The 60,948-nt window shown below is 41.7% G+C and overlaps 1 protein-coding gene across 1 annotated transcript; it reads left to right on the top strand.

Annotated features, from left to right (window-relative positions):
• Positions 1–2,050: 2,050 nt before the first annotated feature.
• Positions 2,051–42,935, top strand: PARVG (parvin gamma). Its single transcript, XM_075210264.1, has 13 exons — positions 2,051–2,224; positions 4,126–4,191; positions 4,793–4,857; positions 12,148–12,250; positions 14,765–14,905; positions 24,758–24,873; positions 30,306–30,361; positions 31,584–31,603; positions 33,509–33,570; positions 34,748–34,816; positions 36,843–36,944; positions 40,380–40,452; positions 42,232–42,935. Exons 2-13 carry the CDS (start codon positions 4,131–4,133, stop codon positions 42,303–42,305), a joined length of 942 nt encoding a protein of 313 aa, XP_075066365.1. The 5' UTR covers positions 2,051–2,224; positions 4,126–4,130; the 3' UTR covers positions 42,306–42,935.
• Positions 42,936–60,948: the final 18,013 nt, after the last annotated feature.

Raw genomic sequence — 60,948 nt, 5'->3', positions numbered from 1 at the left:
CAGGCACCGGGGAAAAGCTGAACGTTAATTACGCTCCGTGCGACTCCACTGTAATCAGCATTTGTGTAAATTGCTGCTGATGTTTCTTCTCTTTATACATGCAAGATATGTAGAAGATGCTTTGTGCTTTACCGATCGGTACAGCCAGGAACGTGGTCTGTTTGAAGCTTTCTTCAGCTTTTGAAGGAGTTTGCTGTTTTTTCTGGAGTAGTTTGTAATACAAATGTTAATGTTTGTAATTAGGCTTTGGGCCTAGATAACGTTTTCTGGTTGCCTAGAAACTAGTCGCCCTATATTTCGGTGACTCTCATACCCGCCTGTAGTCCTGAATTTTGCCAGTGGGATGGGGCGTGACCTCATCGTGGGCATGATTTGGGCAGACTGATTTGAGACATTGGCGTAAATTGTCCCACTCTTCCAATATGGAAATACTGCTAGGTATGGACTTGGCATATTAATTCTCTAATTCAGTCAGTGGCAACCTGATACACGTTAAGGAATATACATGCAGGCCTTCTAACCTTCAAGTCAAGAGGGCAGCACGGTGGCTCAGTGGTTACCACTTCTGCCTCACAGTGCTGGGGTCATGAGTTCAATTGCCGACCATGGCCTTATCTGTGTGTAGTTTGTATGTTCTCCCCGTGTTTGCGTGGGTTTCCTCCGGGTGCTCCCGTTTCCTCACACACTCCAAAAACATACTGGTAGGTTAATTGCCTGCTATCAAAATTACCCTAGTCTCTCTCGCTCACTCGCTCTCCCGTTCCCGCTCGCTCTCCCGTTCCCGCTCGCTCGCTCTCTCGTTCCCGCTCGCTCTCGTTCCCGCTCGCTCGCTCTCTCTTTCCCGCTCTCTCGCTCGCTCTCGTTCTCTCTCGCTCTCGCTCGCTCTCGCTCGTTCTCGTTCTCTCTCGCTCTCTTTCTCTCTCGCTCTTTCTCTCTCGCTCTCGTTCTCTCTCGTTCTCTCTCGCTCTCGTTCTCTCTCGCTCTCGTTCTCCCGCGCTCTCATTCTCCCTCGCTCTCGTTCTCCCTCGCTCTCGTTCTCCCTCGCTCTCTCTCGCTCTCGTTCTCTCTCGTTCTCTCTCGCTCGCTCTCGTTCTCTCTCGCTCGCTCTCGTTCTCTCTCGCTCGCTCTCGTTCTCTCTCGCTCGCTCTCGTTCTCTCTCGCTCGCTCTCTCGTCCTCTCGCTCGCTCTCTCGTCCGCTCGCTCGCTCGCTCGCTCTCTCGTCCTCTCGCCCGCTCTCTCGTCCGCTTGCTCTCTCGTCCTCTCGCTTGCTCTCGCGCTCTCGTTCGTGCTCTCGTTCTCGTTCTCTCGCTCTCTCTCTCACGTTCTCTGTACAGCGCTACGAAATCAGTGGCGTTATATAAATAAATGTTGATGAAGTCGAGATGTACGTACAGCTCCCCTAACCTTCGAAAAAGAGATGTGCGTTACCCATATGGGCGGATTTACTAACACTTCTAAACCGGAAAAGTGGAGATGTTGCCCTTAGATTCTAGTTATCATTCTTCTAGTACATGCTAGAATCTGGTTGCTATGGGCGACACCTCCACTTTTACTTTTTAGAAAGTTTAGTAAATCTGCCCCTAATATCAGTAATAAGTTAAAACTAGGGTTTATTAAAGTAAGAGCTGCATAGCTGTAATAACCTATCAGCAGACAATATAATGTAAGATAAACCATAAAAATTTAATAATAATGTGTAAAATGCTGGAAAAAAACAGCACTGCCCTAGAAGACCTGCAGGGAATAAGTTTTATAGGGCGACGTATTCATTCCCCAGACACCCTAATTTACCTGCACTTCTATGGACATTATAACGTCACTACTTTTTAGTTAGTTTTGAAGTTATTACTCGTCGATTATAACAATTATTATAATCCCGGTATTATTGTTACCTGTGTTTTGCCTTTAGAGTACTTGTCACGGTCAAACAGATGCTTTTAAAGAACCATTGTCCTACTTGACGTGATCACTGAGGCCTCAGTCAGAATCGAATGGGGAAGTTTTTAATCTCCCTTCAACCACAGCTTGTGTCACAGACACTGAAACCCGCGTGTACAGCACAGGATGAGGAAGTGGCCCCCACAATGGTGTAAGTCAGTTCATCACTCTCATTTCCTAGATCTTGCAGCAATGTCATGTAGCTGAGCGTTCAGTGAGGACAGATTACTGGGTTATAAAGGCCGCTGTCCGTTAAGGCTTCGGATTGACGTGAACTCTCTGGCAGGTGAGTTGGAAGCTTTTGGTTAAGTTTGAAGGATGGATGTTCTGTGTTTAAATGTCATACATTGCTTTGGGAGGTACACGAACCACGGTACGGCAGCAATGCTTCCCATATTGGGGTATATTTATTAAACTGCAGGTTTTTATAAAAGTGGAGATGTTGCCTATAGCAACCAATCGGATTCTAGCTTTCATTTATTTAGTACTTTCTACAAAATGACAGCTAGAATCTGATTGGTTGCTATAGGCAACATCCTCACTGTTTTTCAAACCTGCAGCTTAGTAAATCTAGCCCATTGTCTTAAATGTCTATTGTGGGGCGAAATGTGGGTTTAGCAATGACATGTCCAGGTTAATAATAGCTGTAATCCCTTCTCTCCGTGCTGAATTGATCCAGCGATCTTTGCAATACTTAGGAGGTGGATTTACTAAAGCTTCTAAAATGGAAAAGTGGAGCTGTTGCCTATAGCAACCAATCGGATCCTAGCCATCATTTATCTAGTACATTATAGAAAATGTCCATAGCAGCCAATCAGATTCTAGCGATCCTATGCTAGAATGTAGTAGATATGTGATAGCTGCAATCTGATTGGTTGCTATGGGCAACACCTCCACTGTTCCTTTTTAGAAGCTTTGATAATCACTACAACGTACACCCTGCTTTCCTGGCCTGTCCTAATTTGACCCTCATGTTTCGTATAACTCCTGACAGTAAAGGGTCATTAGGACAGGGTTTACTTGAAGTGAGAATATTTGGAAAAAAAAATTATCAAAACTTTTCTTTATTTTGTTTTTATATACATTTTTAGGCATTTTTGTACCATTTTCATACCTACCTCAACTCTCTGCTGACCATTTACATTTCACTGCCAGGGAAGGTTGTGATGGTAGATTCAACTGATACGGTTAAGAAAGGGTTAGACAAATTTTTAGCGGAAAAGTGTATCCAGGGATATGACCGTTAATTAAAATGAAGGATAGTAGTGGATATAGGGTAAAATAGGATTGTAATATTGGGTCTGGGGGGGATTTTTCCCGATTTGAAACAGATTAACGGTTGGTTCATCTGGATCGATTTCAAACATAAGTGAGGGATCGCAGGAGATCCAAAATAGGTTGAACTTGATGGACTGGTGTCTTTTTTTTTTTTTGAACCTCATCAACTGTGTAGAATATCTTGGTCTGCAAAACCATATTTTGTTTTTTTGCAAGTTAGTTGCATATTTCGGTGCATCAAAGCCCATAATCTGCAGCCATCTACCCCCCCCCCCATCTACTAATCCATCTAATTTGCCAAATCCGCATTTCACTGCACAAATCTATGCTTCGTTCTGCAAAGAATAGTACTATAGTCCATATATTCACTGTATTCACCTGGTAACGGCACTTGTGCTGCATTTTCGCTTCTTAAATTAGTTTCTGTGTTTTGATGCCCCCAAATGAATCCCCGAGTTCGTCGCCAGTTCTTTACTGTTCATCGCAGCATGATAGAAGCTGGACGTTTCCACCACTGTACCCCAATGTCTATCTACACCCACGACAGACTGCGTCTTCTACCTAAATCTTAAGGTCCCCGTACATACTTCTATTTCCCCGCACAGTTAGGTTGTTATGGACCCAATTGGACATTTGTATGAACTGCTTGTATGAGCCTATAAAACACTGTTACCAATCAAAATCTGATTGGGATCATTCAGATACCGTCTGGAATGATTGGACCATGGATACGACTGTCCGTGCGCGCAGTCACTGCAGACTTAGCGCTGTGTGATCCCACCCCCCCGCTCGGCCAGGACGGCTGACGGATCTTTCAGATTTGGTGACATGTATATGTATATGTGGGTGTATAGTGAAATATGACAATCCTGTTGATATATGTGACTCAGTTCTTATATTCTCCAACAGTACAAATGGATCCAGTAACACAATCCGGAGACTCCCTGGAGATGATATTTGATGCAGAAATCCAAGGTAACACACAATCCATCTTAATCGTGGTCAGGGAGATTCAACTGGTCGTCTCCTCTTTAAACTGTAGCATAAAAAAATAAACTTTTATCAGCCATTTAATGAACACTGTGTGTGTATTTGTCATATTTTAGTAAAGATGGCCTTTTGCTGCCTATGTACAATCTCTGACAGTGTCAAATATGAAAAAACTACCCATATATTACCCTGGCTATCTGGTATAAAAATCCCTAGTTGTTGTTAACCTATGCATGCATAACTCTGACGAGGTGTAATCCCTGCAAATATATGTTTGTTTATGTATGTATCTATATTTGTATGTATACGGCAGTGTATGTTTGTATGTCCCAGTTTGTACATGTTAGTATTACACGTGTGATTTTTCTGTGTACATTCATGTCTACCCTCCCACCTGTGTTGGAGACCCTCACACATTTGTCCCAGGCATAGGGGTGGCAGTACATGCAGAATAAAGTGATCTGATATCCCATTGCCGGTAGATTTGTGTAGCTTGCAGGAGGGATTACAAGCCCCAGCGTCTGTACTATGTTCAGTTTTTCTGTGCCGATCACTTGCAGTAACTGAAAACGTTACCTGTTTGTAGGTGACGTCCAAAAGATTTTGCAGCCCAGCACGGAGAATAATGCAAAATTTCAAGAACTGAAACAGGTATGTTAAATAACTTGGTCTATATGGGATAGATATACTGTATATGGGCAATGATATATTGTATTTTCCAGTGTTTGCAGACAGTGGTTGAACCAGGTGTTTTGGTGCTTAAAGTAAAGATGACAAATCGTATCCATACCATCTAACCGACCTGATTTTCCAAGGACAGAGATGGCCATGGGTAGCTCTGTGACGGTGGTGGTGGGTGTACCCAATGATGTGACTCCATACAGACCTATCCACTGAAGAGCGATGGTGCAATTTGAGTCACCATGCTGAAGTTGGTGTGGCTCAATTACGCAAATTGCATCAGCATGCCGCAGTGGGTGGAGCTAGATGAATAGAATTGTGGCATCACACCGAGTCCTGGCCACCACTTCACTGTCTGGCCCGTCTTCAGGGAGATTGTCAGGGTCTATCGGGAGTCTAGGAGATCAACCACTATTTTGGAAATCTCCCGGACGTTCCTCAGAGGGCAGCAAATATGATTAAAATACTCATAATGGACATACCCCTCCTTCCCAAAGATGTGTTGCGCTATATTGAGCTGCCTCTTTTGCTTACCCCTTGTCCCAACCTTTGTATCAGAACCAGGTGTTTTTGACTCAAGGTAAAGATTCCCAGCTGCACTTCTGTCCCCTCAGAACGACTTACCACAATCTTATTGAACCACCATTTTTTTCATTCGGTGCGCTAGATACTCAGAAATTAACCTGAAAGAAAGTGCAGAACCAACGAATATCCAGGTCTTCTGCAGCAAGATAGATATTGGGTGTCATACTTGTACCCAAAGCAGATGCCTCCTCTGCCTATCCCATATCCCAGTCCACTCTGGAGTGTGCTAGTATCAGATTTTCAGGCTCGCTTTTTCCCGAAAATCGAACCTACCCCGAACATCGCCATTTCCTCGGATCTGAATAGAGGTAAAACGTCATTGTTGCTTCGTCGGATCTCGCGGGTTTTGGATTACTTAAGTACCTCCCTCCCCAAGAGATCCAGCGTCATTGCTCACACAGAAACAGGGGTAGCAGTGTTCTTGTCACTCTCCAGTGACATTGCTCAGTGCCATTGCCCATACAGAAATAGCAGTGTTCTTGTCACTTGACAAAAATTGACTGGAAATTAATGTTGTTGAGGTTAATAATAATGTAGGAACAAAAAAAAAAGCCAAATTAAGTGGGTTTTTTTTTGTTTTTTTTTAGCGCTTAAAAAAAGAGAAAAAAAAATACAGACCCAAAACACGTAGTTAATACAGATCCAAAACCAAAACACCGGAGTCAGTGACCATCCCTAACTGCAATAGTATACTGTATGGGGTGTGCTTATTGATCAGTGGTAGTCAGTTTCACGGTACTGACTACCCCGACAGAGAAGACAACGGCATGAGGAGTCCGATTCAATAGTACACCGACCTGGGGAAAAAAACTACTTACCGGAATCAACGTCGCGGTTGGGGGTGACGTCATTTTCTCCAGACGGCAACAGAGCGAGTCGTGATATGAAGTAATCTGCATTCCAGTAAGTAGTTTTTTTCCCCAGGTCGGTGTACTATTAAATCGGACTCTTCATGCCGTTGTCTTCTCTCGGGGTAGTCAGTACCGTTAATAGGTAGTACACCCTTATTGATATCCTCCTGAACGGTTCAATTAAGCCAAAATATATATATATATATTTTAATGTGCTAAATTGTTTGTGAACCTCAAAATGTCCAAAATCTGAGAGTCGGGTCCCATTTTTGGGAGCGTACTTCATGTAGTAGGAAGCCTTTAGACACCCACACAATGGCCCCATGTAATAATCCGAAGTCCCGTCACTCTTGTGATCCATTTTAGCCATGAATTGGGTTAAACCGATCGGAGGTCGGACTTTTGATGTCCCACTTACACCTATGCGCCTCTTTGCCCTTCTGCACAGTAGGTTGCAGAGGTATCACTCGGATGCAGAGCAGAAGCACCTCGACGTGGACGGATCACCCGTTTCCACCCACTATGCCTTGTGATGATCTCCAGAAAGGTTACTTGGATCACAAAGCCTGAATAAGAGATCATCACCATCATCATCATCTATTTATATAGCGCTTCTATTTCCGCAGCGCTGTACAGAGAACTCATTCACATCAGTCCCTGCCCCATTGGAGCTTACAGTCTAAATTCCCTACTATAGACACACAGTCACACACAGACAGAGAGGGAGACAGACAGACAGAGCCAAGGGTCAATTTTTGATTGCAACCAATTAACCTACCAGTATGTCTTTGGAGTGTGGGAGGAAACCGGAGCACCCGGAGGAAACCCACGCAAACACGGAGAGAACATACAAACTCCACACAGATAAGGCCATGGTCAGGAATCGAACTCATTACCCCAGTGCTGTGAGGCAGAAGTGCTAACCACTAGGCCACTGTGCTGAATATAAAAGTCCTTCAGTGTTTTTCTGATTCACCCCGGATTACAATGAAAGACCAGGGAAAGAATCACATTTCCTTGGTTATTTGATGGGTATGAGGCTCGGGAGACAGAACCAATGTGCTAATTTACATGTCATTATCCAGAGTTCTGCTCTGCCATTTAATCAGTATGTAATGTAATGACTGGAATGTAAATATATTCATAGCATTTTATCGAGCTTATTATTAAAAACTTATGAACCTTTTATACTCTCGCAAATGGCTTGGTGTGAAAAGCAATATATTCGCTATGACCTTTTGTCGTACAATTGGACACATGGTTTGTTGGTTTCTGTTCCTGTGGATTTTGTTATGTTTTAAATTAAGATTGAAAATGGAGCTTTTTCACATCCGAAGCTGCTGTAATTGCTGTCATCTCGAATAGAGTTATTGGGCTTAACCCCCTTTGAGACAACGTGCCCTCTCTCTTCAGAGCCAACACATGCTACCTCATCTATATAGAAAATAAGATTATAGAGAATGTTTGTATCCAAACCACGATTTATGGAGGCTTGGAAGAGAGAGATGAATGGGACTAGGGAAAAAGGACTGGCCAAAAATCTTTAAAGCCATGCGTGTTTGTTCAATAAGTACCTCTGTAATAGAATCTCCAAATATATAAAGTCTCAGCATTTAAATAACACCGCCAAGGTACTGATCTCTGTTCATTGGAGATCACCCATCCCTTGTTCTAAGAATGGCTTGGTCGGATACACTTTTACATTTCGATTTGTGCCGTATCACTCGTTCCGATGGATCGATGCTCAAAGGAAGCCAGAAGCAGGTGCATATAGCGGATGAACATGGTCCCCAGCACCAGCAAACCACTTGTGATTGGCTGTTTTGCAAGTGCTCTGCTTACACTGATTGGTGATTTATTGATCGCTTGTGCGTTTAAGCAATAATTTTTTTTCTCTAATTTCTGCTGTATCAGAGATATTTTAGCATTTTTTTTGATGCCCAATAGTGAATGCAAATAAAATAAATTGTTAAAAACAAGTGGGGTGTATGTTTTGGGGCTAGATTTACTGAAGGTGGCGATATACAGTGCCACGTGTGCATCATAAATAATTTCTGCCCCCCATTAGCACTCAAATTGTATTGCCCCCTTAATATAATCCTATTGACCCCATAATATAATACAATTATTATAGGTCCCTTTTAAAATAATGAAATATAAAATTTGCCCAATAAGTTAATTGTAAATTAATTTGACCTCTTATTCAATAAATAATGATAGACCCCATAATTCATAAGTCACTAGTGTCTCTTCTTATGTTCTCAATGGAAAGATGGATGAAAGAGCATGTTTGAGCTAAGTAGCCAATCAGAAGCAGGTATTACAAAAACCTGTCTCTTTGATCCTGGCAGTTTTGACTAAATTGACGGTTTAGCGGTTTCTAATCCGCCACACATCGCCAGGCGTTTAACATCCCAGCCTCAAACCACCCTATAGTAAATGCGGGTCAGCGATGTGTGCCGGGTTAAAACCGCCACCAAACGCCATTCTTAGTAAATCTATCTAACGCCTGCATCCCACAATACCACTGTGAGGTCACCGGGTATTCATTAATCACCAATTAAGTGCAATACAGAAATCTAAATAAAATTACGTATCAAAATCATGTGAAACCAAACACAAGAATGATAAAAGGAGTTACATCTAATAATAAAACATTTACACGCATTAAGTAAAGTATATTCCTCCCATTAGAGGGGAGATCCTAGTTGTTAAATACATGGAACTACCCAATGAATTCTAAATCACTCTTTGTTTCAAAGCAAAACATGTTTAAATGTATAGAAAAATAAGCAATATAGGCGTTAAGTGACAACAACCAACATGGGATCTGTGCAAACAAACTAGATGAATAATTAATATTGTAACATACAGTAATCTGCTTCTTGGCCTTATATACTTATTTGCAAGAGCAATGCCTAGAATACGAAACAAAAAACAGAAGCTCCACACACAGTGTATCAAAACATACTGGGCCTGATTCATTTAAGAAAGTAAAGCAAAAGAAAATGAGTAACTTTGCACCTTGGCAAAACCATGTTGCATTGGAGGGGGAGGTAAATTTAAAATATGGGGACAGATTTCTAGGTGGGGTAGAGCATGTCCCAGATCAACTTTAAATGTCAGTGTAAATATATAGAGCTATCAAGTATTTGTGTCCTACATGACAAAACAGCCAGTATTTATTTTATGCAATATAAGAGAGTGTCCTATCTGCGCTCCTATAAGATGGGGGAAGGGAGTAGGGAATGCAGCCCAATTCGCTTGGAAGTACCTACTAAACTTCCAAAATTGCAGTAAAGATAATACAGAGGGTTGGAATAAGGCGCAAAAAGGGAGGTAATTGAATGAGAAGGTTTCTGAGTATCACAACATCAATAAACATGCGTCAGTATCAACATAAAAAGCATAACAGAATGGTCCATAGTCACAATAAACGCTATTAATCCAAAAGCGCAGTCTCTAGATCCTCTGAATAAAGTTCCAGGTAATCGCTCGGTGTATCCTCATATATTTTCCCAGGATCTACCATATATTTCATACATATGCGGGAGACAAAAAGGACAAAAAGTGCCCCAATAGTGTAGTATTCCAATATAAAATATTTATTTCACAACGATTAAAATTCACTTACATTTAGTAAGGGTTTCAATGCACATCAAGGTATCTTTTATCACGCAGAGAAGTTTCTGTTAGTAAGCTGCAGCGTGGTCAGATCTCCGCAGCAACTTCCGGGTATGGTTGTCCCAGTAACCAATCTCAACACTCACTGGAACCCTACGCATTTCGCCTCTGGGACTTCGTCAGGGTATTTATTTTATGTAAAACATAAACTAATTTGCACCCCGTGCATCGTAACATGGTTTTGTCCAGGAGAAAACTTACTCTTTTTTTAAAAAATTACTTTCCTTAAAGAATCGGGCCCATATCAATAGTGATAGATGTAATGTGTATAGCTGCGTATATATAATATACAGAATTTGATGGGCTTATCTGATACATATATGGGATGAATAGAGAATCTTCCATATTGTAGTGATGAATCGCAATAGGAACTGGAACTCTGAGTACAATATAGTGTAGTATGTTCCATTTTTAGAACCCATTAAACTTATATCTTATAAATATATGCGTACCAGATCAGGCTCTCTTCAAAACATATATAAAATATATATTTTAGCCCATGTATGCATCAGATAAGCCCTTCAAATTGTGTATATTGGATCGCGGTTATATCGCATTATATCTATCACTATTGATATAATGTTTTGATACACTGTGTGGCGCTTCTATTTTTTGTTTTGTATATCTAAGTGTGTGTATATATATATATATGTATGTGTGTGTGTGTGTATGTGTATATATATATATATATATATATATATATATATATATATATATATATATATATATATATATATATACATACATACACAATGTGTTATGCACGTTTTGTCGCTATCCAATAACGACTGTCGAATCTCGATTTGTGTTTCCAACGCACAAATATTTATTCTCAAAACGTAGCAGAATAATTCAAGTGAAATAATAATAAGTACAGCAGTTACTTATCGCAGGCGCTCTGGATCCAGTGAACAGTCATTCAGATCTGAAGTCTGTGGTCAAGATGACAACACTACATGGAAAGCTCCTGCCTATATGCAAACAGAAATACAGTAAAACAATGCAGATGGTGTGGCTTGCTTCTATTGGTCCAGGCTTCAGGAAGGTCCAGGGGGTTGCAGATCATAGGCTAGTTCAAACTAAAGAATCCAAAGGTGGGGGTTATCTCTCCAGGGGATGTGCTCCGTTCTTCCCGCCAAGACTCTAATTACAACTAGTCCATTAGCATTTTATAGTCAGCATCATATTAAAGGTTTATTCCCTAACATCAATAACTAGTGTATGCAATGTGTGATCTCTTCGCCGAATGCACTGAACAGCTGCTGATGTAAAGGGGATTAATATGATACTAGACATGACATATTTCCTTTAACCTGTACCATATGTATTACTAATATGCATATAACTTATAATATTACACATAAACACTACTATATTTCGACATAAATAACTATGTGTTGCGACTAGAATTAATGTCTACTATTTACAAAGATGCGTATTGGTGCGAATGTGTGTAAATGTGTAAAAACCGCTATTGCCACGTGTTACGGCTGCGTACGCCCTTCCACACCGTAGCGTGCAATATGCATCTTTTTAGACAAAGACAACCAAGTTTGCTCGATATTAATTGAAATGACTTTATCCAATTTGCTGACTTCGACTATATATATATATATATATATATATATAAGTTAACCCGTGCATGATACTCATGCATTCTAGTCAAATCAAGCTGCTTAAGGTGTTAAAAAGGTTCTTGTCATGCATTTGGGCCATAGCCCAGACCTCAACTACCAACCACTCCCCACTGTCACCCCCGGCAACCACCAACCACTCCCAACTGTCACTTCTCCTTCAAGAAATATATATATATATATTTTTAAAATCTTTATAAACACTTTTAACAATTAACAAATTAAATTAACAAATTAAAAACATCTTATTATACCAAATTTCAGCCCTTTCTGAATTTTTTTCCCCACACACACTAAGAATTTAGTAGGTCAGTGTATAACTCCGCCCAGCAGGTGGCGCTGCAGCTTGGTTTTATTTTTTGCACACACAGACAGACTAACACACGCCACTAGACATTTATATTATAGATATATATAGCATATTATATCTTTATTCACTCTTAAATGTGTTTATTATATTTATATGGCATTTGTATAAAATATGCTGCTTTTATCTTGTTTCTCAGTTCCTTCTTGAATGGATCAACAAAGAGTTAAAGCAGGAACACATCGTGGTGAAGAGCTTGGAAGAGGATCTATTTGATGGTTTAATTCTTCATCACCTTTTACGTAAAATATCTATTTTTACTCCCTCTTATAATCTGTCAGCAATCAAGGGCTCAAGCTGTTATAGATTTACTGCAGGACTTGGATGACATTGCTATCTCTAGATTGTTTATCATATAGAATTCAAACTCCGCTATGTGTACGATGTGCTCTACTTTTCTTAACGGCGGAGATATCCTTTTATTTATAACTTTCTTCTAGGTGTTTGGGAGTATGGATATTTTCCTTGGGTCCACCAAGATTGGGGGGGGGGGGGGGGGCGTCCAATTAAACGTCTTGGTAATGGTGTCCTAAAAATCACTTTGTTTTAAAGACGGGGTCTTGACCTTATGAGATTCATAACTACAGTTGTCTGAAGATATCCTTGGAGAGAATATTTAATGCAATGGAAAGCTTTAGCCTTAATCCAAACAGTTCTAATGGGAACCTAAATCTAGTTCCAAAACAGCTCTGATCTTTGTTCCCCTAAGCATATTAGAAGCCCTCACGCAGCCGTATTTGGACAGTTGACATTTTTTGTCTTCTGATTCTCTCTTGAGATATGGTTGCCTCCCATGTTTTATAAAGGATTTTGGGACCCACCAAAATGTTCTTTAAACTGGTCTCATTTGTGTCTTAATCCAGACCTGTCTAGAAAATGTAGTTGCTGAGACATTTCCCCTTGTTTTGGGATAGTTAGAAAATAATATTTATACCTGAGAAGTTAATTGTTGGCATTTGCTATAAGCAGAGTAGCATGTCCTTCACTACGTCTACACCTGCATATCTGACTGTAACACTAATATATATATTGATCAGTCACAACATTAACACCACTGACATCATCTCGTTACAATGGCACCTGTCAAGGGTTGGGATATATTAGGCAGCGAGTGAATGCTAAGTTCTTGAAGTTGATGTGTTGGAAGCTGGAAAAATGGGCAAGCGTAAGGATCTGGGTGACTTTGACCAGGGTCAAATTGAGATGACTGGATCAGAGCATCTCAAAATGACAGGTCTTGTGGTGTGTTCCCGGTACGCAGTGGTTAGTACCTACCAAGAGTGGTTCAAGGAAGGACAACCAGTTAACAGGCAACAGGGTCTTCTGTGCACAGAACTCATTGATGCGCATGGGGAGTGAAGGCTAGCCTGTCTGGTCCAATCCCACAGAGAGCTACTGTAGCATAAGTTGTTAAAAAAGGTAATGCTGGCTTTGATAGAAAGGTGTCGGAACACACAGGCATCGGAGTTTGTTGCGTATGCGTCTATGTGGCTGCAGGTCGGTCAGAGTGCCCATGCTGACCCCTGTCCACTGCTGAAAGTGCCTACAATGGGCAGATCAGGACCATGGAGCAATGGAAGAAGGTGGACTGGTCTGATGAATCACATTTTCTTTTACATCATGCGGACGGCCGGGGGCATTGTTTACTTGGGTAAGAGATGGCACCAGGATTCACTGGGGGAAGAAGGCAAGCTGGCGGACGCAGTGTGATGGTCTGGGCAATGTTCTGCTGGGAAACCTTGGGTCCTGGCATTCATGTGGCTGTTACTTTGACAATACCCTCTACCTAAACATTGTTGCAGACCAAGTACACCCCTTCGTGACAACGGTATTCCCTGATGGCAGTGCCCTCTTTCAGCAGGATAATGCGCCCGGCCACACTGCAGAAATTGTTCAGCAATTGTTTGAGGAACATGGCAAGCAGTTCAAGGTGTTTACTTGGCCTCCAAATTCCCCAGATCTCAATCCAATCGAGCACCACCATGCAAATTACAGAACTTAAAAGATCTACTGCTAACGTCTTGGTGCCAGATACCACAGGACACCTTCAGAGATCTTGTGGAGTCCATGCCTCAAGGGTCAGAGCTGTTTTGGTGGCACGGTTGAGGCCTACACAATAGTAGGCAGGTGGTTTTAATGTCATAACTGACATATATATATATATATATATATATATATATATATATATATATATATCCTGGCCCTACTGTAACACTTTTACTTGTACTGCTGCAATACTTATTTTGATATCGCTATTGCAGGATAACTAGTCCCCTTAGCATCTGTTTCTCTGTGCTGTATAAATTAACACCTGCTCTAAGAATATGTTTAAAATACAGTAAAAATGTATCTAGTCACATATTCTGGGATCTAGTACCAAAGATCTCTCTATATTGCTATAGTTCCATCTTCATCAGACTTTGTAATAACAATGAGACACAGACATGATACTGATTTTTCCTCCATAAACGTGCACTAGACATCACAGCTTACGGCCTGACAGCTATATACTGTATCTTCTCTTAGTTTGGGACCCCAGCAGTGTTTTGTAGAGTGCTGAAACATCTTGTGCTATATACATAAAGCCAAATGCCGCGTATCTCCTTAATTATTAAATGGGAGTTTGTGCAAATTGTGTTTCTCCAAATCAAAGAGCAAGGAAGACATCAACAATGTACAAACCAATGAATTCACTACAGTGTACTGAGAACAATGTTCTGTTTAATATTTAATTCCTCATTCGTTGTCATTTGCAGAAAAAATTGGACAGATCAAATTAGACGTGGAAGAAATCACTCTCACAGCCAGCAACCAGAGACGGAAGCTGGGGGTGATACTGGCGGCTGTGTCCGAATGTCTGGAACTGGAGGAGAGTCAGCTGAAGTGGAACATGAGCTGTATGTACCGGATAATCGCAATGCTATAGTCTTTATGTATATATCTGTATATAAGCAGGGGACTAACATTTGGGGGTGCAGGATTGTGGCGGCCACGGGCCTGGAGTTGAGGGATGCTCGTCGGTCACCACTCCTTCATCCGAGGCCCCGGTCTTCTGAGGTACAATCCTCTGCTTTATTGAGAGCAATGCGGGGGTCCGAGAAGCAAGAACATCATAACTGGGCGCCTACCCAAATTTTGCTATGGGGTACAGTGATTCACCCTTCTGCCCCGATCTGTAGGGCTGGTGCCTTCAAGAGCTGACCTTAGTCACCACATCTGGGGGTTGCGTACAGTCATGGACTCCACAGATATAGTCTAGGACCAGCAGTATAAAGAAAGTTCACACCTCTATTCTGATTGGCTAGAAGTAAAACTGTATTAACTAAGGAGATAATCTAGACCGCTCCTGTTCTCAGGGACCTGGGTTTCCAATAGGCTGACTACGTACTGTGCTCGCAGTGAATGTCGGGCGTGATGACGTCATCACGTCCAACATTCACTGCGAGTGCAGCACGGAAGAGGGGACAAGGGAGAGAGCCGGGTCGTCCTGCCTCGGGCCCCCGGGCACCTGCCCATCGTGCCATGGTAGCGCTCCTTCATGTTTCTGCTCCGCTATACAGTTCTGATATTAATGGAAACAAAATGAGTGACAGATTGCTGTGACCCTTTTAAAAAGTAGAGCTGAGCTTTGAAAACATGGGAACATAAACATTGGTGGGGAGGGGGGGGGGCAGATTTGAAATGAAGGACGAGGTTTTACCTGCTGCGTGTTAGCCTGGTGTGAAAAGCCAGGGGGGCGCTACTAGCTTATTAGCCTATGGCGGCACAAAATGTTAATCAGTCCCTGCCTCTTCTGTTTCATATGTCTCCTGTGGGTCCATTTTGGATTTTCTGGGAAAGAGATGATGGAAAAAGCTCCACGATTCCGCAAGTGCTCTGTCTTAGAGAACTTATAGTGGGTCTAAAGCCGAATATAGGTTATCGTTATAGCGCCCCCTCAGGTGAGGCTGAGATTGCAAAACTGATTTAAGTAGTAAAAAGACCCCTTTTATCATGTTCATATAAATCAATCATCATCAGCTATTTATATAGCGCCACTAATTACGCAGTGCTGTACAGAGGACTCACTCACATTAGTCCCTGCCCCATCGGAGCTTACAGTCTAAATTCCCTAATATACACACACACAGACTGAGACAGACTAGGGTCAATTTTGATAGCAGCCAATTAACCTACCAGTATGTTTTTGGAGTGTGGGAGGAAACTGAAGCACCTGGAGGAAATCCACGCAAACACGGGGAGAACATACAAACTCTGCACAGATAAGGTCATGGTCGGGAATCAAACTCATGATCCCAGTGCTGTGAGGCAGAAGTGCTAACCACTAGGCCACTGAATAGGATTAAGGTTTAAAATAAATGCTTTCATTTTTTAATTGTAGTCCCAATGTATTTCTGGACAGATTGTGAGACATTCCCATATGTACTAGATCGAAATGTGAACAATCAGACACCTCCAACCATGACATTTACTAGCAGAAAGTTGCCCCACCACTATTACAGGGTGATTTTCATTCTCTGACTGCAGGAAAAACATCCTAAATGGAATAAAGGTAAACTCACATATTTTATAATGTCTTCTCTTTAAGGCAATTGTTGCTTCAAGTACCGCAGGCCATAAATATTGTACATTAAATTGTTTCAGAAATAAACAGCGGACAGAAGATGTAATTCTGTCTATATCTTGGGTTTTATAACACATAGTGGCGGATGTTTAAATAAATAATAGGCTGTCTCCTTGCCTCCCAGGCTATATTTCTAATTCAGTATTTTAAGGACCATTAACCACGTCTAAGACAAACGCTGTTTGCAGAAAATAGACAATCGTCTATATAATTCATAAGTGACCCGGTTGAAACCGTTTGGCTGCTGAGGGTGGGTTTAGATGTGTACAAGAGGGAGGATGGGAGGCAACGTAACTGAGGAAACTTCAGCAGTAACAAATCATAGCAGGTGAATGGTTTCCAATGGAAGGAAGTAGTACTGTGCAGTGTTTGAGGAGGTACAGACATGCGTGTTATATGAAGGTCTGTCCCTCTCTCCCGGAATGTTCGGGAGACTCATAAGTTTCTGATAATCGTCTTAGACCCCTGGCAGTGTAGATCTCACCCAGACTCTGCCACGATGATGTAAAGTCCTCATCAAGGTGCTGCCCCCCGCTACACAGTGACGTGATGTTGCAAATTGCGTTGTTAGTGCCCTCCATGCAATTGTCTCGTGGCCCTCACCTCTGAGGGCCAAAAAGTAGGATGCTTCTAGGTACACTTGCACACAGTGCTTGAAGGAGCTCTGCATGGAGGTTGTTCCAAACATCTTGGAGAACTAACCACAGATCTTCGGTGGATGTAGATCAAATCCTTCTGTCTCTTCATGTAATCCCAGGGAGACTCGATGATACTGAGATCAGGGCTTTGTGGGGGACATATCATCACTTCCAGGACTCCTTGTTCTTCTTTACGATGAAGATAGTTCTTAATGACATTGGCTGTATGTTTGGGGTCCTTGTCCTGCTGCAGTATAAGCTGGAGCCAATCAGACGCCTCCCTGATGGTATTACATGATGGATAAGTACCTGCCTGTATTTCTCAGCATTGAGGACACCATTAATCCGAACCAAATCCCCCAACTCCATTTGCTGAAATGCAGCCCCAAACTTGCAAGGAACCTCCACCTGCAGACACTCATTATGGTACCGCTCTCCAGCCTTCATCTGAGGCCCCCAGCTAGTTCCTGCATTGTCAGGTGTCTTTGTAATAACTGGTAACACTTGTTTATAATACCTACTGATATCTTATTACAGATAGGAGGCTCTTTCTTTGATTAAATGTATTGTTTTTATTTATTAAATAGATTCAGGGTAATGGTCGGCCCTTTTGAAGGGTAGAGGGACGCACAAGTGTGGCCCCTGAAGCCTATCAGGTTGCCTACCAATGGTTTAGGGTGTACGTGTGTGAATTGGAAACTTTGCGTTGAATGTTACAATATGTGCCTTTGTATTAGATCAGCTTGTATTTTATGTTTAGTCTCTCGTTAATTTGATATTCATGTGATACTCCTAGGGTACTCCACGGAGTTCAGTAAAAGTATGGAAACATTTACAGATATATTAGTGAATGTGATTTTTTTTCATATGAGCAATTAGGTGGTTCTTTAAAAAAAAATATGCCATCCCTGATAGCCCCGTAGTGTGAGAGAGGCCTGTATTGTTATGGAACAATGGCATGTAGCAACAATGGTTTGGCAGCCTTCACCCAATGTGCGCTGGCAGATCCAGGATAGTAGAAATGATTGTGACTCTAGAATGAGCGGTGTAAGAACAAGCAAATTTCAGATCAACAGATGGCTCACTTCACCCAGTAATGTGAACACTATGCAACCACATCACAGGGACTGCAAGAAAAGAGCCTGGGATATTATACAATAGAACTCCGGATAATTATAGTTTCCCTGACAACCGTGCAGTCTTTACGTCAGCTAAGAGCAAATTTAAACTCAGAAATATTGTGAAAGAACGACAGAAATATCAGCCTTCCAGCTAAACAAATATAAATACAGAGTACAAATGGTACTTCTCGCAGTGGCTGTACAGGCTTTTCATTTAACATCATAATATAACGTGCCGGACAGCAGGTGTGGGCGGGAATGGCGTTCCTACAACATATTATGTGCAGGTTAACGATTCCGTATGAGTGAGGGTCTGTTTTACGGAGTTACTCATTCCACTCATTGCAAACCGTACGAAAATGTGGAAGAGTGCTAGCAGTTGGTGGAAAAGGTGCTGATTGGCTGAGCTGTGGCGTCCTGACGTCATCCAGAACATCTTTAGTAACTACATTATATTCCTCTGACATGGAGAAGCAGCCAGTAGCTTCTTACATGTGAAGCTGCAGCTCATCCGTGTTAGTTACACTGGGAGTGGCACGTGGTTATGATGTCACAACCAAGCACCATGCTACCATTCTGAGTAGGCCGAGGATGGCTCCCGCCTTCCATGCTGTATGTGAACTTGGGAGGTTTACTTACAGCAGCGATCTGCCCTCTGTCATATTTTCAGTCCTTTTGGACATGGACACTCCCCCAATGACATCATACCCTTCTCCTAGTGATGTAACGCCTGTCAGTAGGCCACACCCCCTAGTCATTGCTTTGTTAGAGCATTCTCATATCTCAGTAAGACTGACAGGACTGCTCTGGGGAAGAGAAGAGAAACAATGGAAAATTTACTGAATAGTGAGCTCTGCAAGTAAACTTTTTATTACCATCATATAATCTAGAAGTCCTATAACAATCTTTGTGTGCACAACAGATGTTTTAGCACAAGTTTAGAGGACTAGAGACCTTATAGGCCAAGTTATCTTTAGATTTGCTGTAACTCAGAGCAACCAATCAGATGCTTAGTTTCATTTTCTAAACTGCACTAGAAAGTTTGTTTTTCTGGGTAACGGCACAATTTTGTGCACCAGTTTCCATAAATGTCATCACTAAAGGTTTTATTTTATCATTAGAGATGAGCGCACTCGGATTTCTGAAATCCGAGCCCACCCGAACGTTGCGGATCCGAGACAGATCCGGGTATTCCCGCCAATTGCAAAACTGAAACCGAGGCTCTGAGTCATAATCCCGCTGTGTGATCTCGCGATACTCGTATTCTATAAATTCCCCGCTAGCCGCCGCCATCTTCACTCGGGCATTAATCAGGGTAGAGGGAAGGTGTGTTAGGTGGTCCTCTGTCCTGCTATATCTCGTGCTGTTCAGTTCTGTGCTGTGCTGTGCTGTGCTCAGTCCAGTGGTGCTGTGTCCTGTGCTCTGTCCTTCTGAGTTCAGTGGTGCTGCTGGGTCCTGTGCTGTGTCCTGTTCAGTCCAGTGGTGCTGTTTCCTGTGCTCTGTCCTTCTGAGTTCAGTGGTGCTGCTGGGTCCTGTTCAGTCCAGTGGTGCTGTGTCCTGTGCTCTGTGCTTCTAAGGGCATTGTTATTTCCCCATTATTCCCAAATTATATAAAAATTTCAAAAATAGTTCTAAAAAAAATTACAAAAAAAGTAATTATAAAAAAAAAAAATAGCCTAAAACAATCCTGCAGTATAAGTCCATTGGTACTGCTATATTACAAAGTTCACTGATTCAGCAGTATAAGTCCATTGGTACTGCAATATTACAAAGTTCACTCATTCTGCAGTATAAGTCTATTGGTACTGCAATATTACAAAGTTCACTGATTCTGCAGTATAAGTCCAGTGGTACTGCAATATTACAAAGTTCACTGATTCAGCAGTATAAGTCCATTGTTGTTACTGCCATATTACAAATTTCACTGATTCTGCAGTATAAGTCCAGTGGTACTGCTGTATAACTCCAGTCCAGTGGTATTCTCCTGTGCCGCATATAATTTTTAAAGGCTTTGCCGAGTGTGTGTGGCTTAGGGGTACACTCTCTTGTGCTACATATAATGCAGAACAAAAATTTGGAGGATAAAGTAGGGAAAGATCAAGACCCACTTCCTCCTAATGCTGAAGCTGCTGTTACTAGTCATGACATAGACAATGAAATGCCATCAACGTTGTCTGGCAAGCCCGATGCCCAATCTCCTAGTACAGGGCATGTAAAATCCAAAAAGCCCAAGTTCAGTAAAAGTAGCAAAAAGAGAAACTTAAAATCATCTGAGGAGAAACGTAAAGTTGTCAATATGCCATTTACGACACGGAGTGGCAAGGAACGGCTTAGGCCCTGGCCCGTGTTCATGACTAGTGGTTCAGCTTCACCCAAGGATCTTAGCCCTACTCCTCCTCCCCCGCCCCTACAAAAAATTGAAGAGAGTTATGCTGTCAGCAACAAAACAGCAAACAACTCTGCCTTCTAAAGAGAAATTATCACAAATCCCCAAGGCGAGTCCAAGGGTGTTGGTGGTTGTCAAGCCTGACCTTCCCATCACTGTACGGGAAGAGGTGGCTCGGGAGGAGGCTATTGATGATGTAGCTGGCGCTGTGGAGGAACTTGATGATGAGGATGCTGATGTGGTTATTGTAAATGAGGCACCAGGGGGGGAAACAGCTGATGTCCATGGGATTAAAAAGCCCATTGTCATGCCTGGTCAGAAGACCAAAAAATGCACCTCTTTGGTCTGGAGTTATTTTTATCCAAATCTGGCCAACCAATGTATGGCCATTTGTAGCTTATGTAAAGCTCATATAAGCAGGGGTAAGGATCTTGCCCACCTAGGGACATCCTCCCTTATACATCACCTGAATAACCTTCATAGTTCAGTGGTTAGTTCAGGAACTGGGGCTAGGACCGTCATCAGTACAGGGACACCTAAATCCCTTGGTCCTGTTGGATACACACCAGCAACACCCTCCTCGTCAACTTCCTCCACGATCTCCATCAGATTCAGTCCTGCAGCCAAAGTCACCAGCCAGACTGAGTCCTCTTCAATACGGGATTCATCCGAGGAATCCTGCAGCGGTACGCCTACTACTGCCACTGCTGCTGTTGCTGCTGTTAGTCGGTCATCTTCCCAGAGGGGAAGTCGTAAGACCGCTACGTCTTTCACAAAACAATTGACCGTCCAACAGTCGTTTGCCATGACCACAAAATACGATAGTAGTCACCCTATTGCAAAGCGTATAACTGCGACTGTAACTGCTATGTTGGTGTTAGACGTGCGCCTGGTGTCCACCATCAGTGGAGTGGGATTTAGAGGGTTGATGGAGGTATTGTGTCCCCGGTACCAAATCCCATTGAGATTCCACTTCACTAGGCAGGCGATACCAAAGATGTACAGAGAAGTACGAGCAAGTGTCCTCAGTGCTCTTAAAAATGCGGTTGTACCCACTGTCCACTTAACCACGGACATGTAGACAAGTGGTTCAGGGCAAACGAAGGACTATATGACTGTGACAGCCCACTGGATAGATGCATCGCCTTCCGCAGCAACAGCAGCAGCTGCATCAGTAGCAGCATCTACACAACGGCTGCTCGTGCAAAGGCAGGCAACATTGTGTATTACAGGCTTTAATAAGAGGCACAACGCTGACAACATATTAGAGAAACTGAGGGAAATTATCTCCCAGTGGCTTACCCCACTTAGACTGTCCTGGGGATTTGTGGTGTCAGACAATGCCAGTAACATTGTGCGGGCATTAAATATGGGCAATTTCCAGCACGTCCCATGTTTTGCACACACTGTAAATTTGGTGGTGGAGCATTACCTCAAGAGTGACAGGGGTGTGCAGGAGATGCTTGCGGTGGTGCGCAAAATTGCTGGACACTTTCGGCATTCTGCCAGTGCCTACCGCAGACTGGAGCACCATCAAAAAAGTCTGAAACTGCCCTGCCATCACCTCAAACAAGAGGTTGTAACGCGCTGGAACTCCACCCTCTATATGCTGCAGAGGATGGAGGAGCAGCAAAAGGCCATTCAAGCCTACACAGCCACCTACGAAATAGGCAAAGGAGTGGGGATGCGCCTGAGTCAAGCGCACTGGAGACTGATTTCCGTGTTGTGCAAGGTTCTGCAGCCATTTGAACTTGCCACACGAGAAGTCAGTTCCGACACTGCCAGCTTGAGTCAGGTCATTCCCCTTATCAGGCTTTTGCAGAAGCAGCTGGAGAAAGTGAGGGAGGAGCTGGTACACCATTTCGATTCCACCAAGCATGTAGCTCTTGTGGATGAAGCCCTTCGTACGCTTTGCCAGGATCCGAGGGTGGTCACTCTTTTAAAGTCAGAGGAATACATTCTGGCCACCGTTCTCGATCCTCGGTTTAAAGCGTATGTTGTGTCTCTGTTTCCGGCGGACACAAGTCTACAGCGGTGCAAAGACCTGCTGGTCAGGAGATTGTCCTCTGAAGAGGACCGTGACATGCCAACAGCTCCACCTTCATTTTCTTCCACACCTGTGGCTGCGGGGAAAAAGCTCAGTTTTCCTAAAAGAGCCGCTGGCGGGGATGCTGATAACATCTGGTCCGGACTGAAGGACCTGCCAACCATTGCAGACATGTCTACTGTCGCTGCATTGGATGCTGTCACAATAGAAAAAATGGTGGAGGATTATTTTGCTGACACCATCCAAATACACATGTCAGACAGTCCATATTGTTACTGGCAGGAAAAAAAGGCAGTTTGGAAGCCCCTGTACAAACTGGCTCTATTTTACCTGAGTTGTCCCCCCTCCAGTGTGTACTCGGAAAGAGTTTTTAGTGCAGCGGGTAACCTGGTCAGTGAGCGGCGAAGGAGGTTGCTTCCTCAGAACGTTGAAAAAATGATGTTCATAAAAATGAATTATCAATTACTCAATCAAGTACAGCACTGGCCTCCAGATACTACAGAGGGACCTGTGGTTGTGGAGTCCAGCGGAGACGAATTGATAATGTGTGAGGATGAGGAAGTACACACTGAAGGGGGCGAGGAATCTGAGGATGAGGACGACATCTTGCCTCAGTAGAGCCAGTTGAGTTTGTACAGGGAGAGATGAGCACAAAGTAAAACAAAATTAAAACCAATTAAACAAATTAAACCAAAAGTTAAATGCCCAGTCATAATAAAAAAAAAGAGGTATTGACGTCCTCGAACTACTGTACTGTTTATAACTTAGAAACACTACACTGGAAAGCTTGAGCCTTTAAATGAAAAAGTCACTCTTCATTGCACGAATATTTGCAACAGGGACAGTTTTTTGTTTAACAAAGTCAACAAATAACACTTCGACCCTGTCTGTCTTTCACATACTTGATGGGATCTCAATGATGAATGCTCAGTACCATGGTCATCTAAAACAAGAGGTATTGACGTGCTCGAACTACTGTAGGGTTTATAACTTAGAAACACTACACTTGAAAGTCGGAGGAGGTATTGTGGCCCCTGTACCAAATTGGGTACCGGGACCACTCCACTAAGCAGTCCAGAAAGCTACCTCGGTAAAACGTTTTGGACTAAAAACAATATTGTGAGGTGTTCAGAATAGACTGGAAATTAGTGGAAATGATTGTTATTGAATGTTATTGAGGTTAATAATAGCGTAGGAGTGAAAATAAACAAAAAAACCTTGATTTTAACACTTTTTATGCTTTTTTCAAAATAAATCCGAATCCAAAACCTTAAATCCGAACCAAAACCTTTCGTCAGGTGTTTTGTGAAACAAATCCGAACCCAAAACCTCAAGCAAATCTGAACCCAAAACACAAAACACGAGACACCAAAAGTGGCCGGTGCACATCCCTATTTATCATACTGGATTAAATAGTAAAGTATTAGCACTCAATATTGTCTCAACTGTTAATTACAATGTAATTAGGCCAAGTTAGGTGATAATATTACAGTGATAGCATGAAGGTTAAAACAAAAACATTTAATATTGCATACAATCAATAATAAAATGAATGTCCACTATTGCTTGTGAATGGCAATATAGCACTGCAGAACCGATGGTAAGTGGTCAAACAGCCATGGTCTGCGAGTCCAAGTGTATAGGAACAGTGCAGGCTACTGCAGTGAGCCCTGTTGCAGAGATGGTATGTCCTTTTGTATAGCCCAAACAAGTTGCCGGATACAAGCGAGGAACAACAGGGTCCAAATAAACAGTCTTAAGACCAACCTCATACAGTCCAGCATACAGATAGTCTATTTAATCCAGACTTTTTAAAGGGACAGGATATTCCCTTTTAGTAATAGCTGCTCTTGTCTTTACATAAAGTTGAGCGCTACTTATATCTATTTTATTTATTTTATCATACTGAATTATATTTGTTTATCCCAAATAGTGATACACAACAAGGACCTTCTGGCCACCCTGCACCTGCTTGTTGCCCTAGCAAACCACTTTCAGCCCGACCTACCTCTACCTTCCAATGTTTCTGTAGAAGTGATCGTGGTGGAGGTAATCATGAATTTACTTCTATTATATGAATGTATACAGTGTTAGTTCTGTACAATTAGCTATACTATGCATGTCAACCTGGATCTGGAGGAGACTTGCACAATTTGCCTGAATCTACGGTCTCCAGACTGACCTCTTTAATCACTTGGGTCGAGAGCAGGTCAAAGAAGGGTTGAGGGAAGCTCCTCACCATTATCGCTGACACTACAGAAGCTCTATATAATTGGGTGCTCCTTCCAGGTCATGGAGATGGTGTCGGCCTTTTGGCTGAATGTAGCTCCACTTCCTAACTGCTGATCACTATGAGCCTATTGGTTCATAGCAATCCGTTTCTTGGCCAACAGTGAACTCTGATTGGCTATAGAAGTTCAGTGCAGGAGTCAACATGGAAGGAAGGAATACCTCTGAGCCTTCAGGGACTAAATTTTATATGGCATTGTGGGTCACCAGGAACTAGATTCTATGGGGCACACTGGATCATCAGGATTTGACAATACATGGGCACATTGCTCCACCAGAGTCTGGGCAATATATGGGCGCCATGTTCCAGCAGGGCCTGATCAATATGTGGATACACAGTTGTGATTCTATAGAGCACACTGGGCCTTCAAGGGCTAGATTCTATAGGGCACACTGGGCCACCAGGAACTAGATTCTATAGGGCACACTGGGCCACCAGGAACTATATTCTATAGGGCACAATGGGCCTTCAAGGGCTAGATTCTATAGGGCACACTGGACCACCAGGGACTAGATTTTATAGGGCACACTGGGCCACCAGGAACTATATTATATAGGGCACACTGGGCCACCAGGAACTAGATTCTATAGGGCACACTGGGCCACCAGGGACTATATTGTATAGAGCACTCTGGGTCACCAGGAACTAGATTGTATAGAGCACACTGGGTCACCAGGAACTAGATTCTATGGGGCACACTGGATCATCAGGATTTGACAATACATGGGCACATTGCTCCACCAGAGTCTGGGCAATATATTGGTGCCATGTTCCAGCAGGGCCTGATCAATATGTGGATACACAGTTGTGATTCTATAGAGCACACTGGGCCTTCAAGGGCTAGATTTTATAGAGCACACTGGGTCACCAGGAACTAGATTCTATAGGGCACACTGGATCATCAGGACTTGGCAATACATGGGCGCATTGCTCCACCAGGGTCTGGGCAATATATGGGCGCCATGATCCAGCCTGGGCAATATGTGGATACACTGTTATACAAAGTTATGGCACTCTGGGCCACCAGGGACCAGATTCTATAAGGCACACTGGGCCACCAGGGACTATATTCTATGGGGCACACTGGATCATCAGGACTTGGCAATATATGGGTGTCATGATCCAGCTGGGCCTGGGCAATATGTGGGTATACTGTTATATGAAGAATTGGCAATATATGGTCTCTCTGGGTGAGGAACTAAGAAACTTATGGGCACACTGGGCCACCAGGGACTTTGTGGGCTGAGCCAATATTCATGAACATGCAGCTTTTCAATTGATTACAGGACTGTCTTGCCATGAACATTGGTCCGGCCCACAGTGTGTAGGCGACTGGTGCACTATAGGTGGTAGATTTATCAGACCTAACAAGAAAAAGTGGAGATATCACCCATAGCAAGCTGTCATTTATATAGTACATTCTACAAAATGATAGTTAGAATCTGAGTGGTTGCTATGGGCAACACTTCCACTTTTTCTTTTTAGAAGGTTTGATAAATCTACCCCATGGTATTCTCTACACTCCCATATGGTTTAGGGTCTTCTTACCCAGGAGCTCTAGAATGCTACTATTTTCTATATAGAAACAAGAAGAATTCTCCTTCCCTTTCACATCACAGTGATTAAGCCCTGAAAAACTGCATGAAACTTTTTTGTTTTATTTTTTAAGAAATGTATTTATATTTTTAAGAACACATTATACAATAATGAAATATGGTCACATGAGGCCATAATAATAATAATAATAATAGTCTTGCATTTTAGTCAGGTTAAGTACAAAAAATAATTGAAAGTCAAATAAACAGTGTAAGAGTATATACAAGGCTCACAGTCTGATAACTGGCCAAGGCAAAGGCAAGATACCTATAAAACTATATCAAAATGAGATATACAAAAATGTGTTATTTTTCAGGGGGAGAGGGAAGGGTAAGGGAATGGTGAAAGGACTAATTGAGACCTAACATAGGACCTCAGACAGCCACCGGGCCCCCCTATGGGAATGAGAATGATTTATCAGAAGACTATAATTAAAGGAAATGGCCTGAAATGTCCTATGTGGGATCGTTGGGGGCATAGGGAGTAGGGGAGCTTATATAAATAATCCAATCGCACCAGATTTGTGAAAAATTGTGCGACTTGTTATTTAAGAATGCAGAATTTTTCTCCTAAGACGCCAAGTACCATAGTTTTTTTAAGGAGTTGCTGTCTGGAAGAGGGATTGGGTTTTTTCCAGTGTTTTACAACCAGGCATCTGGCCGCATTAAGGATCTGTACAGTTTCTTAGAACATTTCTCAAGAACTTTCAGCGGGGAGCCAAGGAGGAAAAACCAAGGACATTTAGAGATCGGGACTTAATTGATATCACTGGTGAGAGTGTGCACATCATCCCAAAACAGAGCTATCTTCAGGCAGGACCACCAGATATGAAGGAATGACCCCCGCTTCCCACAAGTCCTCAAACATAATTCAGAGGTGGAACTGTAGGTTCTTTTCAGTTGTGTATGGACCAGATACCACCTAAAATAAACTTTGTAGGTGTTCTCTTTTACAAGAGATGAATAGGGTTTTTGGAGATCCTTTCTCTAACTGTTGTCCAGGTGTCCTCCTCTGGTGGCCTGCCCAAATCAACTTCCCATTTATGTTCATCTATAGGGATAGTGGTCTGTTTGGAGGTGATGAGTAAATTATATAGAATGGAGATAATACCATTCTGGAGAGGAAAATGAACATAGAGGGACTCAACTGAGGTTAGAGATCTTGAAACATCGAGCTTGGGAAAGGCTTCACCTCTACTATGCAAATGGACTGACAGTTGGGAAACCAAAACTTCTCCCGTAAAGTCACCAGAGGGATGCATTGGCCAGAAACCATAACATCTCCAACTATCCTGATACCTGGCCAGGGGGCCAAGGTAGAAAGTGAGGGAGACACTGCCCTGGAGAAAAGTCTTTGTTGTTCCAGAGGGGCATTATGGAGAGGGAACTGAAGTGGCCTTGAAATCAAATTTGGTGTGGTTCCAGATCTGACAGGTAAAAGAAGCAACTGGATCTGCCTTCATTCAAGGACATCTACTACCAGCTGGGATGCTCAGTGCTGAGCCCAAAAAAGGCGATTTAAAGAAGGAGGATTCCAAATCTATCTCGGGCTAGATCCACCTGCAAACCATGCTTCCTCCTTTAAAGGTAGCTCTACGCAGAGTAGAGAAACTGGTGCACGGAGGTTGTTTTTACTCACAAATTGGGAGGACCGGCAGTGTAACTAAATTAGAGTAGACCTGGGTACCTTCACCGGGAGGGTCTGAAAGAGATAGAGCTTGGGGAGATTAGTACCAGATAAGAAGCTTGACAAATGAGTGTGATAGGTGGAGGCCGAAAGAAGCGTAACATCTGTGTTAGAAGTAGGAGATCAACCCAAGAGGAAAAATATGCTTTGTAAGTTGGGGTATCATTAAACTCCTTTCAAGAGAACCAGGTAGAAGAGAACTTCTGAGATTTAACTAGACCAGATAGGGTGAGCTCATCCATAGAACAATAGTAATCGATTCTGATGAACCGTTCCATGATAGAGGGGGGTGCGGTGGACCGCCAGTGAAGGGGAATGATTGCAGCGTTATTCAATTGTTTTATGGAATTTTTTTGAAGGCTCCTCTGGAGTTTCCGATCCTACACTTTCTTTCTTGCATAGACTGATCACCGTTTTCCAATATGCAACAAGTCTAGGGCAGTTCCACCATGTGTGTAAGAGAGTTTCCGGATTTGAATTGCACCTCCACCAGGACGCTGAGCTCTCCGGAGAGAATTTGGGTAGGAGTCAAATGCCAACATGACAGAATCTTAAATTGAGTCTCAACTACTGATGGGCTGAGGGAGTTAGTGTGTGAGGATAGAAATATCTTCTGCCATTCATTATCTGTTGGGGGTCTAGGTAAGTCTTGATTCCAGGCATTGACAAATTGTGGAACTGAGCGAGGTAAATCGTCTTAGAGCATTTTATACAGGATGGCAATGGAGTGCCTTGGAGCGGTGAGAGACAAACACATTGATTCAAGGAGCGTTGGGTCCTTTCCACCTTCCGATGAAACTTGTTTTTGAGTTGAGTTGCACTTGAGCTATTAAAATGCTGGCATTTAAGTGCTATACTTAATCCTTAATGGACTGGTTCATAATAACAAATAGAGATGGTAACACGTGATTGTGATGTATATTTATTACAAGACATCTGTGGTTTAGGGGCACATTTATCATCACTCGCAAAATATAAAAAATAGTTTTCAATCCTTATCGCATTGATAAGGATTGAACTATTTCTCATATTTATTAAAAAAGCAACACAGGAACAGCAGTTCCGAAAAACTGCTGTTCCTGTGAAGTAGAAATCATACTTACCACAGCTGCTTCGTTCCCGAAGCAGTATGTGGTCAACAGGGGTCCTGTTCTTACTCCAGTGCGCATGCGCCGAGTGAAACCCTCGGGCATGCGCACAAACATCTCTGTTCTCTATCGGCAATTATAGTTTGCAGAGAGAGAGAGTGTGAATGACAGGGAGGGAACATGTGATCCCTCCACACATGCGCTGTCCAGCTGACAGCACTGAAACTTTTCATTAATGATAATGTACGCCAGCTTCAGCTGCTGTATATTATCAAGACAAGTTCCCGAAAAAATCTATTTTTCTGAACTTGTTAGATTGCAAGAGGGAGCAGTCATCATACTATTGAATGGTGACTACTCCCCAAAACGAAGCAGAATGCAAAGCAGCAGATATCCACTATATCTGCTGCGATGCATCTTTAATAAATATTGGATTCTATGGAATGGATTCTATGTTAAGTGCACGTTAGTGCACCATCACAGTTTGTTAAATATACCCCTTAGTGATTAAGCACCATGCTTAAAAGCCGGCTTCTTAACCACTGGTGTGACATTACCCTTCAGACGGGGATGACGCTTTTGCTGTCAGGTTATCCCTGTCTGGCTGTGCAGTCATTCTGACGAGTTTCAGTTAAAGCCGTTTAGCTAAAATGAACGTTTTCTTTCGGAAATTGTACTAATCTAATTTTCCGTGAGGTGAAAGTTACCCGGTAACTTAAAGGTCGAGTCCTGCAATTTGTTTTCTTCTCAGCCCCAATTATATCTGACATTTGCTTTGGCCGACACTGAGCGGTATGATGTTTTTTTTTTTATATCCACAGCCAACAAGGAACGGGATGAAGACAGGAAAAGCTATTGAAGTTATTACCAGCAGCAGGTGAGAGTCTGTCTATTTATGTCATGTCTGTCTGTCTATCTCATGTCTGTCTGTCTCTCTCGCGCATCAATTTATCAATCTCGCATCTATCTATCTATCTTTCCCATATCTATCTATTTATCTCACACATCTATCTATTTAATATTAAGTTATCTATATAATATCTATCTCATATCTATTTATCTATCTGATATATATTTGTCTATCTCATATATATCTGTTTACCTTGCTACAAAATAATACACAAATTATTTGATAATATTTTGTACAAACTCTTCCGATGCATTTTAGTTTTAGCAATGATATCCTTGTAGACAAAAATAAAGTAGCTAAAATTAAGTACATTATTAAAAATCAGGCATAGGTCACACAGCTGTTTCACGGTGATAAAATAGTTAAGGACTCCTATCCTGTCATTGTAGTGGCTGAGACTAAAATGGCCCCATCTCACCCTGTACACAAATCAATGTAAACCTTTGCATATGACTGTTAACGGTCATCGACTGACCGCACTAACTCTGTCCACTGGGATCCAGCTGGATCTTACATTGTGTGGCCACATCGGATGTAGATCCAGCTGGGATAGGTGCATGCTTCACTTTTTAAGTTAACTCCCGGGGGTAGATTTGCTGAAACTTCTAAAAAGGAAAAGTGGAGATGTTGCCCGTAGCAACCAATCAGATCCTAGCTCTTATTTATCTCGTACATTCTAGAATATGATGGCTAGAATCTGATTGGTTGCTACGGACAACACCTCCACTTTTCCTTTCTCTAAGCTTTAGTAAATCTACCCCCTATGTTTTACTGTCCCCCAAAACAAGCTGACTATTTCTGTTTCTGGGACCTTGTTAAAGTCTTCATTTAATACTATGTATTTTATTCTTCTTTTGAAGACCTCTTATTTATTTTTAAGAGTTGAGGGTTATTTTTGGGGGTGGGAAAATTGCTGTATTATCAAGTTATTGATCGTTTTATAAAAAGGTATAAATATTTGTTCCTAGTTATGACACTAGGCATGTGAAATCCAAGAAAGTACATTCCTATTTTTACCTCAGGTAATTGCTTTCACGACACCTGTGGCAGCGAGAGCTAAAAAAATAAAAAATAAAAAAATAAAATGGTGTTTACAACTTGAGCTCTGTTTGCTTATGTTTTCTCCTTGTTTGTTCCTCTCATTAAAACACATTTTTGCATTCGAATGCACTCCCGCGGCTCTTTCCAGGGATGAAGATGCGACTCCCAGTAAGTGATATTATGTTTAATTCATGGCCTCTTGCTACTACTTGTTCTATGCAGCTGGGCTGAATACACTGACCCCACAGGAAGGCGCTGGGTCGGATTGGGATGTACTGGACCAGCCTCTGTTGCCGTGGCAACAGTGTGAGATTGTGAGAGGGACGTTTTCGTGTAATGCTGGTTGGAGAAAAATAGATGTTAATGTGAGAGATGGCGAAGAACATTCTTTTAAATTGTCAAATTTCCTCCCTGGCTCTCTCTCTTGCTGGCTGGTGAAATTGACAAGTTTAGAGGCTTAGAGGAGGTTCAGATAGGAGAGCGGGTTTGATAGACAGGTTGTAACTGCTAGTAAGTATAATGATTAAAGTTCTTGAAGAGTTGAATTTTGGGAACATACTCTTTGGTGTATACAGGGGAGGAAAACTACATCGCTTGGCCCAATAGCGACATTTGGGGGACCGGTGATGCAGGGGCGGATCTAGAAAAGTATCCTACCCCGGGCGATTTGGGGGTGGGGCGATTTAGGCCCCGCCCCCTTTTTGACTTCAAGGCTGCCGGCGGCTGCACAATATGTGCAGGTCCGTTCGGCAGTGACAATGTGCTGCCTGGCTGCTGTGATTGTGTTTTAAACACAATCAGAGCAGCCGGGCAGCACACTGTCCCTGCCGAGCGGACCTGCACATATTGTGCAGCCGCCGGCAGCAAGCCCCTGCTAGGGGGGGCGATCGCCCCCCCCTGGATCCGCCACTGTGGTGATGCTGCTCATCCTGTGCACTGTGATGATTACACCCCTCTGCAACAGCAACCAATGACACCGATCAATACCCTTCCGGGGCTGGCTGAGATGGGGGGCAAGGGGACATCTGACCCCAGGGCGGTACCATGGTGGGCTACCTTGGGCTGGGTGACTGCGCCACCTGCAATTTGTTTACTTTAAAATGTTCCCAATAGGCAGCTGAGCCGAGTCTGCACCCCTGGGCTAAAATTTGCCATCCAGCCCCTGATACCAATACTGTATTAAATCAGATTGACCGGTGTTACGACCTGGAAGCGGTCACTTTTTTGTTTTTATGTAGTTAATTAGTAAGGTTGAAAAAAGTTACAGGTCCATCGATTTCAACATTATATAAATTCTAATTGCGTTGATCCAGAAGAAGGCAAAACAAAACTCCCAGTGTGATAGATCGCAGCTTAGCCTCAGGCAGGAAAAATCCCTTACTGACCCCAAAAATGCAATTGGTTAAAATTTACTTGGATCAATCACCCCCATAATGTCCTCTTCTAATTATGGCTATTGATACCACTTCTTGTAAGAAGGGCGTCAAATGTCTTTTAAATACGGACAGTGAATTTGTCATCACCTCCTCGTGTGGTAAAGAATCCCACAGCTTAACTGCCCTTACAGTAAAGAACACTGTCCTGTTCTGATGGTGAAGAATTAGACAATTCATTGTATTGCCCTTGGATATATTTGTACATATTAATGAGATCACCTCTAAGACACCCAGTGTAAATAAACCTATTTTTGTAGTCTGTCTTTAGAATTTAAACCTCCCATTCCCATTAATCACCCCTGAATGTTCTCTAGTTCTCAAAGATGCATCCCAGGATTTTATTTGGTTTTGCAACTGCAGACTGACATTGTGTTGCTGCTACTAAACTAAACTAGTATTCCTAAATCCTTTTTTAATCCACTTTAATATTTCCTGGTTGTATCCCATGTAATGTGTAAGAAGTGTAATTATTACCAAGGCTTAGGTGTATAACCCTACATTTATCTACATTAAATTTAATTTTTACAACCTAGTTTGACATGTTGTCTAATTTCTTATTGCGGTTACATATTGATATAAAGTAAATGGTGTATATTCGGAGTGTTTCTACATGTTTCTTTCCTATATTGTGTTCTAGAGAAGGATGCATTTGATCAACTTTTTGACCTGAATCCAGACAAAATAAAAGATGTGATTCAGGTAACTTCATAGCTGCACAAATAAGACCTAAATTAATTAACCTATTGAACTATTAAGTGCCTATTTTTATTAAATTGTATTTTTTTTATTAATAAAGTATGTAAATGGAAGTTTCTTATCTTTTTATACAACTTTCCCCAGTCCTTCTGGATGTGGCTAACATGAATATATACTAGGGGGCATATTCAATTGTTGGCGGTTTCCGCCGCAAAAAAAGTATTACCGTTATTACTGTAATATTAAGCCGGATTTCAGCTCACAGCTCCCTGAGCCGTGAGCTGAAATCCAGCATGAAATATACCGTAATAACTGTATTTACGCACACTATTACCGTAATGACGGTAATAGTGCGCGGGGCGCGTTACTTTTGTGAGTAACGCTCACAATTGAATATGCCCCAAGGTGACAGGGAAGTAAATATTCAAAATGTCCTACCCACAATGCACTAGATCTGCCTCCCCTTGCTCCATAGATTTCCATGTAGCCACTCGTTTTAGGCTTGCCATGGCTCTTCTCCCCCAAACCTGGGCCTGTCCCTCCCCCAAACCTGCCACCCCTTCGATCCTGGGCCTGTAGCTCCCCCGATCCTGGGATTCTGGTCCTATCCCTTCTGAATCCTGGGAATGTCCTTCACAAATCCTGGCCTTTCCCTCCCCCCAAACCTGGGCCTTTTCCCTCCTCCGTTCTGGTATTCTGGGCCTTTCCCTCCCCCAAAACTGTTCCCCCCCCCCCCATTTCTGGTATTCTGGGCCTTTCCCTTCCCAAAACCTGGTTTTCCCTCCCCAGTTCTAGTAGTCTGGGCCTTTCCCTTCGAAATCCAGGGCCTGTCTTCAATGCACAAATCTCCCCTGTGGCACTAGCCGTAGGTTGCAGAATGCGGCAGTTCAGGACATATACATTTGAAGTATCGCCACCAAAACATGCGAGAATTTTATGAATCATTTGAAAAGCACATTTTATATATTTTGAAGACTGGATAGAGTGGAGCAACAATACTACCCCATAGTGACCCCATCACCTGACTGGTGAAAGACCTGCGGACATGATGCTGGGAGCTGTAGTGTCAACCAATAAAGAGACAGACTGATCACATATTCCCTAAATGTTTCAATTATAGAGTAAAAGAGAAGGTTGGAACACAATCCTCTATGATCACGTCGCTGTCATTTCCTTACAGGTGATGGTTCATTTTGTGAATAAACAGCTGGTAAACCTGAGCCTGACAGTGACGGATCTGGACACTCAGGTAAGTGTGACATTGTCTTGTCTTCACAATACATTCTAAACATTAAGGGGCCTATTTCTGAACAAGCAGCGATAACAATGATTTTTTTCTCTCTCTGCTGTTGCTAAAAATTGTTATTGCTAAAATTTATCAATAAAATCTTCCCAAATATATGTCTTTCCTGAAATCACAACGCACGGCCTTTCTTTGTTGGCTATTGGCAAACAAGAGGTGATGCTGCTTGGCCCTGGTCATGTAGTGATTGTAGGTACATCATATGACATAATGTCTTCTGCGGCCTGGTCTTACCTGATGTTCATTGGTGCCAAGTTACCTGTTTTATTCAGACCTTGCTGGTTATACCGTTCACACGCTAACAGTTCTGTGCTCCTGATCCCTACTGTCTGTATCCTGTCTGCTTTACGGGATCTGACTTTTGCTTGTAACTATGATTATCCTGTTTGCTGCCTGGACTGAACCTTAGCCTGTGACCCCAACTATCCTGTTTGCTGCCAGGACCAAACCTTTGACCCCCATTTATCATGTTTGCTCCCTGGAGGGAACCTTTGCCCGTGACCCCGTATATCCTGTTTGTTGCCTGGAGAAGAGTTTGCCCATTGCTGACCCACCGCTGCTCTGCCATTTGTTCCGTTCTCCCGATTCTGCATCTCTCCACACTTCTTGTTATAGACTGCTGCTTATCTATCTCTGTGGTTGTCGTTCCGCACATCTGTCATCTAGTCGTAAGCTCACTCCTGCTCTGCCTGGGCGTCACTATACTGATCCTACTGCTTTTCCTACTGCTCCTGCTTTGTCAGGTTCTATCTGTACTTGTGCTGCTCTACACTGCCACAGCAGTACTGGCCAAACACTGGTGTTGCAGTCTGCATATAATTACTCATTGCTCTCTACTGCCAATAGTAGTTCTAGGTGAACTTGGGTACTGCATCCTTTTGTTCCATCATCATCTATACCTGCTACATCAGTATCCTATTGGTGCATCATCTATCCCAGCAGTCATGGTACGCTCAGATCAGTCTATTATCTTGCTCGTATCTTTGTGGCAACCCACAGCTATTAAGTTATAACTACTTGAGATTAAGTCCTTGGGACAACCAATTACCAGCGAATATATCTAGTTCCATAGGAATGGGGGTTGCTGTAGGTGAAACTCTTGTCAAGATTGTTTCTGATAACTTGGCGAGTGAGGATTTGGTGACTTTGGTGGGATCAGAATATGACCCCACACACACTCAGATCCAACCACATTTACCAGCATGCATGATAATGTTCAGATTGATGTTTTTCAGATTATTATTGAATATTATAATATAATGCCTCATTGGACCAATTGTCCGATATCGCTGCTTGTGTGGCCAGCTGTGGAAACTAGATAGTGGATAGATAAGCATCTGCCTATGTGTTCTCTAATTTTAACAATATATTCCATCCTAGATTGGGGTATTTTATTAACAGAAATGTCCTTTATGTAACATTATTATTATTTTGTTCTATTTAATATATCCAAACACTGAGCACATTTTGCGTTTAATGTAAATTAAATTTAAAAAGATCCTTTTGTGCTTACATCAAAGTGTATTACGATTCGCTAAACAAGTTTTTTTCTTTAATATTTGTAATGTGTTAAAATTACCAATAATTTAAATTCAAAGCGAGCCTGTCTCTGGCAGACGAGATCTGAGTAAATGGCAAATTAATTCAGAGAGGGGAGAAATTCATCAATTATATAGGATTTCCTGAAGGACCTTTCAGGAAATATTTGAAATTCGTTGCTCAAACTGCTCTGTGTATAATAAGCAGCTTCAGGGGAAAGTGTGTGCAGAGTGGGATATCTTACAAAGCGAAGGATTTATATATTATATAACGGAGATAGACAGCCCCTGGTACCATGCTGGTACCATAACTCTCATCCGCCAGCTGATCCAACGTCAATGGAGATAACGTTTAGCGACAACAGAAATGCCCGCAGTTCCTCGTTCCTGCTATATATCCATTTTATATACACTCACCTGTTTTATCTCTTTAGTTTGCGGATGGGGTAATTCTGCTGCTGTTGATTGGACAACTGGAAGGTTATTTTCTAAATCTAGGAACGTTCTACCTGACTCCCAAGGCACCTGAGGAACGGGTATGTTGTTAAATCTATCACTTTTTTAAAACATCCAGCTGGTTACTTTTATAAACTTCTCAAAAAATTAAGAGTCTTTAGGCACACAACTTGTGGCGCTTAAGCCCCGCCCCCTTGCAGTGGCCACACCCTTTACACCGCCAAATCATAGATACTCTTATATGTTAAATTTTTACTTATTAACTCAGCTTGTTTTTCTTTGCTGTGAAAGACACATGAAATAGAAATATATTCTGTGCAGGGTAAAAGCCACCGCGTGACTTCTTTGTCCTGGTAAATCCCGCAGCGTAAATGACAACAAATGCTATTTTATTATATACTAGCAAAAATGACCTGCCACTGTCCAGTATATAATGTGAAGTTATGAGTAAGTTTGAAAAGTAGATATATGTAATTTGAATGATTGGGTTAGGGTCACATACCACAGACACATAGGGCATGAGTATTTAAGGAAAGTACGACAGAAAAAGGAGTAGTTTATTATTTTGCACATAAGTTAAATACTGGCTGTTTTTTCATTAGCACACAAATCATCATCATCAGCTATTTATATAGCGCCGCTAATTCCGCAGCACTGTACAGAGAACTCACTCACATTAGTCCCTGCCCCATTGGAGCTCACAGTCTATATCCCCTAACACACACAGACAGACTAGGGTCAATTTGATAGCAGCCAATTAACCTACCAGTATGTTTTTGGAGTATGGGAGGAAACCAGAGCACCCGGAGGAAACCCACGCAAACACGGGGAGAACATACAAACTCCACACAGATAAGGCCATGGTCGGTAATCGAACCCATGACCCCAGTGCTGTCAGGCAATGGAAGATTTGCTGTTGTAGTGATAGAAAATTTCCTAACTCCCAGTTTATCAATAAAAGATCACCGTGGTAACGCTGTGATACTCAGCCCACCTGCGATACTGACTGGAAGCAGCAAGAGGAGTGTAATGCAGTTGAAGTAGGCACAGTGATACATTAACACAGATGATGAAATAATTTGGCCGTCTCTTGGATAAATAAAGCATGTCATTTTTTTATATAGTCTCTATAAATACTTTCTTCATTTCACATCTCATAAAGCACTGTAATGTAGATCCATGAGCATATTGCATTGTCTCTGTATAATAACTTATTTTATGATATAACACGTCATCAGGCTTATTAGGAGATATACACCCATCAGCCACAACGTTAAAACCACCGTCCTAATATTGTGTAGGTCCCCCTCGTGCCGCCAAAACAGCTCTGACCTATTAAGGCATGGGCCCCACAAGACCTCTGAAGGTGTCCTGGGGTATTTAACACCAAGACGTTAGCAGCAGATCCTGTAAGTTGCGAGGTGGGACCTCCATTGCTCGGACTTGTGTTTCTAGCACATCCCACAGATGCTCGATCAGACTGAGATCTGGGGAATTTGGAGGCCAAATCAACACCTTGAACTCTTTGTCATGTTCCTCGAACCATTGCGGAACAATTTTTGCAGTGTGGCCGGGCGCATTATCCTGCTGAAAGAGGGCAATGGTTTTCTACACTACAAGTCCATTCTCTCCCTGTGGTTCATGTTATACATTGTATCACTCCCTTCCTCCACTTGACTCAAACTTCCTACTTTTTGTTGAGTTCAGCAAGATATTTACACGTATTATATATTGCACAAATAGTAATATAGATCTGGCTGGAAATATGTCCCAGCTATTAAGTTGGTGCCAGACTGCTTCATGATTAAAGTAAATTTGGAAAATGGTGTGTGTTGTTTTTGTTCATATCCCTACACACCAAAGTAGGATCTGTACATTGATAATTATGTAATTTGACTTTGTAGGGGAAGCAAATAAAGAGTTGATAAAACCAGTTTTAGCCACACCCACAAGTGCGCTATTTGTGCCAAATTACATCATGGAGGCTCCTGTTTAGCCCAGGATGCAGGGGAATGGCCTGCCTTTTCGTGATGCTAGGACACTTACCTGTAATTCGTGTTTCTCCCGGACATTCGGGAGAGTGGGTTAGTACATATGTTGATGTCATCTCATTACTACCAGTCAGATTATTGGGTACATTATTGCTGCTGCCATTTTGCATTTCCCCTTAGGTACAGCAATGATCTCAGCCCTGAAAATGTGCTATTTTGGCTATTAGGTATGTGGCGATTATGGCTACATTATAAGGGAACTATTCTTCCTATGTATGTAAAAATGTAGTGTTTTCTATTTAATCTTATATCTAATGTTTAGACACTAAAACAACGACTCCAGGAAAGATTTATTAAACATTCTAAGGTGTTGCCTATAGCAACCAATCAGATTCTAGCTATCATTTTTTACAATGTACTGGATAAATGGTAGCTAGAATCTGATTGGTTGCTATGGGCAACACCTTCACTTTTCCGTTTTAGAAGGTTTGATGAATCTACTCCCCTGCCTCCCTCTGGAAAGCTGGGGGGGACAGTTCTAATCTCTGCACCAGGGTTCTCCATCCTCTTGGTCTGTCACTGCTTTCTGACCATCTTGCCATGGTCCTTGTTCTTGAACACATCTTTGCAAAGCTGAAGAAATTATCTTTGAGTGTGTCCTGTGGGTACCAGACTTCAACTTCACTCTGAGACAAACTATCTCCACGATGCCAGTGACGCCTTCAGAGAAATTTTACATAAATTACATATTTCCACCTGACTGATGAAAGATTCATGAGCCTTTGGCGGGTCTGTGATTCTCCTGACTGAGTGCGTCTCTGAGTAAACATTTTATTTATTCTGTCGTTCAAATCAAAACATTTGTGAAGATCTTAAATATTCCTCAGCTCCTTCCTGTCTCTCGGCGTTGATAGAGGAATTCAAACCTCAAATCAAGCTGTCAGCCCACTCGTTCCCTGGATGTACATCATTTAATCAGGCTATAAGCGAGTGGTAGATGGCCTCTCTGCGCCTGCAAGAGGGGAACACGTTACTTTGCAATCTGTGCGATGTGATTGATGGCTATCATTGATTACAGTGATTAGAGAGCTAGGAGTGATTGCCTTTGGGGTAGAAGAAAGTTTAGTAATGAAAAATTGTAAAAGAACTTGTTGCTTTGCTACTAGTCGTTGCTGGCTTAGATTAGAGCTGAGAATGGAGTAATAAGAATGCTCAGCAATCAGCGGCTAATACATACGGTGCTTCCGCTGATCGGCCGTAGGTCACTGCCCCCTTCGGAGTAACGTGGCTCTTGGTCCTTGGGTGGGGCCCCTTGACCCGCTTAGTGTGGGCACGTCATGTTGAGTCGAGAGGGGCGTAGTCCCTCTGACACCAGATTTAGCACCAACCAAACGTAAAGGATGATATTAGTTGTTTAGCGGACTCACAATTTGCTTTCTCCGCCACCATTCTTGTTTTTAATTAAACTGTGACCTTGTTTGGCAAATTTATTTTTCTAATCTGGATATACATTCTCTTTGGCAGCTTCACAATGTCACTCTTGCCCTGGATCTCCTCACGGACGGAGGTGTCTTGCATAATCCAGTGGATCCCACAGGTCAGTATTATCACTGCAAACAACATACTTTATTGCTGAACCAATGTATATTATAGGCCGGAGGTGCTCAATCCCAGTCCTACTGACAGGTCATGTTTTCTGGATTTCTGTCTGTAGAAACAGGAGCTATAATTTCTGACCCAGAAAAAATGGATTAATTCACCTGTGAATGAGTAAAGAGATCCTGAAAACATGGAGTGTTGGTAGCCTTTAGGGACTGGGTTTGAGCACCTCTGGTATAGGCTAAGGTAGATCCATCTAATATCAGCTTTTACATAGGGTTGCTACTGTCTCATTATTTTGTCTGGAGCTGCCCCCCCTCTTTTTTGGGTTCCTCAATAACTGGCGGGAGTCACAGATATCCTTATCTTCATCTGTGTACAGAAATATACACCGATGGGCGTTACACCTCATACTAAGTACAAAATAACTGACCAGTTATAGAACCAATGCCCATAAAAATGCAAATATATCCATTTAAATCTTTTTCGTCTTGTGAGTTATCTTTTGCTCATAGGTGATGTCCTCCCAAAATTTCACGTGTTACAAATATGCAAAAAAAAAGAACATGTATTTAGTGTAGTATTTCTCAGTAAATATACTTATATACAGTACATCAAAAAAACAATTCAAGACAGTGAGCTATAAAAGGAAGTGACACTGCACCCTTTTGAGAGTGCGCTTACTGTCAAGTTCACAGTAACAACACATCTATCACCACTTGTGGTAACAAATCTTTGGGGGAATCCCCCTTCGGTAACTCGGTTACAAATGTATTTGGTCATACAGAAAAACATTATCCTCCATTCGTTCCAAATGGTGAATCCAAAAACTCTCACGTATATGAAATAAATATAAGAAAAGAGGCATATAATGCATCGTCTCTAAAAACAATAATTAATGTGTATAAGAACAACTAATACTAACATCAACATGCAGGTATGGTGTCTCTCAAATTACATTTGGGTATTCTCATATAACTTCCTCTATGAGGCCCCCAAAAAAGCAACCATCATGCAGGATTGGTCTGATGGAGATCCCTAAGATGATTAGGAGACCAACCACCCAACGCGTTTCAACCTGTAGAGGTCTTTCCTTGAAAAAGCTCTCTACAGGTTGAAACGAGTTGGGTAAATGGTCTCCTCAGCATCTTATATCCCAGTTTAAATAGCAATGTATATGGTATGTTGTATTGTGCTATTTACTATCATCATCATCACCATTTATTTATATAGCGCCACTATTTCCGCAGCACTGTACAGGGAACTCACTCACATCAGTCCCTGCCCTATTGGGGCTTGCAGTCTAAATTCCCTATTACACCCAGACAGACCAAGAGGGGTCAATTTTTTTAATAGCAGCCAATTAACCTACCAGTATGTTTTTTTTGGAGTGTGGGAGAAAACCAGAGCACCCGGAGGAAACCCACGCAAACACGAGGAGAACATACAAACTCCTCACAGATAAGGCCATGGTCGGGAATTGAACTCATGACCCCAGTGCTGTGAGGCAGAAGTGCTAACCACTAGGCCACCGTGCTATGTTAGCTATATGTATTGCTGTATTTGCCATGTGCTTATATTGTTGCTGGGAAGTATTATTACAGAATCTGGGGCGCCTTATAAATAAACAATGATGATTGAGACTCATTATAGTAATGTAATGTAAATATAGTTAAAATTAAAATACATTTTCATATCCAACATCTGATGACATTTTACAATCTATTATAAAGCTATTTTTAATCTATATCTTTTTTCCCCTCTTGTCTATCTACAGAGATTGTGAATGGAGATTTAAAAACCACACTGCGAGTTTTGTACAGCTTGTTCCTCAAACACAAAAATTCTTGAAATGTCCCTAAATAAGGATTCGGATCAAGTAAACTTACCTGGGGGCCAATGGAGGATGCAATTCATTATACATTATATAATGCACAAGTGATGTTAATATTCTGCATGTGTATAATGACTGTATAAACAGTGATTTTTGATGTCACAGCTTATAATCGGTGAATCCTGGCGTCATTGTGTGTTTATTAGGACATTACGATACGTGTATTATAATAGATAATGCAATCCTTATGCTAAATACTAACAGATATTAGATGTTAATTTAGGTGACCTTTATAAATTCACTCATCTTACAGCCTCCTGCTATGTTATATGGTCACATGTCTCCTCTGTGACTTATTATTGCTCTATAATTTACAGTAGGGATTGCATTATCTCATTATTCTGCAATTTTTAAAATAAAGCATAATGATGATTTTCATTTTATTTAAATGCCAGGAAAGACAGTTTTGTAGATCTAATGCATGAACTTAGAGTTCATTACTCTAATCGCTACCATGTTTTAACAGAATAGACCACAAATATAAAAAGTATATGTTCTGTTGTTAAAGAAAGTAGAACAACAGCTGTGCAGCTAGAAATCTCACCGTATGTTACATTACAAAGCAAATAAATCTATTTTTACTCAAACTGTGTCCTTGATAATACTGCACCGCAAATTGGTTTATTGATATGTGTCGAGCAATGCCTAGCTATGTACTAGACCTGGGCAACCTGTGACTACAAGTTCCAGCATATCTGGCCAGCTATTGTCTGACCAAGTATGGACAACTGCATAGTACTACTTCCACTGACTTCATAATGTGGACAACTGCATAGTACTACTTCCACTGACTTCATAATGTGGACAACTGCATAGTACTACTTCTTCCACTGACTTCAAAGTGTGGACAACTGCATAGTACTACTTCTTCCACTGACTTCATAGTGTGGACAACTGCATAGTACTACTTCTTCCACTGACTTCATAGTGTGGACAACTGCATAGTACTACTTCTTCCACTGACTTCATAGTGTGGACAACTGTGAATTACCACCTGTCTTGGTCTGTCTGCTGAATGTGATGTTTAGAATCTATTTTTCTTATTCTATGCAGTTGTAAGTCTGGTCAAATTGCTTGTTTCCCTGAATCTGTAAGTGAGATTAAAGGTAATACAACTTCTACAGGGTACACACTTAACATTGTGGACCTGATTCATTAAGGAACGTAAATGCCGATACATGCCATATTTTGTATTTTGCGGAAAAATGGCTCTGCACGTGCAGAACCGGATTATATACCAGTGAACGCAGCAACGTCCAATTCATCTTCTAGCGCAAAGGACCCTTAAGACAGTCATAGATTTCAGGGGCGGAACGGGGAGTGGACTGGGCGTATGCATGTAGTCAGTGTATAGTAAGGGCGTGCCCAGCATGTTACAACAGTTGTTTGCAATCAAGAGCGACTGTAAAAATGCATTTTATGTACAGTAGACATTCATAACAGCCTAATAAATAATAAAAATAATTGAATAACTATTGGGACTTTTAAATTCCACATATGTATTGGAGGTATCCTGTAGTGTGGTGTTTGTGAGAGCAGAGCGGACATAGACTCCTATTCAGTAATAGACGTATCTTCTCCGAATTTCTAAAATAATTTCATTTCTTTTTAAATCTTTTTCTTTGCCTATCCCTCCCTTTCCTCTGTGAAGTTACTGACAGAAGTGTGTTGCTATGCTAATCTGTTTCACATTTTATTGCCCTTTTGTTCAAAAACACTTCTATTAAAGAAGTCTATAACTAATATAACTTTTTATAAAGTACATAGCAGAGATCTAATATTAGTCCACATATGTCAGGAAACGTGACTTGGAGAGATACATTATCTCCATATTTTCCTAATGGGGTCACTATGTATTGACATATGTCATGTGACTGGTTATAAATATGTACCGCGATCTCCCAAAACATGGATTATGAAAAGTATTATTTTGATGTAATCCATGCTAGGTGACCAATCTCAGGCCTCTGACATACCTTAACCCCTTGTTTACTGACGCACACTTATTTTAAATGTTAAAAACAACTTAAATCTTTGGGAGGGATCAGGGCCACACTATTGTTTGCCTAATTCCTGATTAAGCCATAATCATGACACTGTTCAAAACAGAGAGCATCTTAATAAACATTATACATCAGAGAAGATTTTAGTGATCTCTATACAATGCATAGAGCATATTAGTGACCTCTATATAATGCAAAATGGATATTAGCGGCTAATATTCAATGCCATACCTATTCTGGAAGCAACTATAAAATACATGTTCTCCAAATCTCTGGTGGCTTTCCAATACATATTCCCTAAATTTCTGGTGACTTTACAATACATATTCCCTAAATTTCTGGTGGCTTTACAATACATATTCCCTAAATTTCTGGTGGTTTTACAATACATGTTCTCTAAATATCTGGTGGCTTTACAATACATGTTCTCTAAATATCTGGTGGCTTTCCAATACATATTCCCTAAATTTCTGGTGGCTTTACAATACATATTCCCTAAATTTCTGGTGGCTTTACAATACATATTCCCTAAATTTCTGGTGGCTTTACAATACATATCCCCCAAATATCTGGTGGCTTTACAATACATGTTCCCCAAATATCTGGTGGCTTTACAATACATGTTCTCTAAATATCTGGTGGCTTTACAATACATGTTCTCCAAATATTTGGTGGCTTTACAATGCGCGTTCCCCAAATCTCTGGTGGCTTTATAATGCAGGTCCCCAAATATCTGGTGGATTTACCATACAGATCCCCACATCTCTGGTGGCTTTATAATGAATACCACCCCATGTTTCTGGTGTCTATATAATGTATGGTGGCTGATATAGCAATGAATTACTCTTGGCTCAGATCAGATGAAAAGCAAAGCTCTTTATTTCAGCACGCAGCAAGGATGTCTGCTCTCACAGAACTAGACATACACAATGAGGGTCACACACAGGTGATATAGACTTTACAGTTAACATGTAGTCAGATTACTTAACAGATCATAGATAACACATTAGTTCTGTACATTAGCTCTGCAAGGCATCAGCTATATGAGGTCTGACAGCTTAAATGTTTTGACATTTAACTCACACATATATGAATCTAGAAGTCGCCACGTTTGCAGTTACACGTCTTCAGCATGCAAGACTCAAACGTCTCAAAGCTCTAATTTTGTCTCTCATTTAGCTTCAGAGTACATTTTTCCTCACAGTGGCATTATTAATCAGACCCTAGATCGCTGGTGGCTTTATAATGAACCCCCTTACCCCAAATCACTACCCCAAATTCAGACCCCAGATCTTTTGTGCCAATCAATCATCATCATCATTTATTTATATAGCACCAACATATTCCGTAGCGCTTGACAATTGGGGACAAACATAGTAAACTAATAAACAAGCTGAGTAAAACAGACAAAGAGGTGAGAAGGCCCTGCTCGCAAGCTTACAATCTATGGGATAATGGGAGTTTGACACATGAGGCTAAGTCTACATTTTGCATTTCGGCCCAGCCAGGCTGTAAAGGTAAAAGTGACTCATAAGCTACATGATTCTGTCACACAACAATGTTGGTCAGGGGGTAGTTGTCTTGTGTGAAATTGTGTAACGGGTGGTAATAGGGTAAGGTAGTGAGGTTAAGAGGGTGGTTGAGGAATATTATAAGCTTGTCTGAAGAGGTGGGTTTTCAGAGAACGCTTGAAAGTTTGTAGACCAAAGGAGAGTCTTATTGTGCGAGGGAGAGAATTCCATAGAGTGGGTGCAGCCCGAAAACAGTCCTGTAGCCGGGAATGGGAGGATGTAATGAGGATGAATGAGAGACGCAGATCTTGCGCAGAACGGAGTTGTCGAGTTGGGAGATATTTTGAGACAAGAGAGGAGATTTATGTTGGTGCAGCTTTGTTGATGGCCTTGTAGGTCAGTAAAAGTATTTTATATTGGATGTGGTAGAAAACAGGCAACCAGTGTAGAGACATACAGAGTGATTCAACAGAGGAATTACAATTTGCAAGGAAAATCAATCTTGTCGCAGTGTGCAAAATAGATTGTATAGATGAATAACGTATCGCTGCTGCAATCCCACGCTGTCCTCTGGGGCGTTTCAGAACAGTTTTGGGCTCTGCTGGGATGCGTCATACTCGGTAGACAGCTTCCTGCACTGTGATTGTTAGATAGTACCAATTAGTACCAATTAGTGTGTGAAAACTAAACTTCTGAATTTTTTACTAAAGCTGCTTTCTTCCAAATTTTGCTCTTTTCTACCTTTATCAATACTCCTTCCCACATCTCACTCGTAGTGAGACATATGGGGGTAGATTCAATTGGCCCTGATGTTCCTCAGAACATTGCGGCCGCGCTTTGTTACCGTTACTACAGTAAAAAGTTACAGGGATTCTTACTCGCACCTCTGTGGGGCGTGAGCATAAACCAGCGTTAATTCTGTCAGAAAATATCCGCGTGAGGTATCTTGCGTGATGCTCAGGCTCCAGGCACGGATATATTTTCTGAATTGAATCTTCCCCACAATATAACTGAATATTTACACTCAGAACATTGAGCTTATCATGCAAGGTGGTTATCAATAATTTTAATGATGTAGCACAGTAATTTATAAAAAAAAATACTTGTGGTTATAAAAATTCAGCAAAGACAGGGAAGCAATAAATTGTAATAATGGACAATAGGAGTAATCATGATTATAAGTTAGGAAGACAGAAAGATGTTCGAGTAATCTGGCTTTGCCAAAAACAGGGTAATGTGGGAATTCTGAGATGTAAAATAATAACTAGGGCCTGATTCATTAAGGATATTAACTTGAGAAACTTCTTATTTCAGTCTCATGGACAAAACCATGTTACAATGCAAGGGGTGCAAGTTAGTATTCTGTTTTGCACATAAGTTAAATACTGACTGTTTTTTCCTGTAGCACACAAATATCAACTTTAAATTTCAGTGTACAAGTAAGCTATCAAGTATTTGTGTGCTACATGAAAAAACAGTCAGTATTTAACTTATGTGCAAAACAGAATACTAATTTGCACCCCTTGCATTGTAACATGGTTTTGTCCAGGAGACTTAAGAAACTTCTTATTTAAGTTAAGATCCTTAATGAATCAGGCCCTAGATCTACAGCGGCTTCATACCTGCAGGCATGGGGTCGAGGGGGGGGGGGGGGCATGTTTAACGGTCTTTTTTATATAATGCATACATTATAATAAAACATAATTTTATATATGTCTCAGGAATGTCCACGGGACGCCTCGAGGTGGAGATTCCCTTCTGTAATTGCCAGCAATGTGCGCAGCGCAAAGTCCGCGTGCTACATCGCCGTCAATTGAATTTCCCCCATATAGTTACTTTATGAATAAATTACTTTGGAGTTTAAAGTTTTATGTAATGTCCTCTCATCGTTATTGAATTTGTGTTTAAGGTTTTTTGAGTGCCTCTTCATTTTTATTGTGTATTTATCTTGGTATGGAGTTGCAGAGCCCCTAGAGGCAGCCATCTCTCTTATACACTTACAATTGTGTTTCATTATTTGACCATTTTCAAACATAGATATCTGTGAGTATTCTTATCACACATATTTGCTTGTCATATAATTATATACTGTGTGATCTGTACTGTGTTCACTAATTATTTTCCACATTTCATGAACATTTTTCAAACAGGTTCCAACATTCCAGGATCCAGACAAGAATCCAGTACAGGATGTGAAAGCTGCAATAACAGGTAGGTGAGAGCAACACCATTTTAATACATTTTGGGGGGGAGCGGGGATTACAATTGCCATTGATGTGGAGCGCGAACATCGTGCCGCACACATTGCCGGCAGTTGCGGTAGAAATTTTGGACAAAATCTCCGCTGCAAAGTGTCTCACGGACGTTCCGGAGACATTTTGTGGCCAATTGAATTCCCCCCCATAATGTCAGGTATGAAGAGGCGCAGCCACAGCCCATGTCGGCCACGCCCCCATCACTATGTGACCACGCCCCCTTAGCGCACATACCTTCTCCTGCTAGGTGTGCTGGGGGGGGGGCTCAGAAAGTTGCTGTACCAGGGCCCCAAATTCCTCTTTGTGGCCCTGCCTGCAGGGAACGTGCCGTTGCCGGAAGTTTAAAAAACGTATTGTCGTCTGAGTCTAGACTGAATTCACGTTAAGGATCTGAGATCTTTAACTGAGCCAAAATGTTCTTCTATAGTGGCTGAAGGACATTTTAAGGACTGCTGAAGCAGACAATTGGGTTAAGCTGGGAAGCAATTACGTCTAGTTTAATGTTTTCTTTTAGATTGCCTGAGAATATGTTCTAGATTTCTATACAAGTTACTGAGTGAAGGGTATAATTATATTTATACAGGTCAAACTGATTTCAACCTGTTTTTTAAGTGTTTTAATGTATCCTTCTGCCACTTGAAAGCAAAGCAGGATTTCACAGAAAATACAAGACCAGTAGGTAGATTAATATTCAAAGCCTCTGATTTATGAGTGTTAATTCCAAATCCCGACAGGCGATCAATTCTATACAAAGCTCAAATAGAGAAGGGGACGGAAACTAATAGGTTTGCCGGTGTCACTGGTATGTCATATGCAAATAGAGCCGCCGTATAATTATTCCTCCCCACTTCAATCCCTGTGATGTCACGGAAGGGATTAATATGCCAGAGGTATTTCTTTAAATAAGGCAAAGGGAGAATGGAGAGGAAATAACCTTGGTGGGTGCCACTCAAAAAAAAAAATATATATATAAGACCCAAACATGCTTTATACGATCATGTAAAGGTTTCCACTTCTTTAAAGCTACCTAGGGACATATTTTACTAACATGCCTCCATGCAGCTGTTTTTTTCCAGGGCTCCCCCAGCCGAGGTTTGAGTCACAACAAACAAGAGATTGCAGCTTGTCAGTGGGTCTCCAATTCATACACCCCCTCCCCTGTCATTTAAAGACCCCATAGATGCACGTAGCAGTGGTTAGCGCTCCTGCTAGGGGGAAGGGGGATGTAAGTAGAACTTTTACAGCTCCTTTATATCATTTTCAGTGCACAGGGCCCCGTCTGTTCACCATGCACCGCCTCATCCAAGCCATCCACCATGTGCTGGTTCTGAAGGTAGTCAGTGACCTCTGGATGCAGCTTCAGGTGACATGAACATGTTCTCCAAGACGTCCCATACAGAATTAGGGCAAATGTATGGTTGAATAACTTAAATAAGCATGAATTATGGACATGGTGACCAGAGCTCACATTTGTTAAAGCTTACCAGTTATGTGGAAATCTTGACTCAATAATTATAAGAGCTGATAATTATTTTAATGAGGACAAGGGGCCTGATTCATTAAGGATCTTAACTTGAGAAACTTCTTATTTCAGTCTCCTGGACAAAACCATGTTACAATGCAAGGGGTGCAAATTAGTATTATGTTTTGCACATAAGTTAAATACTGACTGTTTTTTCATGTAGCACACAAATACTTGATAGCTTATTTGTACACTGAAATTTAAAGTTGATATGTGTGTGCTACATGAAACAACAGTCAGTATTTAACTTATGTGCAAAACAGAATACTAATTTGCACCCCTTGCATTGTAACATGGTTTTGTCCATGAGACTGAAATAAGAAGTTTCTCAAGTTAAAATCCTTAATGAATCAGGCCCAAGGTGGTGATGATCATTCGGTGCACATTACTGGCCTTTGCCTAATCTCTGTGTTGGTTCGTTATGCTTGAGCCCCACCAGATTCTATTTTTTGTTCAGTTTGGTTGGTCTTTGATCATCATATTACCTCTATGTCCACTTTTGTTTCTCTCTTTCCTCTTTTTATAATTTCTGTTTTGTCTGTTATATTATGTCTCTGTCTCTGGGAGTTTGGCTCTGAGCCGTCCATCTATACTTCCAAGGTTCTCCTGTAATAAGATTGGGTGGCAGTCTATTAACAGGAAGGCACATTCCAAAGGGAGTACATGCTGAGATCAGTTGAAGCCTAATGCCGTACCATAGCTAAACTACTTCTACACAAAATTTACTCTGGCTACTTTCCTTTTCATACATGTTCCTGGTGACCTTGCTCATAACTTCCCTGATAATGATCATTACATTTGGGGTTCCCAGGAGTCCTATCATTAATCGTTACAGCTAGCATGTTCTACAGCAATGAAGGTAGTTTGGAAATTGGTTGGCTGTATTGTTTCTACAAACTCTGGTGCCCTGATAACCAGACCAGTAAGGTTCGTTTGCCCAGACCAAAAACATTAAGAATCTGGCAGCACAAATCCCGTTTAATACCGCTGGGTAACGCCGCATATAATCTGGGAGACTGCAGTCAGTCTGTGGACTGCTCACAACAATCAACTTTACATTCATGGTTCACCAACCGCAGACAAAAGACAGTCCTGCGTCTCTGCCTGGGGATATTTTTACGTGCTGAGGGAATAAAAATAGACCAGTGACATTTACATGTTGAGCGCTCTACATGCCAAAGTGGGATACGTCCCCCATCTGGTATTCATTAAATTAAAATTGAGTTGGACAAAACAGACGTCTTCTATTTATCTGGCTGGAAACAGCGATGAAAAACTCCAGTCTCTCCTCTTCCTCACACACATATATGTCTGCTTGTGCTCCGTTGCTTCATATCAATTACCAAGAAAATGTACTTTAAATGTCAGTGTTAAATATAAATATATATATATATATATATATATATATGTATATATGTGTATATATATATATATATATATATATATATATATATATATATATAAATGCTTAGTGGCGTGTGTTAGTCTGTCTGTGTCTGTGTGTGTGTGTGTGTGTGTGTGTGTGTAAAAAATAAAACCAAGCTGCAGCGCCACCTGCTGGGCGGAGTTATACACTGACCTACTAAGTTCTTAGTGTGTGTGGAATTTTTTTTTTTAATTTGTTAATTTAATTTGTTAATTGTTAAAAGTGTTTATAAAGATTTAAAAAAAATATATATATATTTCTTGAAGGAGAAGTGACCGTTGGGAGTGGTTGGTGGTTGCCGGGGGTGACAGTGGGGAGTGGTTGGTGGTTGCCGGGGGTGACAGTGGGGAGTGGTTGGTGGTTGCCGGGGGTGACAGTGGGGAGTGGTTGGTGGTTGCCGGGGGTGACAGTGGGGAGTGGTTGGTGGCTGCCGGGGGTGACAGTGGGGAGTGGTTGGTGGTTGCCGGGGGTGACAGTGGGGAGTGGTTGGTGGTTGCCGGGGGTGACAGTAGGGAGTGGTTGGTGGTTGCCGAGGGTGACAGTCGGGAGTGGTTGGTGGTTGCCGGGGGTGACAGTGGGGAGTGGTTGGTGGTTGAGGCCTGGGCTATGGCCCAAATGCATGACAAGAACCTTTTTAACACCTTAAGTATCTTGATTTGACTAGAATGCATGAGTATCATGCACGGGTTAACTTGTGTGTGTGTGTGTGTGTGTGTATATATATATATATATATATATAAACTGCATATATGCAATCTTGATTAGAACATTTGTGTATCTGTTGTTTAACCAGATCTATTCTTAATGACTGTTCCGACTGTTACAACTACCCACTCAAGTAATGTAAATCATTGCTAATGCATTTTGTGTTTCCTCAGAGATCCAAACACTGGTCTCTGCTGTAGTAATACAGTTGTCAGGCTCTATGTCTAGTGATTGTTATATCTTTCTCCAAGCCATCTAGCGCTTTCCCCTTTATGCTATGTTTTGACAGTTGGCCAAGTACTTTTCCCCTGGTTCGGTGCGTCTCTCCCTTAGGCTGGGTACACACTATACAAAAATTGCGATATCGATTTTACCAAGGCTTAAAAAAACAAACAAAATTCCGGTCAGCTGCCGATTCCTGTGTACACACTATACACATTGTACAAGATTTACCTTCAGATCTGTGCTCTTTCTTCATCTGTCATCACCATCAGCTGAAAAGACGGTGACTCTGCACACTCAATAGAGGTCTATGGACACTGCCGGTCCTGAGTGCTTACATACTGCAGAATTGGAACGGCATTGTTCAATCATAGAACGAGATTTTTAGCCCGGTTTAAAAATCAAATTAAGCGATATGATCATCATCTATTTATTTATATAGCGCCACTAATTCCACAGCACTGTACAGAGAACTCACTCACATCAGTCCCTGCCCCATTGGAGCTTACAATCGAAATCCCCTAACATACACACAGAGAGAAGAGACAAGGTCAATTTGATAGCAGCCCATTAACCTACCAGTATGTTTTTGGAGTGTGGGAGGAAACCGGAGCACCTGGAGGAAACCCACGCAAACACGGGGAGAACATACAATCTCCACACAGATAAGGCCATGGTCGGGAATTGAACTCATTACCCCAGTGCTGTGAGGCAGAAGTGCTAACCACTGAGCCACCGTGCCACTACAATGTGCTTTGGAACGATGATCGTTCATCGTTGCAGCAGACACATTAATGTGATATTGGCCCGAACGGTTGTTTATTGTGTGTTTGATCTGATAATCGACTGGAAACCTAGTAGTGTGTACCCGGCCTTACTGTACAAATACACACAACGAGTCGTGCGGGGATTTCTCTACTCTAGGTGGAATACCACAATACCACTGCCCAGAGGCACTGCACCGGAGATGGAGGTGGACCTTACTCAGACCTAATGACATTTAACATGGAACATGGTTACCAGCATTATATAGCTATCAATGCAAAGCTGATGTCTAAATTAGTCTCCAACCAGAAGGCGACACAAGGTTGGTATACGGGTGAAAAAAGGCTTTATGGGTCATTTGCTAATCGAAAATATGGGCTTGCAGAAGTGTTACTTCAAAGTCCAGGATAAACCACCCCTCACTGATTTTATCTCTTCTCTCTAAAATGCTCCTCTATCAGTATTATTGTACTAAAATAGTCATAAACATAAGCTGACATCTAGACGGTGTTCATGTCCTGTGCACATTGTATATTTCAGTGTTATTCCATTTGTAGTATTGCACCTGTACATACTCATCTGCATGAGACGACACCTGTACATACTCATCTGCATGAGACGACACCTGTACGTACTCATCTGCATGAGGTGACACCTGTACATACTCATCTGCATGAGACGACACCTGTACGTACTCATCTGCATGAGACGACACCTGTACGTACTCATCTGCATGAGACGACACCTGTACGTACTCATCTGCATGAGACGACACCTGTACGTACTCATCTGCATGAGGCGACGCCTGTACGTACTCATCTGCATGAGGCGACGCCTGTACGTACTCATCTGCATGAGACGACACCTGTACGTACTCATCTGCATGAGACGACACCTGTACGTACTCATCTGCATGAGACGACACCTGTACGTACTCATCTGCATGAGACGACACCTGTACGTACTCATCTGCATGAGACGACACCTGTACGTACTCATCTGCATGAGACGACACCTGTACGTACTCATCTGCATGAGACGACACCTGTACGTACTCATCTGCATGAGGCGACACCTGTACGTACTCATCTGCATGAGACGACACCTGTACGTACTCATCTGCATGAGGCGACACCTGTACGTACTCATCTGCATGAGACGACACCTGTACGTACTCATCTGCATGAGACGACACCTGTACGTACTCATCTGCATGAGACGACACCTGTACGTACTCATCTGCATGAGACGACACCTGTACGTACTCATCTGCATGAGACGACACCTGTACGTACTCATCTGCATGAGACGACACCTGTACGTACTCCTCTGCATGAGACGACACCTGTACGTACTCATCTGCATGAGACGACACCTGGACAGCACAACATTTATCCCACTGACAGGATAGGCAAACACCATGAAACGGCACAATGTGCACCCTGTGCGATGCCAAAATCCTCATATTATAGGAAAGTGGAGAGACCCATCCAGGAAATCAGAAGTTATATAAAGTTGTAGCTGCAGCAATAGTAGAACAGTCTATAGTTGGGAAGTGTAGTAAGGGAAGAGGATAATGATGACAATCGCTTCTCTCTACACTGGCAGCTCTGTGGTCAGTGGAGCTCCTAACACTGAATGGGTTATAATAGGTGGTGGAGGCCTGAGTATAATGAGAGGTACTGGAAATTAGGCTGGGCATCTCCACTGTCAAACGTAAGCAGATTGGGCAAACATTCCTACCCCCTTGAACCAGGGGCTGGCTGAGCTGGGGGGCATAGATGAGTAATTAATAATAGTGCCCCCTTGGTGAATGTAATTAATAACAGTGCCCCCTTGATTATACACTTACCTTAGGGTTTCTCTCTTCTCTCTCCTGTCTCAGCACTGTACGCAGAGGCTCCCAGCTCACTTAAGCGTCTCAGATGTGATATAATAATGCTGCAATATTAAAGGAGTTAGAAGCCTCTGCATACATTTGTGTCCGGGACCAAGGGGACGCTGGTCAGTAGTTGCTGCCGTCTGGTCCACAGGGCACGTGCCCCCTGGTCCCTCCCTCCTTAATCCAGCTCTGGTATTAATTTCAAATAAAATATTACATCTGGTGTGTGGTATGTTCTGGCAGCAATGAGCATTCTGGTGCCTGCAAGCATTGGCTGCCAGGTCTTGCTGGGACGTGTAGTTTCACAAACATGCTTAATTGTTGAAATACTTTAAACTTTTACCCTGGCACCCACTGCCCAGAGGTGCCAGTTGGAGCCCCAATGCTATTTTGCTTGCTGAACCCATGTTTGTTGTCCTCCTGCTTCAGCAGGAAGCAGTCCAGGCTACCGCACTGGTGCTGCTTAATTATTTTAGGGAGGTGGCATGCTTTCTTTTTTTTTTCTTTTTCTAAAATAACAGTCAAGTTGACGATGATGACGGCTGTATATCTACTGTGGCTGCAACATCACTTACGGCTGCCGCCAACGTACGCGGTATTTTGACTTGTTTGTAACTTAAGATATGTGCAACTCAAAGTACACGCATTAGGCCACATGTTTGCAGTCCTACTCTTGCGTTTGCAAAATCTCAGCCAATTCTAGGCTTTGGGTTCCACTGCACACAGCTGAGCTGGATCACGAATGCAAATATTTATACGGACTATCCGGGAGAAACGGTAAATTGAACCTAAATAACGGCAAAAAGAGATGAGCAGCATTAAAATATAACTCTACTTATCGCAGGAGTAGCTGAGAAACAGTGACTGGCAGAGGGAAGTAGCACTTCAGGAGTAGAATTACAGTTGAGATGAGCTGAACTGCGCATCATCACCATTTATTTATATAGCGCCACTGATTCCACAGTGCTGTACAGAGAACTCATTCACATCAGTCTCTGCCCCATTGGAGCTTACAGTCTAAATTCCCTAACATACACAGACAGACAGAGAGAGACTAGGGTCAATTTTAATAGCAGCCAATTAACCTACTTGTATGTTTTTGGAGTGTGGGAGGAAATCGGAGCACCTGGAGGTAACCAACGCAAACACGGGGAGAACATAATAACTCCACACAGATAAGGCCATGGTCGGGAATTGAACTCATGACCCCAGTGCTGTGAGGCAGAAGTGCTAACCACTGAGCCACTGAGTATTCTACTCAACCTTTACAAAACAGACATCTATTACCAAGCAAAAGTGTTATGATATACAATAAACACGCAGGCTTTTAAGCACTACCCTGTAATCCACTGTAAGTACAAACAAACAGTACAAAAGTCGACTTGTCATGTACCAGCAGATAAAGTGTGTATTTCTTTACAATTTTTCTGTGGGTAGTAGCTGCTGTTTATGAAAGATGGTAGCGATATTTTTTAATTTGAAAGACAAACACATCTTTTAATGATTTCCAAGTATTTACGTACTTCCAAGATGTCACACAGCCAAAAGAGCTTGTTTTATTGACCATGTGTAGTATCGCTTTCCTTTGTTGTCTATAGTAGGAACTATACCATACAATTTTACTTCCTGTCTGCAAAGTACATTTGAAAGAAATGGTTTCCAAGTTTATCCGTGTGGTGTGCAATACAGTATTACCGCTTGGACGGATTGTACGGGTTTTTTTGGCTGAACACAGTGAAATAAAATAAAAAAAATAATAAGAGAGGTCTTTTCTTTGGCAGGTTTAATAATGGAGTCCAGAGCTTCTGGCACATAAATCTAATATTGCTTCAGAGCTCGAAAAACAAAAAAAAAATCAGTTCTAAAACTTGAGACTTTTACAGCCCTGTTAAAAACTATCACGTTACGTCTCTTGGAAAACACATGGAATGCTCTACTCCAAATCTATTAAAAGTGATGGCAGTTTCTGAATGTGATTATGTTTGCGTGATTCGTGCCATAAGAGTTTCTCACGTTCTAGCTGTGTTTTTTTGGAGGAATCTCCGTGGACGCTACGTAGACCCTAGTAGTAGACGTTTAGCATTAACTCTATCACTGACAGATAAACTATAACTATTTCATTTACTTAAAGCGGCTGTCCACCATCAGATGATTTTAATGCATTGGTTTGCAATGTGTCTTATGCAACTTTTACTAAATATATTGCTTCCATTAGTCGTATCTTCATATCATCAGGCCGATGCTTATTTTTCTTGTCCTAGGGCCTGATTCATTAAGGAAAGTAAAGCAAAAAAAATGAGTAACTTTGCACCTTGACAAAACCATGTTGCATTGGAGGGGAAGGTAAATTTAGAATGTGGGGACAGATTTATAGCTGGGGTAGAGCATGTCTTAGATCAACTTTACATTTCAGTGTAAAAATAAAGCTATCAAAGCTATTTGTTTGCTACATGAAAAAACAGCCAGTATTTATGCTATGTGCAAAATAATAAGCTATTTTGCACCCCTTGCATTGTAACAAGGTTTTGTCCAGGAGAAAACAAGCTAATATTTGTTGCCTTACTTTTCTTAATGAATCAGGACCTAGGACAACAGAAATAAGCATCGGCCTGATGATATAAAGATATGACTAATGGAAGCGATATATTTAGTGTACAACACAAGACTGTTCTCTCTATACAATTATATCCAATGCATAGTTCAATAGAACTGTCACACAGACAAAATGTATGTACATATGTTTAGTCTGCAACATAAACATCATCCTGATCGCTGCAATAAAGGGTCTATTGATAAATAATAACTAAAAAATGTAATGTAGGTTTTGATGAGTAGCAAGTCTCATCCTATGTTTTATCATTGGTTAGCTGCACTATGTATTTATTATTATTATCTTTAATTTATAAGGCGCCACAAAGGGTCCGCAGCGCCGTACATGACATATACAGAAAACAGTGACCCATGACACGACATGATATAGAAAGAACAAAAAATGAAGAACAAAAACAGCAAAAACACAAACAAAAACACATACACACAGGTAACATGGTAATGCAAATCAAATTATTATTGGGACAATGAGTGAAAGTGATGGTAGAAATCAGCGAGAAGTAGGCCGAAGCTTAGGAAAACAGGGCTAGGGAAGCAGGCCAAGAGGTACAGAGGGTGATGGAATAGTAGAAGGAGCCCACAAGGAAAGAGGACCCTGCTCCTGAGAGCTTACATCCTAAAGGAAAGGGAGAGACACAAATAAGGTGGTACAAACTGGGGGAGAGAGCCGGGATAAGGGAGTTAGGAGGATGACTGATAGACTTGAATGAAGAAATGAGTCTTAAGGACACGTTTGAAGCCTTTGAGAGTAGATGCTAAATTGCCTGGGGCAGCAAAATAAGCCAAATCTGAACATGACTACTCTTAATGTTAGGTATACTCCACTCGAGAGTGTATCTTGTCAACCATTAAAGATAGACCATTTTATGCTTATTTAGGTTAAAAAAAAGTAAAAAAAAACTTGGGTTTAAACCTTAAATTATACCTGTTTCATTTGTAATCCCCTCTCCAAAATCCTGATGAGACTTCTGATAATATCGTGCTTCTGTTCTAAGCACGAATGTCCTACATTGGGTAAAAAAATTAAAAATAATAAAATTGTACTTGTTTGATGACCATAGTTTGAGGGGCCCTGCACGGGAAATAAGTTTCAAGTATAAAATTGACACTAATACAAGTTGCTTGATGAGTCAGAAAAGGGAATGTTTGATTTGGCGTCTGGCTAGAGATAGCAATATTCCACAATAATCCTTGGAGTATCCTGTGGTTAACCAGCCTCAAGTAACAGCTCCAACACAAACCCAATTAAACATTATAATCCTAGGTACATATCTTTTAAATGCAGCCAAATAAATGCCAGAAAGGCACTTGCTGTAAAATATACACCACACCCTGCACTATGTCTGTTTCTCTGGAAGGATGTGATACAATGCAATGAGCCAATATACACATAAGCAGAGAAATATATTATTCTGCACAACGTTCCATTCTAGGAGACATTTTTCATGTTTATATTTCATTTTATTTATTTATTTTTTGTACTAATAATTAGCAGATTTGATCACAGAAGCCCAAAAACTGGACCAGAGAGAGACCAGAGCACAAGCAAAAATGTTTAGAAGGTTGATTCCAAAATATCATCAACATCATCATCATCATCATCATCATTTATTTATATAGCGCCAACATATTCCGTAGCACTTTAAAATATTAGTAGCATAGAACCTAACTCAGTGGAAACACAATATATTGCTGACTGCTTCTCCATCCTTACTGTTATTTAAGTTTTAGCACCTTTTTGGAGAATATTTTATTGGCCTGGCGTCACCGTTGGGATACCGGACACCTGTTATTTCCCTTCTAATACACCATTGATGGTTTGGTTCTCAGGTGGATTACATTGTGTTAATGCAGTTCAAATGCAGGATGTTTCAGCACATTTTGGGCACATTTCTATCAAAGTAATAAAAACTTTAAAAGTTAATGGAAGTTTTGTGTTGTGCATCAGTGGTATTGTGCAACTTATAGCACTAAATATCATGATATACTCTTCCCATCTCTCTGCCTTTCTCCTTCTCTTCTTCATGAATTGACTACCACCTCCATCCCCCAGGCACTGGATTGCTTGCCTCATTAAGGTCCCGAACAACTCCAACCACTGTGCCTCCCACCCTGAACCATGCACCTCCTGATGTTATTTTCCTGTCCTGTTGCTGCTGCTGCGGCTTCTCTTCTCTTGTCATGGTCTGACCAGGGCCGGATTAAGGGAATGGAGGCCCCTGGGCTAAAGGGGCCTCCATTCTCCCGTGAGGGCCCCCCCCTCGTGATCCGAGTTGAACGCCCCCCACCTCCCCCTCCCCCGCCGGCGCTTACCTCCTTCTCCGGCGCGCTGTACGCTTTTGACTGGGGAGATCTCCTGAGAGTGAGACTCACGAGATCTCCTCAGTAAGGAGACTACAGCGCGCCGGAGAAGGACCGCAGTGAAAGTGCTCAGCAGCACTGATCGTGCCGGGGGCGCCCCCGCCCCCGACCGATCAATACTGCTGCTGAGCACTTTCAAGGGCCCCCTGCATGCCATAGGCCCCATGGGCTGTAGCCCAGTTAGCCCTATGGTTAATCTGGCCCTGGGTCTGACTTAAAGTGACATGGCAGGTGTTGGAGGACAGAAGTAAGAGAGGACAGTTCAGGGACAAGAATGAAAACAGAGCCCTGGTGGAGGCAACAGCAGCAGGTGTAAGAGCAACATAGAGCCCCCCTAGTCTTCAATTTTAACCAAATTAATCTAAAATATTATAGGATAGGCAGAACATTTATTCTCGCGCACAAGCTAAAATTAGTATGAAAAATGTATCTTGACTTTATTAAAAGGTTCAGGGTTCCAATCAGATTCACACAGATTAAGATGTAACCAAATAGGTCTGAAGCCAACCTTGGCTATTTCTACTTTTCCTCAATAATAACTATTAGTCATAATATGCTACAAGATATATGTATGTTAAAGGCAAAATTGTTAGAAGCCAGCGTTGGCCTTTAGTCACCTTTCAACTAAAAAACTATTTCTTAGTCTTTGTCCCCTTCATTCAAATAGCAGCATTCCTGGGTTAAATCTGTTGTGGAACTACAAGTTCCAGCACTCTGAGCATATTGTAGAGAAGAGAATAACACTATGCCAAATGTTCGCATCCATTTAATCTCCTGTGCAGCGTTCACTCTCACACGTGTACAAGTAATGACATTTCTTTATATTATGCTATGGCTGTACCGCTAGAAGTAACATTTAATCTTCTGCTCTTAGATGATGTCACCTCGCAGAATAGAGCAGATTGCCATCGGGCCAAAATCCAATAAAACTGTAGTTTACAATTCCACCGTCCCTTTGTAGACTCAGAAATACAGTAATCTGGTTTTCGTGATAGAACACAGAACAATATACTCAGTTTGAGACGGAGAGAGGATAATTCCTGGTCCTGCCAAATCTTTGATCTGCTGGTACAACAACTAAAAAATAATCATCTTTCTCCCAAAGGGAAACTCAGGAGGATTCTGGCATTATAGAACGCTGCAAAGGTAAACACTGTCATTTTCCACACCGTAAGAGAGACACATATATAATACAGTGTTGACGAACAGCAGAGAGGAGATCAATATGTCTGGCAATTATATTTTTGTGTTTAGCAATGATTTTAAGGAAAGTAATATATTGTTGTTGGGGCATAGTCTTCTAAAAAGAGTGACCAGTCATCATCATCATCATTTATT

Source organism: Mixophyes fleayi, chromosome 4, assembly GCF_038048845.1.
Source record: "Mixophyes fleayi isolate aMixFle1 chromosome 4, aMixFle1.hap1, whole genome shotgun sequence".
NCBI classification, from domain to species: Eukaryota; Metazoa; Chordata; class Amphibia; order Anura; family Limnodynastidae; genus Mixophyes; species Mixophyes fleayi.
This window is presented reverse-complemented; position numbering and strand designations above follow the sequence as displayed.

Coding starts and splice junctions, on each gene's coding strand:
- PARVG (XM_075210264.1), top strand. CDS start 4,131: ATGGATCCAGTAACACAATCCGGAGACTCCCTGGAGATGATATTTGAT. Junction 4,192..4,792: donor ATTTGATGCAGAAATCCAAG/GTAACACACAAT, acceptor ACCTGTTTGTAG/GTGACGTCCAAAAGATTTTG. Junction 14,906..24,757: donor GCTGAAGTGGAACATGAGCT/GTATGTACCGGA, acceptor TATCCCAAATAG/TGATACACAACAAGGACCTT.